This window comes from Lactuca serriola, chromosome 1 (assembly GCF_051521515.1).
Source record: "Lactuca serriola cultivar US96UC23 chromosome 1, Lser_US96UC23_V15, whole genome shotgun sequence".
NCBI lineage: Eukaryota > Viridiplantae > Streptophyta > Magnoliopsida > Asterales > Asteraceae > Lactuca > Lactuca serriola.
Window position 1 is genome coordinate 17,510,095 of NC_136408.1, and position 72,089 is coordinate 17,582,183.

The 72,089-nt window shown below is 38.0% G+C and overlaps 5 protein-coding genes across 8 annotated transcripts; 2 read left to right on the forward strand and 3 right to left on the reverse strand.

The window, feature by feature from the left end:
- The first annotated feature begins 23,794 nt into the window (after positions 1-23,794).
- Positions 23,795-26,377, forward strand: LOC145060390 (homeobox-like protein). 2 transcript variants are annotated; one of them, XM_079008086.1, is made up of 5 exons: positions 23,795-23,938; positions 24,046-24,151; positions 24,262-24,434; positions 24,583-25,387; positions 25,734-26,377. In XM_079008086.1, the coding sequence occupies exons 4-5, from the start codon at positions 24,612-24,614 to the stop codon at positions 25,897-25,899; spliced, it is 942 nt and encodes a 313-aa protein (XP_078864212.1). In that variant the 5' UTR covers positions 23,795-23,938; positions 24,046-24,151; positions 24,262-24,434; positions 24,583-24,611; the 3' UTR covers positions 25,900-26,377. The 2 variants fall into 2 exon arrangements, with proteins under 2 accessions (XP_078864212.1, XP_078864237.1); XM_079008111.1 differs by lacking the exon at positions 24,262-24,434.
- A 1,276-nt stretch (positions 26,378-27,653) lies between these two features.
- RPA70B (RPA70-kDa subunit B) lies at positions 27,654-30,858 on the forward strand. Its single transcript, XM_079008028.1, has 10 exons — positions 27,654-27,929; positions 28,316-28,462; positions 28,565-28,720; positions 28,811-28,988; positions 29,069-29,339; positions 29,425-29,527; positions 29,617-29,741; positions 29,850-30,073; positions 30,172-30,453; positions 30,535-30,858. The coding sequence occupies exons 1-10, from the start codon at positions 27,802-27,804 to the stop codon at positions 30,724-30,726; spliced, it is 1,806 nt and encodes a 601-aa protein (XP_078864154.1). The 5' UTR covers positions 27,654-27,801; the 3' UTR covers positions 30,727-30,858.
- Positions 30,859-31,829: 971 nt separating this feature from the next.
- LOC145060499 (AT-hook motif nuclear-localized protein 16-like) lies at positions 31,830-32,711 on the reverse strand. The gene has a single exon (XM_079008167.1). The coding sequence runs from the start codon at positions 32,587-32,589 to the stop codon at positions 31,927-31,929; it is 663 nt and encodes a 220-aa protein (XP_078864293.1). The 5' UTR covers positions 32,590-32,711; the 3' UTR covers positions 31,830-31,926.
- Positions 32,712-32,826: 115 nt separating this feature from the next.
- On the reverse strand, positions 32,827-33,447 carry TOM5 (mitochondrial import receptor subunit TOM5-like protein). Its single transcript, XM_079008238.1, has 2 exons — positions 33,361-33,447; positions 32,827-33,055 (listed from the first exon to the last, which is right to left on the reverse strand). Exons 1-2 carry the CDS (start codon positions 33,445-33,447, stop codon positions 32,978-32,980), a joined length of 165 nt encoding a protein of 54 aa, XP_078864364.1. The 3' UTR covers positions 32,827-32,977.
- A 31,983-nt stretch (positions 33,448-65,430) lies between these two features.
- LOC145060677 (protein LONGIFOLIA 1-like) lies at positions 65,431-69,088 on the reverse strand. 3 transcript variants are annotated; one of them, XM_079008267.1, is made up of 6 exons: positions 68,949-69,088; positions 68,092-68,542; positions 67,909-67,979; positions 66,587-67,717; positions 66,385-66,511; positions 65,431-66,298 (listed from the first exon to the last, which is right to left on the reverse strand). In XM_079008267.1, exons 2-6 carry the CDS (start codon positions 68,231-68,233, stop codon positions 65,664-65,666), a joined length of 2,106 nt encoding a protein of 701 aa, XP_078864393.1. In that variant the 5' UTR covers positions 68,234-68,542; positions 68,949-69,088; the 3' UTR covers positions 65,431-65,663. The 3 variants fall into 3 exon arrangements, with proteins under 3 accessions (XP_078864393.1, XP_078864392.1, XP_078864389.1); XM_079008266.1 differs by having other exon boundaries at positions 68,897-69,088; XM_079008263.1 differs by having other exon boundaries at positions 68,092-69,088.
- Positions 69,089-72,089: the final 3,001 nt, after the last annotated feature.

A 72,089-nucleotide genomic window follows, 5' to 3' on the forward strand; every position in this document is an offset into this window, starting at 1 on the left:
GTAGTTTAAAGAAAACCTGTATAGCATGCTTTAATCAACACATATATCGCATAACAGATGAGGCACACACACACATAACACCTATCTCATAACGAAATAAGCAGATCTATAAGATAGAAGAGAGTGAATACTCATTCACACATAACACAACCAAATATATACACATAGCACGTATTTTTATATAAAATACTTCGTATTATTGTATTAGAAGAAATAACTACACACTCACTTGATCAGAAGACGATCCGACAGCACTACGGCTTATAGAAGTAGTAATCCACAGCAGATCTGGAAGATCTCCTCGAAAATCGAACTTCTCGCGGGCAGAGCTTCGACTCGGGAACCGCGCTTCTCGGGATCTTCGGGATCTCGGGACTTGCCTCGGGGCTAGAGTATGATACCGGGACTTCGGGGTAGCTTCGGCACGAAAAACGATGCAAAAGACTAGAGAGAAGAGAAGAAAATGAACAAGAATTATGGCTGCCTTCGGATCCCCTTTTATAGAGGCTGGAGCCTCAGAGTACGCGGGGCATACTGCGTTACGCGGGGCGTACTGCCCAAAACGTCATTGCTTACGTATCCGAAGTGCTCGAGTGCGAGTGTCGACATCCCTCGGAGTACGCGGGGCGTACCTCGGATCAGATCGGTGACTCCTTCGGATAATGCTTCCGAATTTTTGATTTAAATTTAAATACAAAATGATTAATAAACTTCGGAAATTCATAACTTCTTCATACGAACTCCGTTTTCGACGTTCTTTATATCCACGGAAAGGTGAGACCATGCTCTACGACTTTCGTTTAGACTCCGTCGGCTAATTTTGACTTTATTTTTATTAATTATTTTTAATAGGCCGCGACAGAAACTTTCGTTATAAATTCATAACTTCTTCGTTTGACGTCCGTTCTCGCCTAACTTTTTATCGCTTCGATACCAACAACGAGATCTTTGATTCTCATTTAGATTGCTTCGGCTAACAACCGCTCGATCTCAATTCGAGTATTTCAGGCTGTATACCGCTAAGCCGGAACTTCGATAAATCATAACTTCCTCATACGAAGTCAGATTTGGGCGTTCTATATATATTCGGAAACCTCGTTTCGACTACTACAACATTAACCAAGGATATTAAGTTTATTTTACACTTAAATTTTGACGCTTATTTTTTTTATTCTTAATTAATCATACCACATAATTAAGCAATTAAGCACAAAATACATAATACTCAAATAATACATTCTTATTATTTCAAAACGGGTTACAAAGGTTAACCTAGACTATTATATTGCTAAAAACGGCAAGCCCGGAAACACAGGCGTTACAATTCTCTCCACCTTAGAATGATTCCGTCCCCGGAATCACACATCAACAAACAAATGCGGATAGCGACCCATCATGTCACTCTCCGTCTCCCAGGTGAGATTCAGCCCATTCGTGTGTTTCCATCGGACAAGCACTAACCCAACCATCTTGCGTCGCAATTTCTTAGTCTTTCGGTCAACAATTGCCTCTGGTTCTTCAATCAACCTTTTGTTCTCATCAATTCTCAATTCAGAAATTGGAATTATGTCGGGAACTTCTCCCGTGAACTTCCTCAAATAACACACATGAAAAGTGTTATGAATTCCATTCAGTTCTTCGGGTAATTCGAGCTTGTAAGCTTGGTTCCCAATCCTCTGAAGAACTTTAAACGGTCCAATAAACCTTGGACTTAACTTTCCCCTTTTACCAAATCTTATAAGTCCCTTCCACGGCGAGACTTTAAGCAAAACCGAATCTCCAACTTCAAAGGTCATCGGTCTTCGCTTTTTGTCAGCATAGCTCTTTTGACGATCCTGAGCCGCTAACATTCTTTCCCTAATTATTTTCAACTTTTCAGCAGTTTGATGAACCAACTCCGGTCCCATAAACTGCTTTTCCCCAGCCTCAAGCCAACAAGACGGCGTACGACACTTCTGTCCATACAAAGCTTGGTAAGGTGCCATCTTAATGCTCGAGTGGAAACTATTATTATAGGAAAATTCTACCAACGGTAAATGTTCATCCCAATTACCTAGGAATTCTAGAGTACATGCTCTCAGCATATCTTCAAGTGTTTGTATCGTTCGTTCGCTCTGACCATCAGTCTGCGGATGGTAAGCTGTACTTAAACACAACTTGGTACCCAATTCCTCTTGTAGACTTTTCCAAAACCTCGATGTGAAACGGCTATCACGATCCGAAACAATCGTTAACGGAACACCGTGAAGCCTCACAATTTCCTTCACGTAAGAATTCGCAAGCTTCTCCATAGACCATTTCTCCCTGGCCGCTATGAAATGCGCACTCTTAGTGAATCGATCAACGACCACCCAAATCATGTCGTGACCATTCTTTGTTCTGGGCAGTTTAGTGACAAAATCCATAGCAATGTCTTCCCACTTACCCATAGGCACAGGCAAAGGTTCTAAACTCCCGTACGGTTTCTGATGTTGTGTCTTGACTCTCGCACAAGTCACACACTCGGCCACATACTTTGCAACATCAAGCTTCATCGTCGGCCACCAGTAGTAGGGTTTCAGGTCCCTATACATTTTAGTGCTACCCGGATGAATCGAGTACATGGTCTTGTGAGCTTCTTCCATCAGAAGATCTCTGACTCCTCCTGTCTTAGGTATCCAAATCCGATCTTGGAACACCTTCAGTCCATGACTGTTTACACTGAACACCAACGTTTTGCCCAAACGTTCCTCCTTTCTGTCATTCTTCTCAGAAGCTTCGCTCTGAGCTTTCTTTATACTTTCCAAAATAGTTGATACAACTTCAATTCTCAACGCTCTTTGCCTTTTCCTTTCGGGATTGACTTTCCGACTGAGAGCATCAGCAACAACATTAGCTTTACCGGGATGGTAAAGTATCTCACAGTCGTAGTCCTTGAGTAACTCTAGCCAGCGTCGTTGCCTCATATTCAATTCTTTCTGATTAAAGAGGTATTGGAGACTCTTATGATCAGTGAAAAGTTTGCACTTCGTGCCATAGAGGTAATGCCTCCATATTTTCAGAGCGAAAACTACCGCTGCCAACTCCAAATCATGAGTCGGGTAGTTCTTTTCATGCTCTTTCAGCTGTCGAGACGCATATGCTATCACCTTTTCTCTTTGGGTCAAAACACAACCCAAACCAACACCAGACGCATCGCTATAGACAGCGAAGTCTTCAACTCCATCGGGTAGAGAAAGTATCGGTGCCTCGCATAGCTTCTTCTTTAGCTTCTCAAATGCTTCCTGATGCTTCTCACCCCAAGCATAAGTAGCTCCTTTGTGGGTCAAAGCTGACAATGGACTAGCGATCGAAGAAAAGCCTTGGATAAACCTTCGGTAATATCCGGCTAATCCTAAAAAGCTTCGAATCTCCGTGGGACTTTTCGGTTGTTCCCACTTCGTCACAGCTTCGATCTTCGCTGGATCAACCATTATCCCTTCTTGGTTGACCACGTGACCCAAGAATTGGACTTCACGAATCCAAAAATCACATTTGGGGAACTTAGCATACAGCTTCTCCTTCTTCAAGACTTCTAATACTTCTCGCAAGTGTCTGCCATGCTTCTCCTGGCTTTTCGAGTAAATCAGAATGTCGTCTATAAACACTATCACGGATTTATCAAGGAACGGGTTACAAACCCTATTCATCAAATCCATGAACGCTGCTGGAGCATTGGTTAGTCCAAACGACATAACCAAGAACTCGTAGTGTCCATATCTAGTTCTGAATGCAGTCTTCTCGATATCTTGCTCTCTTACTTTTAGCTGATGATATCCTGACCTAAGATCGATCTTCGAGAAATAGCTCGAACCTTGCAATTGATCAAACAGGTCATCAATCCTCGGCAACGGATATCTATTCTTTATTGTTGCCTTGTTCAGCTCTCTGTAATCGATGCACATTCTCATACTTCCATCTTTCTTCTTTACAAATAACACCGGAGCTCCCCAGGGCGATGAACTAGGTCTAATGAAACCGTTGTCCAATAACTCCTGAAGTTGCATCATTAGTTCCTTCATCTCCGTCGGTGCTAATCGATAAGGTGCTTTCGCAATTGGCGTTGTTCCTGGCAACAAGTCAATACGGAATTCCACTTGTCTATCAGGCGGTAATCCAGGAAGATCGTCGGGAAATACTTCCGGATAATCACACACAACTGGAATATTCTGCATCACCTTCTTTTCCTTCTTAGCATCAATCACGAATGCTAAATACGATGTACACCCCTTGGTCAAACATTTTCTGGCTTTCATCAATGAAATGATTCCAGAATTCACTCTGCGTTTATCTCCATACACCATAAACGAATCTTTCCCAGGCGGGTTTACTTTGACTATTTTCTTCTTGCATAAAATTTCGGCGTCGTTGGCGCTAAGCCAATCCATTCCCAATACGATGTCGAAACCATTAAGTTCGATAGGCAATAATTCCTCGTGGAACTTATTCCCATTCAGATCAATTAAGATGTTTTTCATGCGATAGCTAACAGGTACAAACTTGCCACTAGCAACTTCGACTAATAAAGCATTATCTAGTCTAACAACAGGCAAAGCTAGCTTTCTACCAAATTCATGCGATATAAAGGAGTAATTGGCTCCAGAATCAAATAAAATTTGGGCAGGCAATTCGTTAACGAGAAAGGTACCTGAAGCGACATCAGCTTCATCTTTAGCAGCTTCCAGTGTCATCTGGAATGCTCTCGCCTTTGGCTTTGGCGGAATGTTGGGTCTAGCTGCCTCCTTCTTCTTCGGGCAGTCCCTCGACATATGACCCTCCTCACCACAACCATAGCAAACTTTCTTTGTGAGGGTACACTCATTGGCATAGTGCCCTGGCTTTCCACACTTGTAGCATGTGTTCGCCACCTCACATCTTCCATGATGCTTCTTCTTACATTTGTCGCACCATTTCACTTCACCTCCACCTCCCCTCGAACCAGACTTCGAGAACTTGTTTTTCTTGTTGGACCCTGAAGTTCCATCGAACTTCCTCTTCTCACCAACATCTATTCTTTCCAGACCCTTTTCCTTCTGCTGGGCCTCCACATTCTTAGCTGCACGAACAGCCGTTTTCAGAGTGGTTGCCATTTTGACTGTCGGACCAAAGTCAGCATGCAGTCCGTTAGCAAACCTCTCAATCTTGGAGAGTTCCGTCGGCACTAGGTACGGAAACAACTTCATCTTCTCAGTAAATGCAGTAGCATAGTCATCTATGCTCATCTTCCCTTTCTTCAAGTTTTGGAACTCATTGTTCAGATCAATCAGATCTATCTCTGAACAATACTGCACCCTCAGCTGTTCCAAGAACTCCTCCCATGACATTTTCAGGGCTTCTCCTCGTGGCATAGTATCTGCCAACAACTTCCACCAACTCAAGACCCCAGTCTTCAGTTGTCTAACCGCAAATACGGTCTTCTGTTTGTTGCTACAGTCGCAACTTTCAAATACCATCTCCATTTCGGAGATCCAATCCATTATCTCAACAGGCTTTGGGCTCCCAGAAAGACTTGGCGGTTTGGCGCCCAAGAAATTCTTGTACATACGCCCATCCTTGTTGTTTCTCCTTTCCGGATCGTTCCTTCGTTCCTCTTGAGTCCCAACTTGACTCATCATGCGACTATTGTTCCCTTCCTCCGATTGCTCGGGAATTAATTCGGGTTCCTCAATAGGTATGATAGGTTCATCCCTATTATTATGCAACATTTGTCGCATCTCCTCCCTTTGTTCGGCTAGCATAGCCCGAATCATGGCTTGCACCGCAGCCATTGTTATTGGTTCTGGTGCTGCTGCTACAACAGGTATTTGCTCAATCACTGGCGGTTGATTCCTGTTTTCATCTGCGTTTCCAACGCCACTCCTTGTTCTCACCATTTTTGATCTACACACCGAATAATTTCACCTTATTACTCCAAACGATTACATGCTAGTTCTAATATCGTATACATACGTTTAGAATCCTAAACACATAAACCTTCAGATCCGGTCGGCAACAGACCGTAGATCCGAACAAATAATATCATATATGGCAACATATAACATTTAGCACATAAAAGCATTTTAGGCAACTTTCCTAAAATAAACTAGTGCTCGTGTCTAAAATCCAACAGACACACATCTCATCATTCCATTTAGCATTCTAAGTTTAAGTCTAGAAATCCTACAAATTCCTAGTTCGCTTAAACTAATGCTCTGATACCAACTGTGACATCCCCAAAATCTCGGCCAGAAAAGACCGATTTTCATTTATGCTTTTAAATATTTTCAGAGTAAATCCTTTTGATTTGAAAGAGTTGCGGAATTTGTTCCCAAAACAAAACATGATAAAATAATATTTATCAAAGCATTTCATCAAGAGATGCATTTCATTATATAATCAAAACTCGGGATGTCATGTTCCGATACAGACCATAAAGCATAAACGATAAACATTACAAGTCATTCAACAAATATATACATATACAGACTTGTAAACAAAACAACAAGATGATCCATCCATCTTACGCCCTTGTGCCACTTCCTGTAATACAAATAAAACTGAGTGGGTCAGGCTTGGGAGCCTGGTGAGCATATAGGGTTTTCAACCCACAATAAATAAGTTATATTTAATTTCACCAACCAATCACTATCCCGATTACCCATTCCCGTTATCCTCACTTTACGTCCCTAAAACAACTATCTCAAGGGACCTAATCTAGGATTTTCATCGGGACGGACATCACTGCGAAGGGGTTTCCTCAACAATAGATATCCTAAAGGCAACCATGAGGGGGATAGAGTACACCGGTGAACACATCGTTCACAACACCTACAGGTTATGAACCTGCTAGCGTTCCACTGGACTGTCTAGAAAGAGTCCGTGGTCGTTATCCATACTCCGCTGAATAACTAGATCAACAACAACAACAACATCGAGGCCTCTCATCTGTTTATTACACACCAACTATCTACCCATGTTCTACCCAACATATTAGTAGATAAAATATATATTTTCATACGTAGTTTAAAGAAAACCTGTATAGCATGCTTTAATCAACACATATATCGTATAACAGATGAGGCACACACACACATAACACCTATCTCATAACGAAATAAGCAGATCTATAAGATAGAAGAGAGTGAATACTCATTCACACATAACACAACCAAATATATACACATAGCACGTATTTTTATATAAAATACTTCGTATTATTGTATTAGAAGAAATAACTACACACTCACTTGATCAGAAGACGATCCGACAGCACTACGGCTTATAGAAGTAGTAATCCACAGCAGATCTGGAAGATCTCCTCGAAAATCGAACTTCTCGCGGACAGAGCTTCGACTCGGGAACCGCGCTTCTCGGGATCTTCGGGATCTCGGGACTTGCCTCGGGGCTAGAGTATGATACCGGGACTTCGGGGTAGCTTCGGCACGAAAAACGATGCAAAAGACTAGAGAGAAGAGAAGAAAATGAACAAGAATTATGGCTGCCTTCGGATCCCCTTTTATAGAGGCTGGAGCCTCGGAGTACGCGGGGCGTACTGCGTTACGCGGGGCGTACTGCCCAAAACGTCATTGCTTACGTATCCGAAGTGCTCGAGTGCGAGTGTCGACATCCCTCGGAGTACGCGGGGCGTACCTCGGATCAGATCGGTGACTCCTTCGGATAATGCTTCCGAATTTTTGATTTAAATTTAAATACAAAATGATTAATAAACTTCGGAAATTCATAACTTCTTCATACGAACTCCGTTTTCGACGTTCTTTATATCCACGGAAAGGTGAGACCATGCTCTACGACTTTCGTTTAGACTCCGTCGGCTAATTTTGACTTTATTTTTATTAATTATTTTTAATAGGCCGCGACAGAAACTTTCGTTATAAATTCATAACTTCTTCGTTTGACGTCCGTTCTCGCCTAACTTTTTATCGCTTCGATACCAACAACGAGATCTTTGATTCTCATTTAGATTGCTTCGGCTAACAACCGCTCGATCTCAATTCGAGTATTTCAGGCTGTATACCGCTAAGCCGGAACTTCGATAAATCATAACTTCCTCATACGAAGTCAGATTTGGGCGTTCTATATATATTCGGAAACCTCGTTTCGACTACTACAACATTAACCAAGGATATTAAGTTTATTTTACACTTAAATTTTGACGCTTATTTTTTTTTATTCTTAATTAATCATACCACATAATTAAGCAATTAAGCACAAAATACATAATACTCAAATAATACATTCTTATTATTTCAAAACGGGTTACAAAGGTTAACCTAGACTATTATATTGCTAAAAACGGCAAGCCCGGAAACACAGGCGTTACAAAAATCATCATAAATCAAGCTAAAGAGCATACACTAACACCCACACACTCCTACAAGTTCTTTAGTTCCTTAAGATTCCTTCTTGAGTCGTGTACTGATCCGATGCTTTTAGTAGTACGGATCCGATACTACCTTCCACACGATCTCCGTTGCCCTCGCCATTTGCTTCGTGCATGCCAATTGTACACAATACGAGACTCGATAGACACACGAATAAATGATTTCACCTTAAGTCCACAACCAAACAATGAACAAGAAGAAAATCTAAATCAAACATTCTAAGGCTATAAAATCTTAACTATATACAATTACATAGCATACACCAAGTAATTATCAATGTCAGATTCAATCTCATAAGAATGAACTCTTAGGATAAAGGCATCACAAATCAAGCAACACTATCACACCATTCTTGTAGGATCCTTAGCTTACCACTAGTCAGCATGCAATTCTACCGGCTCATAAAATATAAGTTATGCACTACTAATATTATAAATTGAGGTATTTTGGGAAACTACCGCTCGAGGTCTGGTTGATTGTACACACTGCTTCATTGGGTTTTCATCCTATAAAAATCTTCATTTATTTGATAAGTTTTTATAAAAATCTTCATATCCTTAGTTTGAGTTTGTAATTACCCTGAGGTTCATCCAAATACCTCAAACCAATGTTGTAACGACCCAATTTTTCACGTCCAAAAATTTCATTTTCTATTAAGCGATTTGCAAAACATTTATAACATAATATCATTCAATCATATCGTTTCATAAAAACATGTATCGTGTCTGAAAACCGAATCGTAAGAACATAATAATGTCAGAGTACAAATCCCAGAATAACTCATAGTGCAGAAAACAAAGTGTGTGTATGATGTGCCGCTACCGCGCCAGCTCCTTCCCCTTAGCTGAAGAGGTACTTGAAACCAAAACTATAAACTGTAAGCACGAAGCTTAGTGAGTTCCCCCATCGTACCACATACCATACAATCACATAACATACATATTGCCGAGCAATTATGGGGAGCCCGACCTACCCGGTACGACCATTCTGGGGTGCCGACCTACCCATGCGGCCATTATGGGGTGCCGTCCTACCCATGATAAGCCATTATGGGGTGCTGACCTGCCCGTCGGTCCTAACAACCGACCCTCGGGGACTATTCCACCCCTACTACTACTATCACATATATCGTAACATAAACATATTATCAAACATATCTGAGATGTCCGAACTACCCTTTGGTTCTAAAGACCGAACTTGGGGACTATTCCCCTCCTACTACCTCCATCGCATATAACATATCATGCCAACATATAAACATATCATCACGTATTGTCAGACATATTTGGGGTGTCTGACCTACCCTTTCGGTCCTAACAACCGAACTCTACTACTATCACATATAACATATCTTGCCAGCATATAACATATCAGGTAGTAGCAAACCTAGATGGATATCACAAAGACAAACATCTAACATACGACTCCTACTGGTGGGCCGGCATTGTGGCCGTAGACCCACCGCTACTGGAAGGTAACTCATCTCGTAGTAGTTTCTGGTCTGTATGGGAATCCTATGACTGTTGCCGCCGCCGCTCCGAAAATCCTCCGGCTATAATTCCCATAAAACACTTAGTCATACACTACTCACTGCACTCAGGGTAAAATGACCATTTTACCCCTGACCAAGTCAACGTCAAAGTCAACTTCCAGTTGACCTGACTCGCCGAGTCCCTATCCTTCCATTTGTCCTTATACCCGTATCTACTCGTCGAGTTAGGCGATGACTCGACGAGTTTTCCTTCTAATCGAACATCGACTGAATCTTCATCCGACTCGCCGAGTTGTATGAACAACTCGTCGAGATCATATTCAACTGATACACAGGTCCTGACCTGGACTCGCCGAGTTCGTCTTCATCCATAAGAAGATTACCTTGGACTCGCGGAGTCTGCTCATGCACTCACCGAGTCCCATGAATTTCTAGGACAATGGCTTAGTCCAGAATGTTGGGTCACTCCCCAGGACTCCCTAAAACCTTTCCACACTCAATTGGGTCCTTTTGACCCTTAACTGATATGGGGCAGAACCTTGGACTCGCCGAGTCCAAGAATGGACTCGTCGAGTTGGTCACATCCACTCACTAAGACTTCGATTTCTGATGTACAACCCTTGATCAAAAGATAGATCTATGCTTCTACAATCGATATAGCACATAAAGTTACAACCTTTACGTGTGATGGAACCTTGTCCCGGATGAGACCTTGCTTCTGACTCTGGGATGAGATCTTCTTGGTTGCCTGATTATAACTGCAAGATCACAAAGAACAAGGGCCGTTAGCCGCTTCCCGGGAGTGGTTCCCGGGAGAACGCTCCGACGGTCAAGTTAGGATGACTTTAGGGTTTGTGTTTGTTCTTTCAAGATCGGTTAGAGAGCTTACCCCGCTGGTCTTGTGAGCACATCCTTTTATACCTAGCGCTCCTGCCTGGTCCGTACCAGACAGGATCACTTTTGGAGGAGACAAGGTCAGAGGCGCTGATTGGAGGGTCGTACGCCCTCAACCGCTATAACGCTCTCATTGGCTCCGACGGTAATGCTCTGATCCTGCCCTTTGTCTCCTGACCGTATCTTTTGTCTTGGAGCAAGGAGCGTTACTTGGCGGGCGCGAGCCTTCCGCCTGTCCGTTTCGCTCCCGGGGGCGCCAACGGGCGTTGAGCCTGTTGGGCTGAGCCTGGCTGGTGTGCCCGGCTCTGGGGCTTGGACGCGGTTCTGTTGTGCTGCCCTAGGCACACCATCAAGTCCCCCAGTCCAGTATCCGTAGCGTTGCAACGCTAGTTACGTCGTTCTGGACTTAACTAATTGACGCGTGTCCGTCGTTACTCCGCTCTTAATGGCGACGTGACTGCGCATGACTGCTAACGGTTACGTCGGCGTGTCAGACATTTAAATGTCCCGCCTCTTCCTCTTCCTTTAAAGGGGATTTACAGAGAATGATTCTCGCCATTTCTTCCCTCTTTTCCTTGCTTATTTGTCTTTTCTCTCCTTTCATGGCTAATCTTCCCAGAATTGTCCCTTCTGCCGTCGAGTATCAACAGTTGGAGGCCACTTATGGCTTGTATCCTTTAGAAGGTGTGGAATTTCCCTCTGCTGGCTCTAACATCTCTTCTCCCCCCCTGGAAAAATTGGGGTTTTCCTAAAAACCCTAGATGCTGGCATACGATTTCCTTTGACATATTTCCAAGAGGAGGTTCTTCAGAAGGATGGTTGTAGTCTTCAGATGTTGACCCCTAATGCTGTCAACAAAGTGGTTGCCTTCGAGATGATCTGTAGATCCAATGGGTATGTTCCCGACTACTTCGTCTTCAAGTTCTTCTTCCGGTTCTGCCTTACCGGAGATAAGTGTACTTTTTCGGCCCGGCGAGGGGGACATGCCCTAGTTCCTGATGGGCGCACCCCCATGAATTGGCAAGACAAGTGGTTGTGGGTGAATCAGGAACTGGTTGGGAGTGGTCGTTACCGTACCAATGCTTTCACCGATACTGTCCCTAGGCTCTTCCCTCATAATCAAGAAGTCACCGATTACCTGAAAAGTGTGCAGGTAACCGCTGAAGATTACTCCGAAGCGCTTCTTTCCGGGGTAGGGATGAGCCCCTCCTGGACGCGGCGTGGCAAGATGGCGGTGTTCTACTCCGTCATTGATGGTGAGTGTCACATTCGTCCTGTTTCTCTCTTTACTTTACTTTTTTGGTGTTTCTCTTAACTGCCTCCATGTGACTTACATTTCATTATACTTTTCTTTAGGTGTTGAGTCTTCGTTATCCATGGATGAGGTGTTGCGTAAACGCTATCGAGGCAAACTGGAGTTTCGTGAGGTGGATCTGTTTAAGCGTCTTCCCCCTCCTCGTCGGGCAGATCGTCTCAACACCCCTACTCCTCCTGTCCCTCCAGCGGGCTCGTCGGCGTCTGAGGGAGATCCGTTGCTTGTCCGCCCAATTTCCTCTGTTATGCCAACGGGCGGTTCCTTCCCCTTCCCTGGAGGACGGTGATGACAACAAAGAGGGTATCATTGCTGACGTTCTGCGGATGTAGGCGAAACGGAAAGCTATGCAGGCGATGGGTGAGCCAGTGACTGGTGCTCCTCCTGCCCCCAAGAGGGTGCATACTAGGCGCAGCTTTTCTCGTCTGCTGAGCTCGATGAGTTCCACGCCAGTGACCTCCACCTCCGCTGGCGTGGTTGTGATTCCCGATAATGATGTGCAACAGTCTGAGGGAGTCAATAGGGCGACTGAACAGCCCAATTTTTCAGATTTTTCTTTGATCCCTTCTCCAAGTGTTCCGTTTGTCCCTTCCAAGCTTTCTCCCACAAAAGGCTTCGGTCCCCACGGGCCAGTTACAGTCTCCAAAGATGGTGGCCCTGGTGATGGTGCTTCTGGGTCGACGGTTTTTGTGCCATCTTGTGATCTTCACAACGATTCTCGTCTTTCTGTTCGTGCCAATGCCTTGGAGTTCTCACGCCATGCATTCCCTCCAGCTGCATTGGGGGATATGGATGCGATGGGTAGTCCTGCCCTTGCTCACAACATGGCCTATGCTATTGCGCAGACGATGTTCTATCTTGTTGCAGGTTCCCGACGCATCCATAGCCTTGGCGAGATAGAGGCCGCTCATGTCACATGTGGATCGCGTGTGGCAAGCCTGGAGCACCGCCTGGGTGAGCTTGGCGACGATCTTCGCTCAACTGAAAAGAAATGTGAGTTGTTGGCGTCTGAGAAGAATGTTCTTGAAGAGGCTAGGGCTGCATTGGAGGCCAAGGTTGATTCTCTCACTCAAATGCATGAAGGTTTAATGATCCAGGTTGAAAGTCTCGAGCGTGACACCATTGACCATGACAAGCTTGTGTCGTCGCTGCAAGCAGATGTGTGCGCTGCTCGTCGAGACTTGGATTGGCTGTTGCAAATCGGTGTTGTGCGTATCGTTGATAAGCTGATAGAGCATCCTGACTTTACCAATGCTACCAGTCTTATCCGCCATGCTGCATATATGGCTGGGGTTGAATCTGTCCAGAAAACTTCAAGTGGTGGTGAAAGTGGGGAGGCGGGTGCTGGTTCGCTGTCTGTCGGGCCTGTGGTTAGCGTAAGTGATGCTCTCTTGTCCTTCGCTAGCATGGATCACGCAGGTCTGTTGGGTCTGGGAGAGATGGGTATTGATGGTTTGCGAGAGTTGTGTTCTTTTGGTTCAGAGGGCACTCTTGAGGATGTTGCAGGTCGTGAGATGGTGCTTGTGAATGACATTGATGTGGGAGGGAATGAGAAAGATCGTGGTGCTAGTGGTGATGATCGAGCAGGTGTTAGAGGTGATGATGTTGATGAAGTGGTGGATAATAGGGAAGTTTCTGGTGGGTTGGCTGGGAAAGTAGGTGAGGATGATGTTGTGGAGGGGGATGTGGTTGGTGATAAGGCTGTTGGTGATGGTTCGGAGCCATAATATTTCTTCATTTTGTTTAGTCTATGTGTTTTGCTTTGCAATGGTTGAACTGCTAAGAACAATGTTATATATATATATATATATATATATATATATATATATATATATATATATATGTTTGACATGCACTAAGCATTATCTACTATCTACTTTTTTTTTTTGTTTTGTGCTTGGCTTATTCGTTTATTGCATATTGCTCAAGATGTGCCAAACATTTTGCCTTGTTTTTGTTACCATAGACACACTAAGTGTTCACATTGAATGCACTTAGCACTCATCATTCAATCATTGGAGATTATTACACTAAGTGTGAGAGATCAGCAATTGCATTATTATTTAACCGTGGGTTTTTTAAATACACTAAGTATTAAGCTCATGTCACTTATGCATGAAATTTTATATATGTCGAGTACTAAACTCATGTCTTTAAACATAGAAATACACTGAGTATCAATTCTGATGTCACTTAGCATGGATAGACGTACTCTAAGTACTCTAGGGTGCAACATACTCAATGAAACATCAACCAACTAGGGTTACATCTTTCCTCTTCCTTAGAAAAAATATTTCTCTAGGTTCCTAGCATTCCATGTTCTTGGAATGGGCCTTCCTTCCATCGTCTCTAACACGTATGCCCCGTTCCTGTTTGCCTCTGTGACCCTGTATGGGCCTTCCCACGTTGGGCCTAGCTTTCCCTGGGGTTGTGCCCGACTGGCCTCATTTTTCCTCAATACATACTCGCCCACTTTGAAGGCCTTCTCCTTTACCCTTTGGTTGTAATACCTTTCTGTTGCATGTTTATATGCAGCTTGGCGTACTTCCAACTCTTCACGTTTCTCCTCTAGGATATCTAAGTTTATCCTCAGGTTTTGTGTGTTGCTTTCCTCATCTTGGTTGGCCACCCTTAGCGTATTCACTGCCACTTCCATGGGGAGCATGGCTTCGGTCCCATATGTCAAGCTGAAAAGGGTTTCCCTTGTGCTTTTCCGTGGTGTAGTCCTGTATGACCATAACACCATTGATATCTCCTCTGCCCAATTCCCTTTTGCTTTGCCTAACCTCTTTTTGATCCCATTGACAATGGTTCGGTTGGACACCTCCGTTTGACCGTTCGCTTGAGGGTGTGCCACCGATGTGAAGCATTGGCTTATCCCTTTGGCAGTGCACCATTCTCTGAATGGGTTCTCAGCGAATTGCAAACCATTGTCACTGATGAGAACCTTAGGTGTTCCAAATCTTGTCATGATGTTTTTCCACACAAATTTTATCTTGTGCCTCCCAGATATGCATGCCAGTGGCTCAACTTCAATCCACTTTGTGAAGTAATCCATGGCTACCACCATATACTTCAGCTTCCCTGGTGCTTCTGGGAATGGACCCACTATGTCTATGCCCCACTGGTAGAAAGGCCATGGGCTGGATATGTTGCTTAGCGGCGTCGGGGGTTTCGCCTGGACTGGGGCGTAAGACTGACACTCCCCACATTTCTTGGTTACTTCTACCGCGTCTTGATGTATCGTCGGCCAGTATACTCCCATTCGTAGCACCTTTCCTGTCAAAGCCCTCGCCCCTTCGTGTGCGCCTACCGGCCCTGATTGTGCTTCCTGCAATATCTCTCTCCCCCTGGCTTGATCTACACATTTTAGCCATGGAGACGTGAATCCCTTCTTGTACAATTCCCCGTTCACCATTGCGTATGAGGGCACCTTTATACGTATTTTTCTGGCCTCGTCATGGTCGTCCGGCAACACTCCTCTCTGGAGGTATTCCCGGAACGGTGTCATCCATGTGGGTCCAGCGGGGGTCAAGATGTTCACCTGCTGTTCATCAATGCTTCTCTCCCGGAGCACCTCCACTAAAACTTTCTTTGACAGGTGGTCAAAACAAGTGGACGCTAGCTTGCTCAAAGCGTCTGCCCTCTTGTTCTCACTTCTGGGTATCTGCTTGATTGTAAATTGGCCGAATGATCCTACCACTTGCTTTACCATCTTTACATACTTTCCCATTCTTTGGTCTCTTACCTCAAAACTCCCATTGACTTGGTTCGCTGCTGACCTTGAGTCGGTTAGTGTTGTTACGGCTTTCGCACCCATCTGTTTGGCGAGTCGCAACCCTGCAAGAAGCGCCTCGTACTCCGCCTCGTTGTTCGATGTATGGAAGTCGAAACGGAGGGCGTAGGTTACCTCTTCTCCTTCTGGGCTAGTCAGGATCAACCCCGCCCTTGAGCCTTCCCTGCTGGACGCTCCGTCCGTGTACAGGGTCCATGAACCATCGCCGGTAGGGGCCTCTTCAACTACCCACACCTTTTTCTTTCGTCGGGTTCCCTCCGTCAGGAATTTCTAGTAAGAAATCAGCCAGCACCTGCCCTTTGATACTTGTTCTTGGGTGGTAGTTTATATCGTGCTCTACCAGTTCAATTGCCCACTTGGCCAACCGACCCGACGTCTCCGGCTTAAGCAAGATCTGTTTAATGGGGTAGCTTGTGAGTACCTCGATTTTATGTGCCTGTAAGTATCGCCTTAATCGTCTCGCAGCGTAGATGAGTGCCAACACCAATTTTTCCAGTGTGGGATAGTTGAGTTCTGGTCCCTGCAACACTCTTCTAACAAAGTATACCGGTCTCTACTCCCCTTCCCTTTCCACAGCCAATGTCGATGATATCGCTTCGCCTGATGTTGAAAGATACACTTGTAATGTTTCTCCAGGGATGGGGGTTGCCAGAGTCGGCCGCTTGTGCAGTGCTTCCTTGATTCTATGGAGCACCTTCTCAACTTCATTCGTCCATTGGAAATTGTTTTTCTCGATGCATCCCTTTAAGGTGTGGAACAGTGGCATAGCCTTGTCGGCAAATTTCGAGATGAACCTGCTTAGAGCTGTGAGCTTCCCGTTCAGACCTTGTGTGGGGTTGGCGTCTTGATGAACTCGTCGACCTTGGTTGGGCTGGGCTGGACGCCTTGTCTAGTAACATAGTAGCCCAAGAATTGCCCCTCTTCCACTCCAAACGTGCATTTGGCTGGGTTTAGTTTCATCTTGGCCACCTCTAATGTCTTGAAAGTCTCTTCGATGTCTTGCAGCATCTTTTCTTCATTTGGACTCTTAATCACCATATCATCTACATACACCTCAATATTCCTTCCAATTTGCTTGGCGAATATCGAGTCGACTAGTCGCTGGTATGTCGCCCCTGCATTCTTTAACCCGAAAGGCATCTTGGTGTAGCAGAACGTGCCATGGTATGTATAGAAGGTTGTTTTCTCTTCGTCTTCTTTGCTCATCAATATCTGGTGATACCCTTTGTATGCATTCAAGAAGCATTTTAGCTTAAATCCCTGTAGCGACTCTACCTTCTGATCGATTTCCGGGAGTGGGTAGCAATCCTTAGGGCATGCCTTGTTTAGATCAAAAAAGTCGATGCACATGCGCCACGACCCATCCTGCTTGCGGACCATAACTGGGTTTGCAATTCATGTTGGGAACATCGCCTCCCTTACTATTTCGGCCTCCGTCAGCTTAGACACTTCTGCATTGATCGCCCTGTTACGGTCTCCTCTTTGTACCCTCTTTTTCTGCTTAACCTCTTTTACCCCCGGTTTGATCATTAGCTTATGTTGAATGGCCTTCCTTTCTACCCCCACCATAGTCGTGGGGGTCCAAGCAAATACATGTTTGTAGCGTTTGAGCAGATCGACCAGTGCTCTTCTTGTGTGGCTTGGGAGGTCGCTTCCAACATGGACCGACTGGTCGGGGTATCCCTCATTGATTACCTCCTTCCCCTTTGCAGGATTGCCCCTGGGCCTCTTGGGCCCTTTGGTTATTTTTGCTGGCTTCATAACTGTATAGCACCGCAATTCTCTGGGCGGGGTGGCCAAAATCGTGGCTTCGCCTTTTGGTGCGTCGAATTTCATGATCCCATGCATGGTTGAAGGTACGACCCCTAGCTTCAAGAGGGCAGTCCTCCCTAAGATGATGTTGTGCTCCGCTGAGTGTCGAGTGACCACAAAGTCTATCAGGGCGGTCTTCTTCCGCTGCTTGTCGTGGCTAGTGATTGTTAAGGGGAGGTGGATCGTGTCCAACGGCCACAGGCTGTGGCCGGTGAATCCCACCAGCCTACCCATCGTAGGTCGCAAATTGTCTTTCCAGCAATCCGGAAGGAGCCGGAAACAATGCTCATAGATGATGTCTGCTGAACTCCCGGTGTCGACATAAACCCTATGGATAGTCACGTCTTTGATGGATGCCTGCATTATCAGAGGGTTGTCACCTTTCCACCCGTCCGGCCGGGGATCCTGTATGGAGAACGTGAGCGCGCGTGCTGACGGTTTAACAATGACTTGCTCGCCCCGCTGTTCCTCCCTACTTCTTTTGCTGCGTATCATGAATATCTCCTTAGGCTGAACTCCTTCGCGGGGTGGACCCTTGGCGTTCTCAGCATCGAATTTGGCGCGTAGGCTTCGCGCCACCTCCACCAGGTCTCCCTTAAGTTGTTTCTCCTCCATCTCCTTCTTTAGTACCGAACAGCTAGTTGTATCATGCGTTTTGCTTTTGTGGTACTCACAGTACCGACTCTTAGGTGACTTGGCTGGCTGCTGTTTCTCGGACACTGCATATACTTCTGGGCGGCGACCCCGTCTGTCGTCTTTAATAAATGGTCGGAAACGTGGCGGTGGTCTTCTTGCTTGGCCATAGTGTCTTCCTCCCCCCCCGGAAATCCGTGTGAGTCGGGTGGTGATGTCTAGTCGCCATAGCATTCAATTAGGCCTGCTTGGCTGCTTCACCATCTTCCTACCGTAGGTATCGCTCCACTCTTTCTTTCAACTCAAATCGTGTTAGAGGCTTCTTTCCCATGAGTTTTTGCGAGAGGGGCCCAGGCAGGAGTCCCCATGTGAAAGCACCAGCAATGAGCCCTTCGTCATGCCCCGGTACATCCAGCGTAGCGTTTATGAACCTTGTAAAGTATTCTCGAACAGTCTCCCCCTCCCTTTTTTTACAGCCTATAATTGAATGAGAATCGCCTTTGTATTTACGTATCTGCATGAAGTTGGTGAGGAAGAGGTACTTGAGCTGAGCGAAGTTTGAAATGCTGCTCGGTTGTAGCGTTTTGAACCATGTGCCGGCGTTGCCATCGAGCATCGTCGGGAAGTATGTGCACCAAAACTTCTCGTTAAGCTTTAGCGACGTCATCGTCCATTCATATGTATCAATGTGGCTATCTGGGTCGGTGGTTCCATTGTACGTTTTAAGCGTCGGGAGCTTTGCAGTGTTTGGTATTTCGTAATCCAACAACTCTTTAACAAACGGAGATGTTACGCTCCGGGAAAAACCATCCTGGTTTGGAGCAGTCGACGTCCCTTGTTGGTATTGAGAACTCATTCCATGCTGTGGGGGCGTAAGGTAGCCTGGACTTGGTCCATAAAGGGGTATGGCTGGAATGGTAACTGGAGGGGATAGCTAGTGGAGAAAGGGTGCATCGATGTAACAGGGTTGATCATTATCGGCTGTTGTAAGCTGTTGTTTGGGGGGGATAGTCGGTCCAGTCCATGCTCCAACCGTCAGGTAGACGAGTGGTGAATGCTTCATCATGATTTGCGCCAATGGTGGTAGTAGCGTTGTGGAACTCTGTCCACCAGTCGTCTGGAATGATGTAGGTGGTACGAATGACGGTGAAAGGTTGAAAATATGGCTCGATGGAGGTGTAGTCGAGTGAACTGTTCGCGCCTGTTGCAGCGGCGGCACAAAGAATGGCGACATCTGAAGCTGTGTAGGCGAAAGTAGCTCCACCGGAGTTGTTCCTTGCTGAGAAAACAACGGTTGCGAAATATTTCCGGCGGCTGTTGTAGAACTTCCTTCGCCCAAAACTGGCCTGTTGGTCGCTGTAGGCGGTGGCGTTTCGTCCAACGTCGTCATGGGACGTATGGGACTAATTGGTCGTCCCTCACTACCGTTGGAGGCCATTGATGCTTGCTTTCGTGCTTTTGTTTGTGTTCTTCGTCTCACAAACGGATGACGCCAAATGATGGAACCTTGTCCCGGATGAGACCTTGCTTCTGACTCTGGGATGAGATCTTCTTGGTTGCCTGATTATAACTGCAAGATCACAAAGAACAAGGGCCGTCAGCCGCTTCCCGGGAGGGGTTCCCGGGAGAACGCTCTGACGGTCAAGTTAGGATGACTTTAGGGTTTGTGTTTGTTCTCTCAAGATCGGTTAGAGAGTTTACCCCGCTGGTCTTGTGTGCACATCCTTTTATACCTAGCGCTCCTGCCTGGTCCGTACCAGACAGGATCACTTTTGGAGGAGACAAGGTCAGAGGCGCTGATTGGAGGGTCGTGCACCCTCAACCGCTAGAGCGCTCTCATTGGCTCCGACGGTAATGCTCTGATCTTGCCCTTTGTCTCTTGACCGTATCTTTTGTCTTGGAGCAAGGAGCGTTACTTGGCGGGCGCGAGCCTTCCGCCTGTCTGTTTCGCTCCCGGGGGCGCCAGCGGGCGTTGAGCCTGCTGGGCTGAGCCTGGCTGGTGTGCCCGGCTAGGGCTTGGACGCGGTTCTGCTGTGCTGCCCTAGGCACACCATCAACGTGCTTGCATGGGACTCTGAGCTCAAAAGGTCCTAAAACAAGCTCTTACAATGCATGGGGCCTTCTCTGAGTGCAAAAGCCACTCCTTTCTTCCTTGTAACCCCTCTAAGGACCTACATCCGAAACATCAACCCCCAACCATAATGCCTTAGAAAAGCCCTAAAACTCCACAAAATGGGATCTATCAAAAGAGCAAACAAGGTATATACTTTATACCTTCTGAAGACTGCAAATGATGTTCAAAATCGGATCCCTCTAGCCTCCTCTTGATCCTTCAAGCTTTTCCTTCCTTCCTTGGATCACAAAAGCACCAAAATCACTCCAAATGCCTTAGATTGCTTCAATAACGGCTAGAGTTTGCTATGGGGGGTCTTCTGGGAGCAAATGGGACGAAGGAGGTCGAGTTAAGGTGTTTAAATATGGTGCAAACCCTCGGGTTAGGGTTTTTGTCCAACCAGGGCCTACTCGCCGAGTTCGGGACCCGACTCGTCGAGTCTACAACTTAAACTTCGCGTCTCATCCCGCTCCTACTCGGCGAGTTGGTCCTTCAACTCGCCGAGTCCAAGGCCAAAATGCAAAATATCTTAAAGAAGAGAATACGTACCAATAACCAGGTGCTACAAATGCTCTGTACCAAAAAAATTATAATACCTCAAAATTTAAACCATTTTTTTTTCATTTTTAATTTACCAATATAAAATTTCACAAACCAAGTCAACAAAAACACAAGTGTCTAAAACAAAAATCATCACAAAATATCATTGTATCTCAAACTATCCCGGTAACAAATATCCCAGCGAGTGTGTACAATTTGACATTTGCCTTCCCGCGGTCTTCATAAGTACCTAAAACACATAAAGCAACAACTGTAAGCATGAAACTTAGTGAGTTCTCTAAAATACTACATGCAACACATCATAAAATAAATAGTTGTGTGGTTATCAACAACCCTGGGGACTATTAGCAGTCCCAATGGGAAACATCACACCCTATGGGTTATCATCAACCTAGGAGATTATCCGTAATCTCAGTCACACATACACAACATAATGTAAGATATCAATTAGACCCACCTGGTCACCACAAATACAACTATCCTACCACACATGTAAGAATAAGCGAGGAAACTCACCTGATACTGATGACATATAAATCTCCTACCCGAACAGTCGGAACTAGATTATGCGTAATCAACAAAATAATTAACCCTAATTAATAATCAAGGTATGTAAATCAACTCGCATGTCCAAATCCTACAACTAAGTCCCTTAAGGACAAAAAGACTATTTTCACCTTCCCATGGTCCAAAACCCCAAATCTTGACCAAATGTCAAAAGTCAACTGCCCATCGCGTATGCTGGGCGTACTCTCTCTTTTATGCGGGGTGTATAACTCGATCAACGGCTAATCGGGGACGGGACTGGCTACGCGAGGCGTATCCAGGAGTACGCCCGACATACTTTGCTTGATCCAACTTCATCAACCTTTACGTCTTAATCTGTTAAGACACATATCCCAATTTCAGATCTGACCATCCTAGGGTGTCTTAACCCATAAAGTCATCGACTTTGAGCCTTTGCACGACTAGAAATGACCCAATGCAACAAACTTTAAGTTCCATCACGCTCTAAGTCACTTTACTCTTGCATGGGCCAAAGGAAATGATCAATCAACCATTTTTTATGAATCTACAATACCTAAAATGCATGAAAGGACAACTAATATTATATGGAGTGCTCTAAACTCATAAAGGTCTAAACTTTGGGGCAAAAAGCTCATAAAAATCATCCATGAATATCAAAAACGAAACTCATCGAGGTATAAACTTTATACCTAAAAAAGATACATAATGAGGAGTAGATTCTGGATCTATAAGCTTGCAAGCAACACTTCCTTCTTCTCTAGCCTCCTTCTTCAACAAACATGTACTAAAACCACTTTAATATGCTCCCACACTCTCACAAACAAGCTTAGACTTGAGATTAGGGTTTTTGAGGGAATGGTGGCTGATAAGGAATGTTCAAGTGAGGCATAAGGTGGTTTAAATAAGGAGCAACACTTAAAATTAGGGTTTAGAGATTGGGCTAGTACACCCGACGTACCACACATATGCTTAGTGTACTAGTAGGGCTTCCACAATCCTGCACCTCATGAGTACGTTGCGCGTATCCTCATGTACGCCCAACGTACGGGCTAAAACGGGAAACCATTAGCACAAGGGACCAATCATGCAACTTTAATAAAGGTAAGGACTAAAATGATAATATCCGATAACCGGTTGTTACATTATTTCTTATAGTTTCATAGTATAACTAAGTATCTTAGTACATCTATAGTGCTCGTAGCTTTAGGCGTCACCTTTATTCTTATTAATTAGGATCACAATACCTTACATGCATGTTGCAGTCATCTTGTTGGTTTATGAGGTAATGTAAAAAAATTATAAGACATTTACATTCTTCCTTTCTAGTACGTAAGCATTTACTATGTTAATCACATCCCCCCCACTACAACTTTGATTGCCAATATCATAACATGACTCTAACTTCTACCACATTGTCCTTGAGTTACGAGGACAATAACACACCAACCTCATTCCTCACACTTTCCAATCCTGAATACCACAATCTATACATGTTATGCTCCTTAGCCTTCACCCCATCCACATAGTATCTTACACACAAGCTATGTTTACTCTTGTTTTCTTTAAAACCTATGTCAGATCCAACAACTTTCCATTTAGTGAACCAACATTCATTGTACATACCGCAACATAGTATCCTCTACATTACTATATATTCCCCTCCCTTTAAATACCTTCAACGCTATATTATGCCCCTAGAGAACCTCGTCTCCATGGTATAAGGATATGGTTTTTTATAATAAAGATATATTTTTAAAACTATTAGAAAAACTATATGAGTTTATCAATCAGTTGTATTAAATCTTTTTAAAAAACAACTAGTTTATAAGTTATTATAGTGGTTTCAACAAACAACACATTGCAATAAGCTCACAAATCAAAGTATATTACACATGGTAAACACAACCTAAATATGCATTTAAAAGGAAATTTGTATTTACAAGTTCTTAGGAATCTGGTCAATTTGCTTTGTATTTCATTGTTGCAAATCAAAATTATATCTAATTAATAATTTAGTTAAAATTGTGTGATTTAAAAGTTGTTATCGTATACTCATGTGTTTACATCATCTCAAGTTGTTTTATTAACAAAATGGTTTGCAATAATCTAGTCTAGGATATTTAAACTATTTACAAAATTTAAATCGGTGATCAATCCAACCAATGCGACATGTCCTCAAAATTCACACGCTTTGGCTTGTTATTCGATGTGTCTATTTTGGTGGTAGGTTTTTGTGTCAAGGGTAAATACCGAAACTTATGTAGGAGTATAGGGACTATTCATGCAGTTCAGTCATTGAAAATTGAAGATCGAATGAAATCAGTTACGATTACGAACAAGATTGGAGGGAAGAGGAGACCCCGGAAACGTCGCCGGTCCTGCATTTTCATTCTCTCAGGTGAAACCATCATTCTCTTTACTCTCATTTCTCTCTCGCACAACACCGATGCAGATACTCGATTCAATTATCTTCCATAAGACAGGATTTGCATTTGAAATTGACAGATTTGAAGACAGAAAGAGGCTGCTGATTCCTTGTCTGGCTGAGGCTACGGGTCGCCGTGGCCGGAAATCAACAGTCTCTTCGAACGAAGCTTATCGGTTTCATATGGTTATCATCTCAATCCTTGCTTGCTTCTTTTCTTTTAACTCGTATTCTTCGTAGCCGAGGGTTTAAGGTGTCTATTTCTTCGTGTTTTTTTTTTTTAAATGTTCATGTAGGTTTTAATCCATTATGAGAACCTTATACGCTGATAACAATTGGAGGATTATGAATTTATAATTACGTGCTATATCCTGTGGCATTGAATTTCTCCTTCCATAAACTATCACAATGAAGAGAAACGCATATCCAGAGCCAGAAGGGCCTTAATCAGGGTCCAATTTCCATTTAGGTTTTTTCAAGTTTATCTTCAATAATCCATTTATAATGACTGATCTCTTCTTGTTGTTATTCAGCAATCGGAATTTTACTATAATCTATTCTAGGAACTTCATACAATGCTAGAAGTAAACCCTGAAGTTTTTCTTTACATTATGCAGTTCTAATCCAAATATCTCTGTAATTTCATATGGGATCTTTGGATACCAAATCAGACCCGATAATCTTGGAACCAAAGCATGAAACAGGAAGCAATAAGATTGAACCAGTGGTAGATTCTTCCACTACTTCTGATAAAAACGATCTATTAGAATTGATAAGTGCAAGTGACAGTGAAGATGATGACAAAAAGATATTCCCACATGCCTCACCTTCTTCCACCATCTCATCAACCGATTCCACATTAAAAGATTCCTGTCAAGATTCTGATAGCAAAAATGGTGGAAAAGTCAATGAAGGTATCGATTACACTTCTGAAACTCCTCCTATCCAAGTCATGGAAAGGCCAACAACCCCAAAATACCGAATACCATCTTCTGTTTTTGCTAGAAAGCAATCTAAAAGTCAAGATTGGGCCATGGCTTCAAATGAGTCGTTATTCAGCATTCAGATGAGTTTCAACTACCAAGATAGCATTAACTGGAAATCGGGAGACCTAGAAAGATATATACAAGAGGTCGAAACCATTCCTGAATCGAATGAAACGGGTAAAACCCACGGGTCAGAAACAGGAAAAGACCACGAGTTATGTGATGAGGGTAAAAGTCCTGAATTGAGTGGAGAGGATAAGAATAAGAGTTTGGGTGATGTAAGTAAGAATAAGAATAAGAATCACGGATCAAGTATTCCAGATGAACCCGTGAATCCAAATTCACAAGAAAATCAAGGAAGGAAATCTGTTGTTGATGATCGTATTTCTCATCTTTCTGCAGAAAGTGAAAGTGAAAAATCTTTTACATTTCCAGTGTAAGTTGGCACCTCTATTAAGTCCTTCTTTCTGCAAAATTAAGTCATATTCTCATCAAGTCTGTTAAGTCGTTAGGGGTTGTTTCTTTTTTCTCATCAAGAATCGTATGAGTAAAGTGTCTTAATGGGTAATCATGTCTGTCTGCATAAATTGTTGTCTGTTTCGTTTCTTTTCTAGACCGAATGAACGAGCCAAAATTACCATTTTACCCTTACATTCCAAAAAACACAAATTTCACAAAGAAAGAAACAGTCATATATAACTTAATGGATTAAGTGGTGTCTGCATCAACAACTTACTTTAACACATGAAAAACTTATTTATTTTTTTTTGGAAAAAATGAAGTTTGACTGGAGACACAGATAAAGATGGAGTTAGGATGACTACTGGTTCAATGGAAGCAATCTCAGAAACAGAAAGGGAACACCACCCTGAACCAGAGAAACAGCCCCAGCCCAAGGCAGCAACAACTTGGACAAACTGCTTTGGGTGTTGTACATTTTGTTCTTGAGTTTGAGTTTTGACAACAATTGTTGAATTCATTGTACAAATATGCCCTTGTACTCCCTTCTGTTGTGATTTCTAGGCTTGCCATTCCTGTTACAACTTACAAGAGGGGCAAAAGAAGGAAGAAAAATGAGAAATATTGTGATTGAAACAGAAGGAAGTGATGTTCTTGATCGTAGCATCATCCTTATAAAGTAGGTTTTCATTCTAGCTAAATAGTTCCTTTTTTTTTTTCAGTCAAGTGTAAGCAATTGGTGTATGGATTTTTGACATAGTTAGATTTTTTATCACTTTTAATGCATGGTGGTGGCATAGTTTTTCAAATTTTGTTTCTCATGTTAAATAAGATGACGTGGCAGAGGGTTTGGGTAATAATGTTGACCACAACCTATCTGTTGTTGGCATTAGCATATGTATTATGTATAGGTTATGTTTGTAAGATTTTGTGTATGGTCTTTTGGTTAACCTGTTGCTTTTTGTTAGTCTTGGATGTTGTATTCCTTTTATTAGTCTTGAAGAGTACTTGTTTGTTAGCCTTTTGATGATGGTATAATTATATTTGCATAAGGCAGATCATGGACATGTCCTATATATACTTTTTGGCCAAATGCAATATGATTGCAATGTTTTAAGTAGTTGTAATTATCTGTGAATTGATTGCAATATGAAAGAAACCATATATGTACAATAAGTTTTGGCAAAAAGGTGTTTGTTGTACGTGGTTTCCAAAAACACAAATACTCAAGTGTAATGGTTACGGGTAACATGACATCAAACCATTGGTAACCGGCAACACCTATTTAATTCAAATGTTTTTTTTTTTTTTTTCTCTTTTAATTATTATTATTATTATTTTGAATTTAGGCCTAAAACTTATGGCTTTTTTATGATATCAACAATTGATCAATTTGTATAAAACTCTTCATTCATGTAATAAACTCCAATACATTTTAGCAACCATGACAATTATTAATTACAAGAAAAACCTAAATGACTTAAAAATCAATCACTCGTAATATACGAACTACGAACAGCAAAAATAGTCCCCAAGCTAATAAATGTGAAAGCATTGGAATTTGACATTGTTGTCATCAATGTGAAAGCAAGTGGAAGAGCTGAAGGTGATTATTTAAACAGCCACAAAGTGTAGTTATTTTTATTTTACTGCCCTATGTCATGTTATTCACTCAAAGACAAAACCACAATATATTTCGTGAGTTTAGTATATTCTTGATTCACTTATAATAAGTTTGATAACATATAAACTAATATACCAATATCAAGATTATAAACATTTTATTTGTTATTATTATTATTATTAATTCTAACTTTTGGTATAATAGTTTATGGAAAATTAAATGTAATGTAAAAACAATGGTATTGAAAAGTCAATGGACCTAAGTTAGAGCTAAAGATTATACACATTTTATTTATTTATTTATTTATTATTATTATTATTATTATTATTTCTAACTTTTGGTATAGTAATAGTTTATGGAAAATTAAATGTAATGTAAAAACAATGGTATTGAGAAGTCAATGGACATAAGTTAGAACTCGATTTAAGTTGAGGGGGTCATTGGTAAAGAGCAGTAGAGTACTGAGTACCCAAAAATTTCAAAACTTCAGCATAATTAGCTCTTACAATTCGGCGCGAAAATTTTCTTGAAAAAGAAGAGTAAAAACCCGGGAACATACACACATAGATTTACTAAAATTTCAATATATTGGCGCTAAAACCACTTATACAAAAGCCCCTTCACCCCCCATACGGTTTTATCATTTCTCTCGATTCGTAGTAGATCTACCGAGAGAAAAAGAGAGAGGAGCGTGAGTTCTGGTTCTAGGGTTTATTGTTTATTTAATTTCTATTTTTGGGATCTTTGATACTTCGTTGCAAGAAGAGATGGCGAAATCGGTTAGCCCAGATGCGATATCAGTGATACTGTCGAACCCTACTCCAGATTCATCAGCTGATCTACCCGAACTTATTGTTCAAGTTCTCGATCTCAAGGCTGCTGGCAACAGATACACGTAAGTTTTTAAAATTTTCGATTGATCGTTTATGTTTCCGCTAGTCTATGTGTAGGATTCAAAGTATATCGTTGTTTTTATTTCGCGTCCGATGAATTAGGGTTTTATTCCCCCTTTCAGGAAATACCAGTATTAAACTACATTTACCTGGGAGATATAAATTCTTAAAACCTCAAAAGTTTATCTAATCTGTAGATCAGGGCAAAAAATGTTATTGTTTAAAACGCATGCTTTATCTACAGATCTATGGCACAAACGTGTTATTGGTCGCGAAATTACTCTATACTACATCTATGAGCACTCATCACGTGAATTGGATATATCATTTTGTGTTTTGGTATGATTTTGTCGACTTCATCTAAACTTCAATTGTTTATGGATAACAGGTTTACTGTCACTGATGGCAAGACGAAGTTGAAGGCCATTTTGCAGTCTAGCTTGGCATCTGAAGTTATCAACGGGAATATCCAAAATCTGGGTCTTATCCGTGTTGTTGATTACACACTCAACGACATTCCAAACAAGAATGAAAAGTAATAACCCGAATTGCATTTTATTTAGCAATCAATCTATGTATTTGACATTGTTTGTGTGGATTAAAGAATCATAATCTCATTTGTTTTGGCGTTGTTTAGGTACTTAATTGTGACAAAATGCGAAGCAGTCTCTACTCCTTTAGAGGCGGAAGTTAAAATTGAGCCTAAGATTGAAGGAACTGGCATTGTGTTAAAGCCAAAGCAAGAAGTTGTCACCAAATCAGCAGCTCAAATTGTCAATGAGCAGAACAAAAAGTAAGATAAGGGTGCCGAAGTATGTGTTTACAAAAAGTCTTTTATCGGTATTTATCTAATTTTGATTATCATGTTGTTTTGTAATTGTAGCATGGCACCTTCTGCAAGAATGGCAATGACAAGAAGGGTTCATCCCCTCGCTTCTTTAAACCCTTATCAAGGAAACTGGACTATTAAGGTCAGGGTTACAGCTAAAGGAAACATGCGCACTTACAAGAATGCAAAGGGTGAAGGTTGTGTTTTCAATGTGGAGTTAACTGATGAAGATGTAAGTTCATATTCTTAAGTTCTAAATTGTTCTGTTTGTCTTGATAAGAAAAATTAATGACATTTTTTTTGATTTATCAGGGTACTCAAATTCAAGCAACCATGTTTGGTGAGGCTGCAAGAAAGTTCTTTGAAGTGTTCCAAATGGGAAAAGTATATTACATATCCAAAGGAACTTTGAAAGTTGCTAACAAGCAATACAAAACTGTACAGAATGATTATGAAATGACTTTAAATGAATATTCTCAAGTAGAAGAAGCAGTCAATGAAGTCGCTTTTATCCCTGAAACCAAGTTCTCTTTTGTCCCAATTGATCAATTGGGACCTTATGTCAATCAGAAGGAGCTCGTAGGTATAAACCCTAATTTCAAACCTTTTGCACAAATTCTCATAACTGATTATTTTCAATATGAATCTAACAAGACCATGAATTACAGATGTTATTGGTGTTGTGCAAAGTGTATCTCCAACAATGAGCATTCGCAGGAAAATTGATAATGAATCAGTCGCAAAGCGTGACATTGTTATTGCAGATGACACGTAATCATTTCTTCTCTTGTGTTTTACACTTATTTATGATCCATTATTGTTGCATATCTTGAAGTGGAAAAATTCATTTTTTTTTCCAGAAAGAAGACTGTTGTCATCTCTTTGTGGAGTGATCTTGCCACTGATCTTGGCCAAAGACTATTAGAAATGGCAGATGAATCACCCGTAGTTGCAATCAAATCTCTACGTGTATCTGATTTTCAAGGTAGTTATTTCATATTATGAATTAATGCATAATGAATACATGATAACAAGATAATATTCCATTTCGTATCATACCCGTTATAATTATATAATTTGTTCTTTCTTTTAGGCGTATCTTTATCGACAGTGAGCAAAAGCATCATTGAAATAAACCCGGAAACCCCAGATTCCCAAAAGTTAAAATCATGGTATTCTACAGAAGGAAAAGAAACATCCATGGAAGCTGTGGGCTCCGGTTTAAGCCCCTCCATGAAAGCCGGTGGCCGGTCATTGTACTCTGATCGGGTCACACTTGACCAAATAACCAGTAACCCATCTTTGGGTGAGGAGAAGGTACGATAATCTCGCTATTAATAAAAGATTTATAAACTTTACAATTACCTGAAAATCTAAGAAAAAACCCTAATAAGCTTTTTTGATTTTTCCGGCAGCCGGTGTTTTATAGCACACGAGCAAGTATGAGTCTGATCAAACCTGATCAGACGATGTGGTATAGAGCATGCAAGACCTGCAAAAAGAAAGTTACTGAAGCAATTGGATCTGGTTTTTGGTGTGAAGGATGCCAGAAGAATGAAGACAACTGCAGTTTGAAGTACATTTTGGCGGCAAAGTTTTCTGATGTAAGTGGTGGAGCTTGGTTTTCTGTTTTTAACGATGAAGCTGAGAAGATTATCGGGTGCTCCGCTGATGAGCTTGATAGCTTGAAGTCGCAGGTAAATTCGATACATAAATCTCAAATTTTTTGTGAACTGTAGAGCTCGTTTCTAATTTTTTTTCTTTGTCGATGTTTTCAGGGTGATGGAAGTGATTACCAGCTACAATTGAAGAAGGCGACGTGGGTGCCATTACTTTTCCGAGTTAGCGTTCAACCTCGAGAGTATAATAATGAAAAACGACAAAGGATCACTGTTCGATCTGTTGCTCCGGTTGATTTTGCAGCTGAATCCAAGTTCTTGTTGGAGGAGATTTCTTCCATGAAAGCTTGAAGACATTCTAGGGTTTTTTTGTTGTTTCATTTTCTTTTGAAGTTTAATTCCAATCCTTGGGTGTCCTTTCAAGTATGTATCTATCGAATTTTAACAACTGATTTAATGAAAGCATCAAGTTTATCGTCTTTATATTCTTCTTTAAATCGCAAGTTTTTCAATACTTCTACCATAAGCACAGTTTGCGTGTAATTTTGATTTTAACTCAAGATAGTGATTTTGATTTTGTTTTTAATCCTTGTATAAAATTATACAACAATAAGTTGTACAGATATTTATAAAAACGAAGTTTTAAAAAACATTTGATAAAAGCTTAGACCAAGACAATAGACTTTTCTTTAAATAAATTGTATTAGAGAACCAAATGGATATGGGGCAACTTTGGGTCGTAAAACAATAAAACAGAAATAAAACTTATTTTTTTTGTTAACCCTTTGGAACAAACCCATAATTTTTTTTTAATTTGAATTAAAATTTAAAAAAGAGAGTATTTTGAAAAAAAAAAAAGGTTCACATTTGGATGAAGACCGTAAAAAACAGTAGATTTAAGATATGTTTACGTGACTCATAATTAAAAGAAAAAAGATGGAAGTTTGGAGTTTGTTGGTTTGAATCCCCAACCTTCAACTGCAATTAATAATTATTACACTATAAGACAACACAAGATAGAAAATCCCATATATGAATAGAAAATTTGTGCATATGACCAAAAAAACATCGAAAATGTAAAGAAAATGAGTGTTGGTTTGTCAAAAAAGTAAAAAATAAAAAATAAAAATAAAAATAAAAATAAAAAATTCAGCACCATTTCTGTAACTTGGATTGTTTGTTAACATATAGAAAAATGTAGAGGCCATTTTGGTAATTTGGATTAATGAATTTAGACAAGTCAACAAATGAGGTCATAGGATAGCAAAACTAATCATGAGCAACGATTGGTTGGCTCAAGTTAGGAAAACCTTGGATTGAAAAGTAAGATATGGTTGACAATTGGATTATATATAATTGCAAGGTTTACAAATTACAATATTTCTACTAGCAACACAGTTGAGTATGATTTTGAGTATAAATCAACTAAATAATCATGATGATGTTTACCATCTTTATGTTCTTTAAATTGCAAGTTTTGCAATATTTCTACTAGAAACACATAGTTCTGAGTGACTTTGGGTAAAAATCATGTACTAAACAATGGTTGTGTTAAGTTTTCGACAATGGTCGAGTTGTAGCCCAAGTATAGATCTCATTCGTGTTTGAAAGCAAGTTTTGTGGGATCCCGCATATATCCGAAACACTAATCATGTGTTGATTGCGTGCTGCTATTGGACTGATAGCCGGTGGTGGTTCATCTTTCTCCATTGGCAACCTGTCAAAAGTTGCATTCATAAAAGTGGCAGCCATGATGATAACCGGCCCACTTGCAATAAGCGGGCCGGTGATGGCTCCACCTACAACCTGGCCCTGCGGGCCAGCTAGATATATGTCTAAGCCTGAGACACCAGGCGGGGCCGGTGGTGGCAGAACTGAGCCAACTAGCGATAAGATTTCAAAGTGGCCATGGAGCGTGACGATCGGGCCGGTTCCTGATGACGTGGCGGGCTGGCGTAAAGTGACATTGGTGACATGGCCTGCAGCACTTAAAACACAAATTCCACATTGTTTTCTTCTAGCGAATGTGGCTAGGTTCTCACCCACATCACACCCAGTGGTGACCTCCATGGCATGAGCCCGAAGGGTGTTGGCACTGTCTCGGGTGATGATGATAGGTGGTTTGGGCTTGTTTTTTGAGCCCGCAGGTCGGCCACGTGGCTTTCGGGCTACATGTTCGACTTTTGCAGTATGATCAGGTGCACCGGTGGCCATATTTGTGATTTTGAGTGACTAATGGAGGGTGTGTTTAAGTAGGGGAGATGGATGGATATATTTATGATGAAAAATCAAAAGAATGACATGGGATTAGGAGATGGTTAAGTGAATCCAAACATTCTAAAACCTATTTGAGCTCCTAATTCTCAACAACTAGACTCAATTCAACTCATTCTAACAAGTATAATGCAAATATAAACAAAAGCATGGAAAAATAGTGAAGTGCAACAACCATTATTGAAACAAAATTATTGTAAGAAAATTTCATTTCTTTTGGTCTCTACAAAAGCATCCATAGATTAGAAACTGAGTGTCTCAAAAAGCAAAAAACTTTGCTGAGCATCACATATGATATAATCACTAGATAGAAATCCATGATTGATCTTCAAATAGCCATGAGGTCACCAAAATTCCGCATCAAAACAATGGAACCAGCAAACAGTCCTACAGCACGGAGTAATTTCTGCAACAAAACAGGTATTAAATGAAGAAATCTCGTGATTAACAACCCTAATCAGTTCTGTCACATGGATAAGCAAGAACAGATTATACGTATAATGAAAAACACCTAAACGAGCGACAATCACAACGTAACTAACACTAACCCTAAGTTCCTAAAACCAATTCCGCAACATCCAAATCCAGATGCGAAGATCAGTAAATTAAGAAATAAAACTAGTATTTAACAAATCTGCATAAGTGAATGTTTTAAACGTAGATATAATTTGAAGATTTATAGACATTCATATGAATTCGAAGGGTTGTTACCGTGTTAAGTGCCCAATTATCTTCATCTTGAACTTGAGATCTCCAGAAGGCTTTAACCTTTTCCAAAGAGATCACAGCGTCGGCCATTGTAAACCCGGAAAAGGTGCGTGAGAGAGAAAGAGAGATGGATTAGGGTTTTGGAGTTGGGGGTTTTTCTGATGAGCGTAAAAGTAGCAGCAAGGACTAGGTTTATGTATCGAAGAATCTATCAATAATATTTACTTATTTTTGTAAGGTGTCGACTCCGAAGGTTTTGAGTTTGGGATAATGAATATATTATTTGATTTGTGCATATCTATATTTACTTCTTCAATTTGTTAAACTATACACATTTAATCATTATGATCGGTTACACCAGATTAGCCGAAAAAAATGTCTTAATAGGGTAATATATCTCTCATTTTGTACACATTTACTCCTTAATATTTTTGTACACATTTAGTCCTTAATATTTTTTTGTTTCAAAATAAGTCATTTTTGTTTTTATACTTATTCAGTAATTATGAATGATTTTTTTTAGGTTTTTTCTCACGACATCTTACATGGGACAATCATTAATGAAGTGTGGGGGGCTATTGATGTTTATGTGTAACGTCTCATTTTCACAACCAAAAAAACTTAATTTTTAAATAAGGCAAAACTCTCTAATTATAAATCTATTATTAAGAAAAAACGTTTATTCCAAAATACATTGATCGAAAATCAGAGTAGTATAGGAAACGCATAATCCTCAATACTGTTGATGAGTGTGTATAGTCTTGACTTCGCCTTTCCACGATCATCGATAGAACCTGAAAACATAAACAATTGGGTAAGCACAAAGTTTAACGAGTTTTCCCCAAAATACCCGATACAACAAATGTATTATATTGCATAAGGGGCCCACACTCATCAGATTGGAATACACTAGCCCAATCAGTCATCAAACAAGAATGCTAATATGCAAGAGTTCAATCAATCATCAGACTGGAATACACAGGGTTTGTTGGTTTGCCGCCTTAACCCAACCACTCTTCTCAAGCCTCTGTGCCTACGGCTTACACCCGGCCCACACCAGGTATTTTGGCCTACAACATATAGCACGACCGCCTCAACATATCCCACCACCATATGGCTATCCCACGTAAGATGTCGTGAGAAAAACTTAAAGAAATCATTTTGCAACAAAAACAAAAATGATTTATTTTGCAACAAAAAAATATTAAAGACTAAATGTGTACAAAAATATTAAGGACTAAATGTGTACAAAATGAGAAATATATTACCCTATTAAGTCATTATTACCGGCTAACTTGAAGTAGCCGGCCATAAGGACTAAATGTGTACAGTTTAACAAGTTGAAGGGTAAATGTGGACGAAAAAAAAACTCAGTGACCAAATGTGTACAAATCGAAAAATATATTACCCTTTTAAATCATTATCCCTTTAAGTTTAGACACTTGATTTTTCATTATTATTGTTATTATTATTGTTATTTTGTATCTGAGAAACTTTTTTTTTTCAAAAGCGAAAATATTAAGCAAAGACATCCATAATTTAAACTATACATAGAATTTAATCGATTATCAAATGAACATCATATTTTTATAATTATATCATATTTTTAATCATTTTATATGAAATTTAAGTATTATGTTAACTTAAAATTCAGAATTAGAAATTGCATAAATAAAAGATACAAAAGTTTTAAGAAATGAATAATTTTTATTGAAGTTATAGTTTTTGTTTTTTTTTTTTTTTTTTTTTTTTTTTTTTTTTTTTATTAATCATTTAAGCCCATGTACGATATTTACACAAAAACATGTTTATTAAGATTTTGTATTGTATCTATTTTTTATGTGTTATATTTTTTAATAATTTTTATTAGATTATATTAAAATATTAAACAATTTTTCGAATTTCGGATTTCAGTGGAATTCTTTTTTCTTTTTGTCCGAAATACAGAATCCAAAATGTCAATTTTAAATGTAACAATTGTATATTCATACTTTATAGAAAATTATTTTAAACAATTTATGGAATTTTCAACCATTTAAGTCTATGCATAGTAAATACATAAATAAAATATGCACATCTTGATATCACTTTCACACTATCTTAATGTTTTATGTTATATACCGATACAAATTAAGATTAATGATAATGTTTGTGTTTAGAATATTGATTGTAGCTAAAAGAGACTTATGGATTGAAAAGGAGTTGAAAACCACAACTGGAACACAGAGCACAATTAAGAGCTAAAGACCAAAACACGACACATCCAAGTTGTTATACACGACGAGTGGAGCCAAAAAACTTCGACTATACCATGGATACGTTTCAAATGTGATGTGTTCAACATATATTTGGATATGTGTCAAACACAATTGTTCAATTGGTAGCTAACTCCCATTACTTAAGAGTTCCACAAAGCACAAAACAAGCAGCGTTTGTGCAGTAACACTCCAATCCATACAACGATCATAGGACATTCAACCCACGCACCACAACTCATGCTAGAAATTTCCACCCTTACTACCGGTTGCCTTATGCATGCAAATTATACACAAAATAGGAACAAATAGACTTTTGAATAACAGACTCTACCCTAGAACCACAACCAGACAAGGAATAGGAAATAAGGCCAAATCAATTATTTTGGGGCTATAAGATCCTAGCCGTATACAATTTTTAAAGCATACACTTAGCAATCACCAATTCCAATAGATATTCCCATCTTATCATAGCATCCAATACTCCCGAGACTACACAACATCACATATCAGGCCAATCTTTCACTAACCAATTAACACTAGCATTCAAGTCTACCGACTCATAGAATATACATACAAAAGCATCACTCCTAGCATTCTATCATACAAAAACTGAGCAAATCCTTAGCCCTAACTAACATGCAATTCACAGATTCATAAATCAAATCATCTCAGATAACATGTATGGGTATCTTGGGAAAACTTACTTGAGCTCGACTGATTACATGCGCCACGCCCTCTTCTTATCTTAGAAAACTCTTTTCTTAAAAATAATAAGATTTAGCTCGGATGATGAGGAAGTTATGAATTTTCTAAGATTTAGCATAGTTGTGCACAACCTGAAATTTGAATTTTAGATCGGTCGATTTTTAGCCAAAATAATCTAAACGAGAAATGAAGATATCATTAATAGGAGTTAAATGATAAAAAGAAAGTAAAAAACGGAGCTCGTATGCGCAAGATATGGACGAAGCTTAGTCCCTACTCTTCGAGCGCGGTGAATTCGATACAGTTTTGTAAATCTGAGATAGAGTGAGAATTAGCCAACGAGATCTAAATGAAAGTTGTAGTACTCGTAAATACCAACGCGTGTATATACAGAACGTCGATAATAGAGCTCGTATGCAAAAGATATGGATGAAACTTAGCCCCTACTCTTCGAGCGCGATAAATTCGATACAGTTTTGCAAATCGGAGATAGAATGAGAATTAGCTGAAGAAGTCTAAATGAAAGTTATAGTACTCGTAAATACCAACGCGTAGATATAAAGAACGTAGAAAACAGAGCTCGTACGCAGAAGATACGGACGAAACTTAGGGGCTACTCTACGATAAAATCCCTATAAATAAAGGATGAATCCTTCATATTTTCTTCACACCATAAGCCTTTCTTTCTCTCTCTAACTTCTCTCTAACTCCCCTAAACCCCTACCAAGTCTAGGGAACCTCCCTAGCACGAGAAGGAAGCCCCAGAACGCCCGACGGATCCGAGAAGAAAAGCTTTCGGCTCTGAAACGCTGCTCCAGCAAAGCCCGATTTTTAATAAAAACCCGCTGTTTCGTCGAAGGAAAATAGAATCGTTAAAAGCGAAGTGCTGCCTGAGTTTGGAATCATCACTTTAACAAGTGAGTGCATAGTTACTTTCATCTTACACATAGATATGAAGTATTTTATATAAATTACGTGCTCTGTGTGTATACTGTCTGAATACTTGCTGTCTATGCTGGATGAAACGTTTTATACATGTTTTAAATGATCTAAACTGTATATGTATTTTATATCTACAAAATGTACTGGGTAAAACATGGGTAGATTAGAGGTGAGATAAATGATGAGCGATGAAAGATGAGATAAATGATGAGCGACGAAAGATGAGATAAATGATGAGCGACGAAAGATGAGATGAATGATGAGCGGCGAAAGATGAGATGAATGATGAGCGATGATATTTGAGTGATAAAATATGGTGCGAAGCGATGACCTAAGTGATGAGCCAAAGCGATGAGCCAAAACGATGGCCCCGTCATTTAGCAGAGTATGGATGACAACCACAGATTATTCTAGACAGTCTAGTGGAACACTAGCAGGCTCGCAACCTGTAGGTGTTGTGAACGATATGTTCACCCGCTGTACTCTAAAAACCCATTGACAAGTATTGGGAGTGGATTCTCGAAAACGATATTGTCAATAAACGAGATAAACCCTGGTGACTATGCAGACTTAGTGTTAATTCCTTAGGATACTCCTTAGGAACGAACGAACGAGGAATAACTGAATCTTAGGGTAGATCCTTAAGAGTAAAGAAGATAATGGGGATGGGTAATTGGGTTGATTGCTTGATGTTTAACATAATAATTATATTTTTGTGGGTTGAAAACCCTATGTACTCACTAGGTTTCCCAACCTGACCCACTCAATTTATTTATATCACATGTGTTGATAGGAAGTCACATTACACCGAGAGATTACAGAGATATAAATCACTAGTGATAATGAATGTAAGTTCTGTTTATGCTTATGTCACTGTATTGACGATGACATCCCAAATGTTTTAAAATGAATACAAATACTTTTCTTCGGAAATGCTTTGATAACGTATTTATCATGTTTTACTGGGAACAAATTCCGCAACATTTTTATTAAAATAGGTACTCTGATTTCTGTAAAGCATAAACAAAATCGATCTTTTTTGGCCGTGAAAATGGGGATGTCACAGTTGGTATCAAAGCATTAGTTTAAGCGAACTAGGAATATGGATTTATTTCTAGATTTAAACTTAGAATTCTAAGTGATGATCGTGAGGAGTGTGTCTAATAAATTTAGGTAATACACCTGAATAGACAAAAACACTAGCTTATTTAGGAAAATGCCTAACATGCTTTTATGTGCTAAATGATTTATGATGTGCATTATATGATCGGATCTATGGTCTGTTTCCGACCGGATCCAGAAACTTTACGTGTTCAGACTTCTAAACGTTTAATTACGGTATTAGAACTGGCATGTAACTTTTCGGACTAATAAGGAGGAATATGCGTCTAAATCTTCCTCTATCTATATTCTTGTTTCGATACACCGAACGACTGCTTTGGTGTGCAGAACATCATGGTGAAGACTCGTAGTGAATTGAGTAAATGAGAAGGCTTACGATACTGAATGGTACCTATCGAAAGATATCGTAAGAGTGATATATTGCCTTCAGAATGCATCTAATAAATAATACGTCTGGTACGAGAGAAGTACACTTTCGATTTGCAAAAAGAAAGATTTTTGGTATAATCCATGAAGTTATCCCATCGTCTGACATTTCCATCACCTACCAAGTTGAAGTAGAATTGACGATTGAAGATACACATGGAAGAAGTCTTAGTAGAGTCTAGGAAAAATTATATATATGATTGTTTGGACACATTTATATTTGTTAAAATTGTTTTTGTGATAATAACTTGGAAAACTGTGAGACAATACTTGGGATAAGTAAGAGTAGGTGTGAATGGTAGTAGAGGCCTATACTATCGGAAGCACATGACTCATACTTGGATCAAGGAAAGTCACAAGTTTACCAAGAAGCTAGTCATTGATTCCGTTTTATTCAAGTATGTCGTTACCATCATTTCGGTAATGACGAAGAAGATGATCATTAATCCGACCCTAGTGGTCATATCAAATCGAGTCCGACTAAGATGAGTATGTTATGTGGTTCAAAGAACTAAGATCGATGTAGCATCTGACTTAAGTCAGAAGATTGAAGTGAAAGATATTCAAAGCGATCAATAGAAGTATCGCAACTGTTGTTAAGGTTAGAAGCTTGTACCTAGAAGTGCTACATGCTAGAATGTGATTATATCACATTAGAACATGAAGGAAGGTATATTCCGTTCTGGAATTTGACTCTAAAAGACCTGAGTCTAAGCGTCGCATCATACGATGAGAGGTCATTAGAACATGACCCAATAGTCTATGGTCGTAATCAAAGAACTTATATTAAATTTGTTAAGAGGGAGTATCCAATAAGGAACCGAGATTGTGATTCGAAGGTTATGATTGGAAGACTAATGTGAGATAGAGAGTGGGTGTACGATCGAGTATTGCTTGCAGTCAATAAGTCTAAGAGATAGATACTGATTCGAAGGAATATAGAAGTTACGAGTATTACCTAGGATGAAGTTATAATGTATGGAGTCGTTATACAAGCCCTGTTTTGTTGATGAGCCAAACGATGACCCAAGCGATGGCCCCGTCATTTAGCATAGTATGGATGACAACCACAGGCTATTCTAGACAGTCTAGTGGAACACTAGCAGGCTTGCAACCTGTAGGTGTTGTGAACGATATGTTTACCCAGTGTACTCTAAAAACCCATTGACAAGTATTGCAAGTTGACTCTCGAAAACGATACTGTCAATAAACGAGATAAACCCTGGCGACTATGCAGACTTAGTGCCGATTCCTTAGGATACTCCTTAGGAATGAACGAACGAGGAATAGCTGAATCTTAGGGTAGATCCTTAAGAGTAAAGAAGATAATGGAGATGGGTAATTGGGTTGATTGCTTGATGTTTAACATAATAATTATATTTTTGTGGGTTGAAAACCCTATGTACTCACCAGGTTTCCCAACCTGACCCACTCAATTTATTTATATCACAGGTGTTGATATGAAGTCACATTACACTGAGAGATTAAGAAGATATAAATCACTAGTGATAATGAATGTAAGTTATGTTTATGCTTATGTTACTGTATTGACGATGACATCCCAAATGTTTTAAAATGAATACAAATACTTTTCTTCAGAAATGCTTTGATAACGTATTTATCATGTTTTACTGGGAACAAATTCCGTAACATTTTTATTAAAAGAGGTACTCTGATTTCTGTAAAGCATAAACAAAATCGGTCTTTTTTGGCCGTGAAAATGGGGATGTCACAGTTATTAAAAGAGGTACATAGCTAAATTGTTACTTTTATCACTTAACTAAGATGTGGTCAATCCTAGCTCTAGCAATTTAATGGTCACTAAATCACTAGGTAAAAAAGTTCATGTAATTTAATGGTCACTAAGATACACTTAAATTGAATTAAAGCAACAAAGAGAAACACTTTAAGATGCTAGGTAATTTAATCAAACACAAGCTCCAAACCAAATTTTATAAATCCATAAACTAATAAACTAAACCATAGTTATTAGGGTTTCATCTAACTAAACGAAAGTCTACTAAATTAGCTAATTATGTGTAACATCCCAAAAATACGAGCCAAAAATTTCATTTTTAAAACATGTACTTAGCAAAACATTATGAATAAAACGTTCAACGATCATATCATTTCACAAAAGATAGTGCACGTCTGGAAAACATTTTTATAAAATATAAAAGTGTCAGAGTACAAATCCCCATGAAGATCTCATGATGCGGAATACGAGCATGTGTGTGATGTACCGCTACCGCGCCAGCTCCTTCCCCTTCGAAGAAGAGGTACCTGAAACCAAAACTGAAAACTGTAAGCACGAAGCTTAGTGAGTTCCCCCATCATACCACATACCATACAATCACATAACATACATATATTGTCAGGCATATCTGGGTGCCCGACCTACCCCTTTGGTCCTCTCGACCGGATACTGTCTAGTATATCTGGGAGCTGGCCTCCCCTGCGGTCCTCTTGACCGGATACTGACCAGTATAGCTGGGAGCTTGCCCCCCCTTCGGTCCTCTCGACCGGATACTGACTAGCATATCTGGGTGCTGGTCTCCCCTTCAGTCCTCTCGACCGGATACTGGGGACTATTTCACCCCCTACTACTACCACATAACACATATCACATAATCTATCTAGCATGGCTGGGCACGACCACCCCTTCGGCCCTATCGACCGGTACTCTGGGGACTATCTCCCCCTACTGTCACCAGCACATAGCATCATATCATACTAGCACATAAACATATCACAGGTAGTAGCAACCTTAGATGGATATCACAGAGACAATCATCTATCATACAACTCCTACTGGTGGGCCGACATTGTGGCCGTAGACCCACCGCTACTGGAAGGTAACTCACCTCAAAGTAGCTGCTGATCTGCGTGGGAACTGACTGTCTTCTACTGCTGCTGCTTCGGAAATCCTCCGGCTATAATTCCTACAAAACCCTTAGTCAAATACTGCTAACCGACCTCGGGGTAAAATGACCATTTACCCCCAACCAAACCAAGAGTCAAAGTCAAAGTCACTGCCAGTTGACCCGACTCGCCGAGTTGGCTTGCCAACTCGCCGAGTCCCTATCCCTTTGTCTGACCATAAACTCGTCTCTACTCGTCGAGTTAGGCATTGACTCGACGAGTTTTCCTTCTAAACCAAAGGCCAATAGTCCTTCATCCTACTCGCCGAGTTGTATGAACAACTCGCCGAGTTCATCTTCATCCGAAGAACACTCTATGTTGAGACTCGCCGAGCTGTATGAACAACTCGCCGAGTCTGTTCTTGAGGCAAGAAGATTGCCTTGAACTCGCCGAGTCATGGCATTGACTCGCCGAGTTACTTCACGAGTGAGTTTGGCTTCCGACCCACTGACTCACACCCAATGACTCACTACTCCAACCCGCAAACACGAAAAGGGGGAAAACTCGGGGACTCGTGACTCGACTCACCGAGTCAGATGAACGACTCGCCGAGTCGGCCACATGCAAATACTATACACGCGATTCTGCTTGAATCCAGCTCATGACATTCATAGATATGGGTTTCTAGGGCCTGATTAACACGTAAAGTTTCCAACTTTACGTGTAAATAAACACCCATGAGGGTTTTAAGGCTCCAAAATGCACCAAAAGAGTAGATCTAGGGCTTTCATGCAATATGGCTCCATAAAGGCAATAGATCCAGGCTCCTGGAGCTCAATCATGCCTAGATCTAGAGGCTAAACAACTTATTACCAACCCTAATACACAAACAAGCTTGGGAAAGGCTCAAGAAGCACTTTCATGGAGCTACAAGGGACAATAAGCATGAAAACAGAGGGAAACTGAGTTACACCTCAAGGAAATCACTGAGGTAACACAAAAATGCTTGGCCTCCTTCTTCTCTTCTTGATCTACTCTCCTTCCCTCTCCAAATCTTCAAGAAAACACACCAAAATGCTTCAAACTCACAAGGAACAAGGCTTGAACGAAGTATAGAGCTCTGAGGGTGAAGGGGGGCGATATTGGGGGCGGATAAGAGGGTTAAATAGGGTGCAAACCCTTGGAATTTATGGTTTCATCAGACAGCGGGGACTCGCCGAGTCCAGAATATGAACTCGCCGAGTCGCCAACTTAAACGTGTTCCGGATCCCGTCTCTACTCGGCGAGTCGGGTCTACAACTCTCCGAGTCCAAGGCTAAAATGAAAAAAAAACACCAAGATAATTTTACGTACCAGGAACCAGGTGCTACATTATGGCAGTAATCAAACACAAATACTCAATAGGAATAAAGCTAAACATGATCAAACCAAATGAATTGATGATTTTTCTTCTAAATCTCTTCAAATCGTGAGCTCCAATTGTCTCCTCCTTTTCTAAGGGTTTTCCAAAAGGTTTTTGTCGTAATACTTCTCCAGAAAGTCACCTCTAAGTCCCCCAATTCGTCCTAATGTTCGGATATATATATATATATATATATATATATATATATATATATATATACACACACACACACACATACACACACTTGCCTAAAATCTGGGCACCACATCGTGGTTATCAAGAATCAACATTTTATAAAAATATGGAAGTTGTCCAAAATTGTGTCTAGTTTTTATATCATTTTGAATCATGTCAATAGGAGTTACGAGTCATGAGATATTGTCAAAATACTGACAAGGGGTCAAGCTGGCCATGAACATCCTTCTTGTGTCTTCTTCTTGCCTAAGCTCACATTTTCCTGCTTCCAGCTTCCATATTGCTTACGAGAATGTCTTTTATGGTACATAACATATATTAAACATAATAAATACCTTTTGTTCTATAATAAGCCTAATTATAGCTAAAAGTATTAAGATATGATGTAGAGTATATATATAGATATGCACATATCAACGCCTCGCGTACTAGGGTTTTGCCTTAAACCTTGCAACCTTCCGAAGGCCATAACTCCTTAGTTAAAACCCGGTTCCGACGATCCTTATATCCACGATGTGACAACTGGCAGTTCTGGGTCAATCAAAGTCAAAAAGTCAGCAATAGTCAAACAAGTCAACGAAAGTCAACTGATTAGGACATAAATTTTGAGTTTATTCTTTGCTTTTAGAGTTTTCGGTTTGGGACCGAAAACTCTATGATATCACTTTTAGAGTTCTCGGTTAGGACTCGAAAACTCTATGATTTCGGTGGTACTGGACCGAAATCACTATGTGATTTCGGTGGGTTATTGACGTTTTCGATTGGAAAGAGAAAAGAATGGAGTTGACTTAGTGACAAGAGTGTTGCATCCTTTCCAACACAAAATATCATCCAACAGGTATCAAGGCTATTATCCATCAAATAACAATGCAAACATCACTTCACCCTCCCTCTTTAACTTCGGCCGAGAACCCCAACCCCCCACCATGTTCAAACCTCTTCACTTTTCTCTCAAGAAACAAGATCAAACCTTCCAAGTATTCCTTGTTAATCTAGTGTTACTACACACTTTCATACTAGATTCACCTCATTTACACACATTATCGTGTGTTAAAAATCATAGGATAACACCATCTTCAAAGAGTTCTTCAACCAATTTCAAGTGTTCTAGGCTTGAAGATCTTCACCATCACCTCTTTATCCAACCACAAACACACTCAAGGTGAGTTCATACACCCATATTTTCGAGTTTTTCATGTTTTTTTTTGGGGGGGGGGGATACAAGTAAAGTTTGGTTTATAACACAAATGTTTGCATGTTTTATTTCTATGTTGAATATAAAGTAATATTTGCATGAAATATGAGTATTACTAGTTTTTAGAACATTTATTTGTGGTTTTGACCATACTTTTTGGAACTAGACAAACATACCAAAGTGTTAACTACACAAAAAGAAAACTCAAAAAACTAGTATTTCATGTAAATATGGATTTTTATACAAAAGTGGTTATAACAAGTTTATGACATCATTTTTGTGGGATATTGATGAGTTTTATACAAACAATCCTATGTGTTCATGCAACCCTAGAGTTGGATCTATGTTTTCACTATTAGTTATACAACTTTATGAACACAAAAAGAAACCTGGAATGCTACTAGTATTTTCGAAATTCATATATAAAAATAGAATACATACCTTTTGTTGTTATATAGCTATAACAACTAGTTCCTTGAATTTCCTTATCTCTTGAAAGCAAGTACCACAAGTGTAGTACATCTAATGGTTCACAAACACACTAGGTGAAAGGATGAATATGGGAGAGAGGAGAGAAGGGTATCTTGACCTAGATTTCGTCCCTTTTAGGGTTTCCCAAGGCTTGGACGAAATCTTAGTGCCATAGGGTGCTATTTATACTTAAGGCTAACTAGGGTTTCAAGGTGTAAACCCCAATCCCTTAGCTTAGGGCCTAAGCAAGTCCATGGACTCCTTTCCTTAATCCCTTGGACAAAAACTCCTAGATACTTCTAGGATTTTCGTTCAAGCCTTAATAAAGGTGATCCAATGGCCCAAAGCCTCAACTATTGAATACTTACAAAATAGCCCCTGCACTTTCAGTCAGTTCCTTTAATCCCAAAATTAATTCTAAATTAATTTATGATTAAACACTAATTAATAATATGATTCCAAATTAATATATTATTCATATAATATATTAAAAAAAATCATATTTATACCCTAATTTATTATTCTTAACAATAAACCAGCCTCTCTCCTCAACAATCATCCTGTCGAGTCACCAGTGTGAAGGCAACCCAAAAGGACCATGCACAATCGGGTCAAGTACATACCAAAATAGTTATGGACTTAGACACTAATCCAATAGTATCCCACTTGGATAAGTCTAATAACTATTCTGCGTATAACCTCAGATCCTGATTAGCAATCGTAGCTTTCAAAAGCTGTTGTCAACTCTGATCTTATCAGAAGCGTGTCCTTTAGATAAGGGATCATATATTCCTCCATTCTTGATATCGTATAGACTTGAGACATGGATTTTGATCATTCTCTCAGTCTATGTTCTGTTTCCTGATTTCCGATTTATGACGACTAACAACAGACTACAATTGAACACATCAAATTAGTCTCGGCTTGGCCAAGCGCTTATGTGCCATCACTAAATCATCGAGGGGCCCACGGATATCGCTTTCATCCTACTTTGGATAAAAGGAACGGATAAACTTTGATTCAATGCTTGCTTACACTCACTTACCGAATCACACACAACAATATGTTTTATAACACCAAGTTACTGGCGCATTTACATATTATCAATGTGTAACCGATTCGCAAGATACAAATCACACATCTCGGTTTCAAGAATATAAGATGTTATCGTCTCACCAATCACTCATGATACAATTCATGAAGTGATCCAAGTGAGCGTGGGTTTAATCCAATGCTCAAATCATATTCATAAGCACTCATGAACGTTGCAACAAACATTTGCTTATGTCTAATACACTTTAGACAATCCACACACCAATTCACAACAGTCTTCATTCATACCTACTTCCAACATATGAACGACTGTGGTCTGTTCGAATAATTTGATTATTCTGAAATAATTAATTATTCAGGAAGTCAAAACATGCAAAGTGAAACACAAGAATAATACTAATCCCGTATGGCCCCAAACTCTAGGTATAAATAAAACATTTTATTTTATCACCATATTGATTACTCATTATTTGTTGTTTTGGGTAATCAACTTCTTTCTTGAATTATTACTACACTTGTCCCATGCTCTCAGCATGCACACAATGTTTACTTATGGTCCTTACTTTGTGAAACAGATCAAATGAACACATTTCCAATCATACTCATTTCACAACTCCCAATCCTTATCATAAGTATAAGAATATCAAATTCTTGTTACTTATAGAATATGCTAGATTCTAACATTTTATGCAATGATCCTTTCGTAAAGTCATAGCTCAAAATCATCAAGACTTGGCCAATCTTTATCAGAAACAATTCTATAGATATGATGTCTCTCACTCAAAGTACATTCCTTTGAACATCATTCTTGCATAAAAATTTCTATTCTAGACATAGATTCTCAATATTCAACTCCCAATATGGAAACATTTCCATATTTGCCATATGACAACTCATTCTTAATAGAATCTTATCTATTCATAATAATGTTGATATGGCCCATCCAATACCATACTTCCAACTGCTCACAAGCAACCAATCTTCAGCGAACTTTGGATCGTCCTTTGATAGTTGTTTAATTATTTTAGTCAAAACCGATTCTAGTCCTTTTTCCCTCTTAATGCGCTAGACATTTGGAAAATTTTAGAATGGTCAAATATAATAGCATTTGCAGTCGATCCTACACCCGAAGCGTATGGGACACGATGCATAATGTCTTACATAAAGATGTGATACTTTATCAATCTTCTGCCATAATATTTTATGTGTCACGTTCTTACAATTCGAACTATGAAGAGGGATGCCGTAATCATAATCAAAATTTGAGAACACACTATGTATCCTTGACTAAATTTATTAACATTCCACAATCTAAGCCTTTAGATTTGAAATGAAGCATAATATTCTCTCCCTTAATTATAGCAAAACAACTTTTCAACCCTTATGGCTTTGCAAAGTATAACTCTTGTTTTCTATAATTAATATTGCTAACTTGCAACCTATCAGAATTATCATGCTCCCACTATCATGATGATTATTATCATATAAGCATAATACTTATGCTCCCACTAGCTTTGACATGTATTCAGAAAACATCTGAACTTCTAGAAAACAATGCTTATTGAATTTCTTAAGTTCATATTTCTAATACTTAATCTAAGCTTCTTAAACTTATACACCTTTGTCTTAGAAAGCTCACATGTGTGTCTAGACAAATTCAGAACTTATGTTACTAAGTCCCAAATGTTTAGACTTAATTGCCAAATCTCACAATTTGAACTATGGAAAGGGATGCCATAACCATAATCGAATTTGAGAATACAATTTTCACAATTACTATCTTTTTAAAATCTCTCTTAGTGAAAGCATTTCCTCACAGTCATTTTCACGAAGGAGGGAATCTTATGACACTTAGATTTTGTGTTGTATGTGTTCCTAACCATGTGAATTTGTCAAAACCAAAGTTTGCGACAAATCCAAACTCATATGGACCGAACTTTCTTAATCTTCATTTCTTGCCTTATGGTAACACGAGTGCCCACCATGTCTTCCAAGTAGTTTAGCAACTTATCCTTACATATCAATGTACTTTCCATCGATCAAGGTGCTTTGTCTTTATGCATTCAAATGAGAACTCATAGAACTCACATACATAATTAACTCAATTGGAATGGCACATAAACAAAATAATGTCAACACGATAGGTTGTAAACCTCAAGTCGTGTGCTAGTGATGATCGATAAGGTTTATTCTTGATTTGTTCTTGAAACCTTTCAAGATCGTTAAGACTCCCACTGACTCCTTGACATATAAGATTCTCTTGTCAAGAAACATTCCTTGACAAAACAAATATTCAAGAGTTAGTGTAGTTCTTATCAAGACAAAACACTTCACATAATTGGTCCTAGTTGGTCTTTGTCTTGTCCACAACTTACCAATTTCAAATGTGCAAGAATAAGAAAACTTTTCCAAATTCCACATTTTTTGAGTGTTATAAACCTTCTATGTTACTCAATTCAAAATCTTGGAGTATAACTCTAAGACTTGATATTGGAACGAAGTATGATTGACTTGTTGATTTAACCATTTCCACAATTCTCGATTCCTCTTCTTAGACATACAAATGCACTAAGAATCACATAGAGGATCAATTGAGACATGGTTCTTAATCATTAAGACTTATCATAAAACATAATAAAAGGTACTCTCCCTTCTTCTTAGAATGGAGAAACTTTTATCTTTATGCCTTCTTGATTCTTCTTATTCGTTCTGCTATTCATTGAAACGCTTTCAATCAACTCAGAATTACACTTAATCTTATAAGTATAATCATATTTACTAAACTTTAGTAAATCATGACGAATATCTTTGTCACTCTTGTGGTGGAATTGATCAACACACAACCTTGTGTACTCGATTTCCTAGTCCTTCACTTGACACTTTGTCAAAGAATTAGTCTAATTTCCAAAATATGGAGTCTCTCATTCATCACGCAACCAAGTTGTATGATTCCAAGTTTCTGTCCAATTGAAACTTGGGCAATGAGAAACTCTCTCTATTTGGTAAATCCTTGACATTTCCATAATTAAGAATCAAATCCATTATTGCTAATAATAGAAACCTTCAAACATCAATTTTTTTTCATACACGCCATTGCAAGGATAAATAAATATTATAAAATCAAAATTTATTTTATTGCGGAAAAATTTGTCCTTACAATGCAATTCAATTGAAAAACTATGTTAATACATATTTCTTAGCAATCTATTCTAACTCCAAGTAGTAGCTCAAGAATCCAATCTTCAATCAATGCGATCGAAATCCATTTCTTCACGATTAGATTCAGCTCACTTCTTCCCTTAAGCTTCCTCTCTTTTCTTTGATCCTACAAAACATCAAAATGTAATCTTATCACATCATGTATTAAGGATCTAGAATAGGTACTTAAAAGAGTTAGTTAATGGATTTTACATTAAGTAGAGCCATACATATTGACTCTCCTATCTCTTAGATCTCTCAGGTAAATAGGGCAGCTTCGTCTCCAATGCCCCTTCTCTTGGCAATAAAAGCAAATGGAATATTTTGGAATGGCACGAGGAACTATCTCAGAATTTACCTTTTATGGATCTTCAATGTCACCATTTTCAATGTCCATTGAAGTTTGGGAGTTTGATTCACCAGACAAATTTGCTCGACCAGCTCGCCAAATCATTTCTGATTCAACAGCTATAAGCAAATAGGTCAAATCAATGAGGGTCACGTCATGATCCATCATATAGTACTCTCTAACAAACTCACAATATGATTCAGGAAGCGACTGAAGAACCCAGTCAACAGCCAACTTACCTGAAATCTCGACACCCAACATCCTTAACCTATCGTGTGTGACTTCATCTCTAAGACGTGTACACACACAGGTTTCCCATGTTTACTTGCCAAAAGGGCTTGAGTGAGCTTGAACTTTTCAAGCCTTCGAACTTGTGGGTTAGGGAGAATAATTGGAGAAGGTGGAGGTAGTGAATCATGATCTCTTGGTCCTCGATCATATCGTGGAATATCATATTCATTTGGAAAGCTTGTTCCATGGGGTTTGGGAAGACCATGATTGTCATAACTAGACATCTACAAAATGGGAGAAAATTCAAGTTAAGTTGATTAGAATCCTTGATGTGACACCCAAATGAAACATCGAGGCTAGGATCCAACACAATACTCTACAACCTAGAAGAGGGATGCTGTAATCTAGTTGCAAAATATTTGAAGGTAGGTAAATGACAATGTACTAATTTCCACCATGAAAAACGAAAAGGAAACTTAAGTTTCAAATGTATTGAAAACTCCTAGATCTTTTGAGATTCATTGAACTTTTCAATGGCATGTTTAAATCTCGATATGCCCTTCGATTTGTGACTGGGATGCCGAGGATCACAAAACAGGGTGTGAATAACCATGCAAACTTACATGGTGCCCCCAATGTTACAGTCACCTATTCGATGTGCCGGTTAACCACACACGCTCCACTAAACTATGACAAACATTGAGTCGCCCTTTGCTACCTTTGCTTAGAACCATTTAGTGTGTCGGTTAACCACACACACTCCACTAACGTCTTCGCAAGGGCACAAAGTGTAATTTCATGGAATTGCATCAATTCACTTTTGTCTAAAGTAACTAAGATTGGGAAAATTGTAAAAACATTCAGTTACTTTATACTTCATCATACTTTTAATGGAAAGGGTTTGCCCTATCCTACCCGTTCGGCTAACGACCCTCCACTAATCAAGGAAGCGGTGGGTGAGAGTGGACACCCATTAAACGGCCATTTTATCGGCCATAACCTTATACCCCCCTTATAGACCGGCTTCGTGAATGAGGCCTACTAACGGTAAGACTAGCAGTTTAAGTTATATATATATATATATATATATATATATAATATTAGACTTTTAATGTTATATATAGTATAAGGGTATATTTTACACTTTTAAAATACTAGGTGGTTTAATTTTATAAATTACACTTTTAATTTAATTAAATATAAACCATATCATTATGGATTTATTAACTCTCTTTTAATTATACACTTAATTAATTTAATAAAACCATAAGGGTGTAATTTGAACTTTTCAAAATTAGGGTTTTAGAATTTAGACTTTTTCAAAATTAAACCTTTTAATCAAACAATTTAAATTCCAAAACTTGAGGGCAAGTTTTGAAACTTTTCAAAACATAAGCAAGAGCATTCTAGATCAAATTACAAATAATAATAATTAACCAATTAATTAGTAATTATCTAAATATGACCTAATTCAATTTCTTGCAAGATAATCTATCAAATAATTCAAATAAATCAAGTTTATCACATAAGGAAATGATTATCTAATTAATTTGACAATTATCTTTTATTTTGGTAAGGATATCTTTTAAATTAAACAATTAATTTAATCTAATCCCTTAAATCCCCTAGATTTCGAAATTATGGGATGAGATAAATCAAAATCTTTAATTACCAAATTTAAACATTTAAAGGATAATTAGAAGATATGGCATTATCCAAATCCCTAAAATTTAGGATCTAACCTTGGGAGGGAGGCAATTTCGAAATCCAAGGGTTGGATAACCCTAGATTTCAAAATCTTGGAGGATAAGGAAAGGGTTTAAAACCCTATCAAAAAATCGCCAACTAGGGTTTTGCAACCCTAATTGCGAAACTTACCAAGCCCTAGGGTTTACTAGCAATAAACCCTAATTTGTCAAGTTCATACATTTGAATAAAGCTAATTGAAAACAAAAACCAATGGCTCTGATACCACTGATGGGTTTTATACAAACAATCCTATGTGTGCATGCAACCCTAGAGTTGGATCTATGTTTTCACTATTAGTTATACAACTTTATGAACACAAAAAGAAACCTGGAATGCTACTAGTATTTTCGAAATTCATATATAAAAATAGAATACATACCTTTTGTTGTTATATAGCTATAACAACTAGTTCCTTGAATTTCCTTATCTCTTGAAAGCAAGTACCACAAGTGTAGTACATCTAATGGTTCACAAACACACTAGGTGAAAGGATGAATATGGGAGAGAGGAGAGAAGGGTATCTTGACCTAGATTTCGTCCCTTTTAGGGTTTCCCAAGGCTTGGACGAAATCTTAGTGCCATAGGGTGCTATTTATACTTAAGGCTAACTAGGGTTTCAAGGTGTAAACCCTAATCCCTTAGCTTAGGGCCTAAGCAAGTCCATGGACTCCTTTCCTTAATCCCTTGGACAAAAACTCCTAGATACTTCTAGGATTTTCGTTCAAGCCTTAATAAAGGTGATCCAATGGCCCAAAGCCTCAACTATTAAATACTTACAAAATAGCCCCTGCACTTTCAGTCAGTTCCTTTAATCCCAAAATTAATTCTAAATTAATTTCTGATTAAACACTAATTAATAATATGATTCCAAATTAATATATTATTCATATAATATATTAAAAAAAAATCATATTTATACCCTAATTTATTATTCTTAACAATAAATCAGCCTCTCTCCTCAACAATCATCCTGTCGAGTCACCAGTGTGAAGGCAACGCAAAAGGACCATGCACAATCGGGTCAAGTACATACCAAAATAGTTATGGACTTAGACACTAATCCAACATATAACTAAAAATATATGGTCTTATAACACATAAAGTTAAATTGAGAAAGAATCCCACAAAGGGTAAAAATAAGTTTTACAAAGTTATATGTTCTAGTTATCGATAAATATCATCATAAAATGGGCAAAAACTAGAAATTGACTTTTCATACCAAAGGTTCTCATACTTATGTTAGATGTAAGTTTCTATGATACAATCTTTTAAAAACATCTAGACAAGATAACTATTACGTATTTATATAAATGATTATATAAATAGACTTAACAAAACAATCATAATAAGCTATAATTGGTAATAGTTTGGGAGTCACAATTACTACTTTATCATTTCAGATGAAACATATAATTATTTAAAGGTATAATTATTTTTACACTATGTAACCACTACGGAAGAGTAATACTTTCATGACAAAATTGCAAAAATACTCCCTGTGGTATGCAAATTTTTGGGGTTTTAGTCCAAACCCTGAGTTTTTTTTGGATTCATGGTCCCTTTGGAGTGGTTTGTATGTAACAATAGTCCCTCCAAAAATTAAATGACTATAATACCCTTGGGGTATTTATTTTTCAGTTTTCTTTCACTTTTTTAAAATTAATATTTATTTATTTATTTTAACAATTAAAAAAATAATAGAGGATCTCTCTCTCTCTCTCTCTCTCTCTCTCTCTCTCTCCCTCTCTGTCCAACACCTTCACCCCCACCTTTGTGAGCCTTTTTCATGCAGGTAAAGTATTTGAATATCAAAGGCACTCGATTTTTACTCTCTGTTGCATATGTTTGTGTTTATATTAGAGTGAGTATCTTGATTTCTCCTCTCTATTGCATAATAACTTGAAATGGGTGGTGTTACCCAACTCATGAGCTTCTGGTTCTGATGTTTTCTTTCAATTTTGAATACATTATATGTGCAATTAGAAATTTTCGGTTTTGTGAAGGTACATTTCTTTCAGGTGTTTCATCGAGCAGCTGGAGTCCATTGTTCTCCTCCTTCATTTTCTGATTTATTTATTAGGAGTTATCACCATTGGAAGCATATAATTCCAATTTTTTGGCAAGAGACATCCAATTCAGCAAATAGATGAACATGTATAGAGATAGGAATAAGAAATTAAGGAGTTGGAATTAAAATAAGGGAAAATTATAAGAAACTAGGATACATACATGAGGAATCGTAGGTGCTCTGCTTATCCAATATCATTTCCTTCACCTGATCCCACTCCTCACATTCTTGTGCTTCTTTATCCTCTACCACTCCTCCCACGACCCTTCCAGAAATGGTAATTTTGCATTGTAAATCGATTGCAACAGTAGAAGGTGGTGGTGTTGGTTGGATTCACGATGGCAGAAACAGATGGCGGTTGTAGTGGTGGCCGAAGGTTGCTCCGGTTGCCTTTCTTGCTTCGTCTTGCTTCTGCTCAACGGGGATGATGAGAGGGAAGAACGAAGGGCAATGTCAGATGGTAGATGGTTGGAGTAGGGGAGTTCCAATAGTCATAACGGTGGTGGGTGGTGAAGTGGGTTTTGCTAACGGTGGGTGGCAGCTCTGCTGCCCGGTTATTTTGGCATCCGGCGGTTCACGACGAGAAGGAAGGGGAAGGCTGCAAGTTGATGGCAGTGGTGGTGGGTTAATATGGTGGTGGCAGTCGACGAGTTCACAACCGACTCTTCCTCTCGTCATTGCACATATTCTGAGGGGTGTTTGGCTTGGAGAAAGAGAAAGAGAGAGAGGGGTGGGTCCTCTATTATTTTTTTAATTGTTAAAATAAATAAATAAATCTTAAATTTAAAAAAATGAAAGGAAAATAAAAATAAATACCCCAATGGTATTATAGTCATTTTAATTTTCGGATAGACTATTTTCACATACAAACCACTCCAAAATGACCATGAATCCAAAAAATTCGGGGTTTGGACTAAAACCCCAAAAAATTGCATACCACAGGGACCATTTTTGCAATTTTGTCTACTTTCATTTACAAGAAAAAGGGTTTTCAATACACTATACGTAAACCGGTTGATACAATTTTGTGAGACATTTGGCTTCACCGTACCTACCAGAGTACACACTGAAGTCTTGAATTATAACCAGAGTCTCGGTAATAGAGCATGACACTTGTGTATAGATCTATACGGGATTGACAACCCCGCACCTAAGCTGTTAGCTACAGTTAGACCGACATGTCTAGGGTGACAAATGTCTAACATTCCGATGCCTGAAGAACGTTGTAGCAGGCCACTAGTCGCTAGCATGGTTATGATAACTCACGTGGGGTATTAACAAAACATTTGGTTTAAGGAGTTAACATACATTCAATTAGTTTTATATAAAGATAAAACTTCATAATACTATTTTCCCAGTACAACACTACTTACATTTTTAGTCTTTGGATTTAAGACTTACAACGCATTTTTTTAAAGAAAATATTGGATTTTCTAAAAGTACACTCTATCATTTTTACCAGGAAAAGGTACAAATTCTTCTCATGCAAAAATCTTACGAATTCAGCAACTTAATTGTTGGCACTTTTTACACTCTATCAAAACCACTTGTATTCTCAGGAAATCAGTAAACAGGTAACCAAAAAGGGGTTTTGAGGATGGGGCGTCACCGCCTCACGTTATTTACTTTTGACATATGTATTTAATATCAAGGAAATAATGTTTTGTGTACAATGTAAACTACTTAATTAACAACATGATTGTTGTAAGGTTTTGATCACTATTATTCATTTGTTATGATACTGTACATGAAGTCATCCACCCCCAGATGTTTCCGCCGTTCTGGTTTGGGGGTGTGACACACGAAGAGGTTACGTGTCACAACTAGCATTTATTAGCTAGGAAATTCTGTCTTCATGTAGATCAACTCTTGTATAATTTGTAATCTAAGTTGATGTCATGTACTATGCTCATTACAAAATCAACCATTTGAATCAAAACTCACTCGTGAAGTTCAAAACCTAATTCAAACATTTTAATGGGTCGGGAATCAATTATTGGGCCTAATGGGCCAATAAACCCTCAACTTGATTCTTTTAAGCTAAGAGTCTTCAATTGGGCCCTAATTAGACCCACTTGCATGAAACTATAACTTTTTGGACCATGTTGGGCCTAAAATATCTCATTTCACTTTTATGGGCCTTATTGGACCTCAAATGACTCAACTCATTTTCATGGGTCTTAATGGGCCGTGAACAACATTCTTGAACATTAATGGGCCGGAAACCCATTTTGTTCACCCTTTTGGGCCGTAAACCCATAAAAGGGCCCAATGGGCCGAAATTTCCATATTAGACCCTATAACATTCGAATATATCTATTAATGGCCCAAACTAATTCTTTTCTCTTCCTCTTTACCCCATTCTCGGTTATATAAAATAAAAAAAATAAAAAAAGGAGTGAGTTAATGGCTTGACACCTCAACATTACAAGATGGATTTCCATGCAAATTATACAACATATATCTAGGATTTTCTCATGTATGCATGCAACCATCTTGTCATAACTTCTCTCTTCTCTTATTCTCTCTTCTTATTCTCGGATAAAGTTCTCTTCACTCAACACTCTTTATTTAAACTTCCAACACCATACAACTCCTCTCAAATCCATCTAAGGTTCTCTCATTTTCATCCCTAAAAAATTCGTGAACTAGGGTGTGTTCACCAAGGTTTTCTTTAAAGATCATCACTCATTTGGTAAGCTAATCTTTAAGCATGATGATTAACTTCATTTTATGATAATCTTCACTCCTTAACGCATCATTTCATAATCCATGCCCTTAGGTCCATCTTAAGTTCGAAAAACTCCACTCAAGAAGCTTCTAGGGCCGAGATCCTCATCATTCTTCATCAAAAACCGAAATCTACAAAGGAAAGTGAGTTTATACCCCCTATTTTTGGTTTTTACTATGTTTTGGGGGAGAATAAAAGTTGTTTTGTGTAGAGCTATGTGTGTATGCATGATTTTGTGTGTTTTTCATGATATAAGTGTGATTATGTGTTAGAAACTTCATAAACTTGAAGATATGTTAAAATATGATGATATTTGTAGAACATAACATTTATTGCAACATATTATGCAAAGAAAAAGTTTTAAACACTTCAAAGTTACTTAAAACTAAGAAAATTACATAAGAGGGCCAAAAATGACAAAATAACCAAAAATGAAGTATTTATATGTAACTCACGGTTTTAAGGGACCAAAAAGGTTTTATTTTGATAAATATAAATGTTTATGGTATTTGTGATTTTAAAAGGGCTAAAAGTGTAAATTTTCATAAATGGGCCTCATTTGGGCTTTTACGAGTTTTGGGCCAAGATTGTAAAATTTTGAACTTCTATGGGCTTAAGTGTCATTTTCAACAAAGTTGTGACAAAAATGTAAGTTTTGGATAAGAAGAACAGAAAATGTAAATTTATTATAACTTGGGCCAAAAAGATAAATATATTTATAAATGGGCCGAGAAATCACATTTTCATATAATTTAGCCAAAAATGATATTTTTGACAAAAGTGAGTTAAAAATGTTATTTTTACTTAAAACTAGCCTTAAATGCAAACTTTGGCCTTAAAGGACCTAAAATGTCATTTTTACCAAAAATGTGCCATAATTGTAAATTTTTGGTTTTTTGGACCAAAAATGACATTTTACAAAAAGGTGGGCTTTTTTTGTCATTTTGGTAAACAACGAAGCTTAAACAACCAACGTAACAAACCACGAATCAATTACGTCATTTATACTGTTATTGGGCCTGAAATATAATTTACATGCTTAATGGGCCTTAGTTATCCAGTTACATGTTTATTGGGCCTGAAATATACCTTATATGCTTATTGGGCCTGGAATATAATTTACATGCTTAGTGGGCCTTAGTTGTCCACTTACATGTTTATTGGGCCTGAAATATACCTTTCATGTTTATTCGCGTAAATTCGATTATGGATCTAGTGAGACGTTTCGTTTGGCACCAAATGAGTGTACAAACTTAGCCTGTAAGTATAACCAGAGTCTCCTGGAGAGAGCGAGAGTTTGTGTATAGTCTATATGGGGGTGACACCCCACACCTGAGTTGTTCGCTACAGTTAGACTAGGTCAGTCTAGGATGACAGACCTTACCTTAAATAAGTCGGCATCTAATAGACGTCATGACAGGAAAAATTATCATTATCAAGTATGGTTATAACGGCTCAATTAGAGGAATTAACACCATTATAAAATTTACAAAAAATAATCTTTTGTGGAAACACGGTAACCTACACGCACTGGTACTCAACCTCGGGTGTTGAGATTCCAACATTTTCATAAACAGACAACATCGGGTTGTCTGGGGTCATTCTCTTTATATTCTCACAAACCTTAACACACATGTATTAATACAAGATCGGACACAAACATTTCAAACCGTTTTTCAGAAAATATCGAATTTTCTGGTGTTTACAAAGTAATACAAAACGTTTTTCTTAAACATGCTTATGAACTCACCAACATTATATATGTTGACCTTTTTAAATTAACTTGTATTCTCAGGAAATCATTGAGCAGGTTGGTCATCAAGAATACCTTGATGTTTTGTTATGTTTCATCAAACTTTGGATTATTTTGGCATGTAATATTGAAATACAATACTTGATGTAAACAATGACAGTTGTAATATTACGTGTGTGATGATGATGATGTTATGTTTCAATTATATGCACTATGATGTTACTACATGAATGAAGTCATTCGAGCCCCCGGACGTTTCCACCGTTTGGTTCGGGGGTGTGGCATTACGAGACGTTGTACACTACTATCAACTCCTACTCGCTATAAGATATCCCAAACGAACCTCCACTTTCCATAAAAGCCCGAGCTGAAAAATTATCGAAATGCCCTTTGACCCCAAAACTCAAACTGAATACCTGAACATCCAAATTACATTATCCAACTCCAGCTAGGTCCAAAACACAATTCCTCAAGGATCCGAAGCCTGCTAATACCCAATCACTCCAAAATGGGAACGATTCGAAACAAGGCGTTACATAGAGATAAAGGAGATAAAAGGGAGATGGTGACCAATTATATGTTGCTTTCAATTATGGTTTAAAGATTTTAAAACCTTATCTCATTTTGATCTATATTATCCCTAAATAATTGGGATCGGTAATGTGACATCCCCAAAATCACGGCCAGAAAAGACCGGTTTGTTTATGTTTTGTTTAAAAAACAGAGTAACATTTTAAATAAAAGTGTTGCGGAATTTGTCCCAAAAACAAAATATGATAAAGATTTATCAAAAGCATTTTCATAGAAATGTATTTCATTAAAAGACTTGGGATGTCATGTTCGTACAAATCAAAAGCATAAACAGTACAATATAAGCCTTACTACATTATTTCATATCTACAGGCCTATATCCGTAATCCCTCGTCCAAACATCATATCTATGCTCAAGTGCCACTACCTGTAATACATAAAACTGAGTGGGTCAGGCTTGGGAGCCTGGTGAGCACATAGGGTTTTCAACCCACAATAAATAAGTTTATTAATTTCATCAAACAACAATAACCCGATTACCCGTTCCCGTTATCCTCACTTTACGTCCCTAAACACCTATCATAAGGGACCTAGTCTAAGGATCATCATCGGGATGGACACTACTGCTAAGGGGATTCCTTAACAATAAATGTCCTAAAGGCAACCATGTGGGGGATGGAGTACACCGGTGAACACATCGTTCACAAACACCTACAGGTTGCGAGCCTGCTAGTGTTCCACTGGACTGTCTAGAAGAGTCCGTGGTCGTCATCCATACTCCGCTAGATGACAGAATCAACAACATCAACATCGAGGCCTCTCCTCATTTTATCACACATCACCTATTACATCTACCCATGTTTTACCCCAACATTTTCATAGATATAAAATACATATACAGTTTAAATCATTGAAAACATGTATAACAATGTTCATCAAACATAGATAGCAAGTATTCAGATAATATGCACACATAGCACGTAATTTATATAAAATACTTCATATCTATGTGTAAGCTGAAAGTAATTATGCACTCACCTGGTAAGGTGGTGACTCGGAACTCGGACAGCTCTTCGTTACTTCTTAAAACAATTTTTCCTTGACCAAAACCTAGTATTAATACCACTAGAGTTTAGTTTTAACGTTAATCGCGACTAATTAATAGTATAGCTATTATTACTATTATATAAACGTTAAATAACACTCAATATAACTCATAATAATAGCCCAAATAATTATTTTAAGGTCCTAATAATGTTACTATAATTAAATAAAAGCTATATTAAATATAGTATAGGCGTAACTCACTTACAGCAGGTTTTTATTAAAAACCGGGCTTCGCTGGAGCAGCGTTTCCGAGCCGAAAGCTTTTCTTCTCGGAGCCGTCGGACGCTCCGGGGCTTTCTTCTCGTGATAGGGAGGTTCCCTAGACTTGGGAGGGGTTTAGGGAGGTTAGAGAGAAGTTAGAGAGAGAAAGAAAGGTTTGAAGGTGTGAGGAAATAATGAAGAGCTCATCTCTTATTTATAGGAAGTGTATAGTAAAGTAGTCTCCAAGCTTCGTCCGTAACTTTTGCATAGGAGCTCCGTTTTTGTATGTCTTTTTACCGTTGAGTTCTTATTAATGATATCTTCAACTTTCATTTAGACCTTGTTAGCTAATTCTCATTCTATCTCGGATTTACAAAACTGTATCGAATTCGCCGCGCTCGAAAAGTAGAGACTAAGCTTCGTCCATAACTTTCGCATACGAGCTCCGTTTTTGTCTTTCTTTTTACCGTTGAGTTCCTATTAATGATATATTCAACTCTCATTTAGACCTCGTTGGCTAATTCTCATTCTATCTCGGATTTACAAAACTGTATCGAATTCGCCGCGCTCGAAAAGTAGGGACTAAGCTTCGTCCATATCTTTCGCATACGAGCTCTATTATCGACGTTCTTTATATCCACACGTTGGTATTTACGAGTACTACAACTTTCATTTAGATCCCGTTGGCTAAAAATCGACCGATCTTAAATTCAGATTTCGGGCTGTGCACTGCTATGCTAAATCTTAGAAAAATCATAACTTCCTTATACGAAGTCAGATTTGGGCGTTCTTTTTATCGATGTTCTTAGTTTATCATATTCTACGACTTTCGTTTAGAGCGCTAAGGCTAAATCTCGCTCTATCGTAAATTCACTATTTACGCTTCCCGATATCGTGTCGGTTCTGTTGCGAAACTTCGACGGGTCATAACTTTTTCGTTATAACTCGGATTTCGATGTTCTTTATATCTCCGGAATCCTTGTTTCAACCACTACAACTGTATGTAGTGATATCGGGCTTATCTCACACTTTAATTTTGACGCTTATTTTTATTCTTTATTAATTATACATTTATAATTAAATAATAAGCACATAAACACACATAATTCACATAATACTCAAATATTTCATCTTTATTTCTTCAAAAAAAGAGTTACAAGAGTTGACCTAAACTATTACATTGACAAAAATGCTTATCCCTGAAACCCAGACGTTACAGGTAATGATCTTATAATTCAAATTAAATATAATTTCACTTTACCCTCTTTTACTAGCTTTTAATTAGCTCACCATAAAATGATAATTTAGCAAACTTGTAATGTCCCATTTTCACATATAAAAATTTCATTGTTAGATAAGGTAAAAACATCATTTACATAAACCCCAAGTTAAGAAAACTCATTTGTTCCAAAAAACAGTTGTTTGAAAATGTAATTAACATCCCAAAACAGTGATAGAATTTTTCATTTTAAAAATCATTAATTCCATAAATCAGATGTCTCAAAATTAACCACAATACCATTTATCAAATCATTAGAGTACAAATGGTCATAAATGCGGAAACATGAGGGGGGATCCTGTGCGATCATGTCGGGCCCTTCCCTTTCGAACCAGAAGTACCGGGAAATGTTAAACCACAAAACCGTAAGCACAAAGCTTAGCGAGTTCCCCAAAATACCACATGCCATACATACAGTTCCCATGGGCTGCCCGATGGTCTTTTCCTACAACGTCATCGGTTACCCCTATAGTCTTACAACCAAGTGCCATGGGCTACCCCCATGGTCTTTCATGCAATTGCCATGGGCTAGCCCCATGGTCTTTCATACAAGTGCCACTGGCTACCCCTGAGGTCTTCTACGCAAGTATTATGAAGACAACTAGCGTTCTACATAACACAATCCAGTGGGTCGACATTGATGCCTTGGACCCACAAGTACAGTGAGAAGTCTCACCTATCAGACGATGATCGACTGTTACCGCTATAACTGCCAAGAAGACAAATTCTATACACCACCTATACAGCCGCACAAGATAACCCTTAGTTCTCTTTCCAAAACTAGGAGTTTGGCCAAAAGTCAACTCGAGCAGAAAATTCAACGATCAAAGTTAATGGTCAATGTTGACTTTAATCAACCGCCACGTCGTGGCCCTCATATAACCATATAGTCGGGCATTTCCCAGTCGCCCTCCAACTTTATCCATTAAGACCACCCAAAAGGTCAAAACCTTAAACCCTAGGTTCCAAAAAGGCTAAAAAAGACATGGATTCACCCAATAAGAACTTATTCCAAAAAGTCCTTAGCCCATTAACCCCAGAAGGGTTTCAAACACCAAAACTAACATAAAAGTTGGTGCTTTATACACATGCATGTCCAATGCATGTATTAAAGCCATAATGAGTCAAAATAAGGGTTTTTGATAAAAATCTCATGCATGGCTCAAAAACACAACTGTACTTAAGATCCAAACCACCAATCATACCAAAGCTGATATGAGTAAGGGTCCAGTTGTTAGTTGTATTAGTGCTTTGTATTGTTATTTATGATTACTCACTAAGCCTATAAAGCTTAAATCTTATTTGTTGAAATAGATTAAGGACCACGTAAAGCTGATATGAGTAAGGGTCCAGTTGAGTGATAAATGATTTCATAGAGGTTATATAACTTGTAGTTACCCGGTTCGATCCATGGATGTATTGTATTACATATTTTTATAGCTACTTCTGTATTATGGTTTAATATTAAAGTATACACAATGTTTGTTGTTCAAAAATGAATCCCAATTCTCATTAAGCAAAGGAATATATACTTGTACAACATACATAGGCCAAACATATACAAATTCATAGATATACAAAAATAGGCCAACTGATAAATTTAGATCAAGATAAGATTGGTCTAGTCTCAATTTTATTTGTCTTTGAAGTGGACATTTTGTAGGGGTGACAATTGATGACACGACACGACAAAAATACACGACACAAAACGAATTTGGACGAAACTGAAATTCAAATTCATGCTTGTTTTGTGTTCGTGTCAAATATAAAAAACATGACGCCATGTCGTGTCATGTTCGTGTTCAAAATTCGACACAAAATTGACACGATTTAGCAATTGTTAGTCGTGTTTGTCATGTTATGTATGATTAAGTATTAATTAAATAAATTAATTATTATATTATATTATATTATATTATATTATCTTTGTCGTATCGTGTCATGTTTGTTGTTTTTTAATCGATTTTTTTTGAGTTAGTTGAAAAAAACACGAAATCGTGTCGTGTTCGTGTTACGAAAAACATTGCTGTGTAGTGTCGTGTCAGACAAAAACATGACACGATGACCCAATTTGTCACCCCTAACATTTTGAAAACTTTTTAAGGGCACAAAAAAACCAAGTGCATTGTAGTTTATCCGGGGTAGACTAATGGTTACCGGTTAATGTAACTATTAACTTAGGGGCTGTTTGGTAGCATCTGGATTATTCATACCTGAATGATGCAGAGGCCTGGATGATATAGATGCTTTATATGAATCAGTATCTAAATGATAAATTGATGTTTGGTAAGGCATCTGAATGTTTGTCTCTTAATGATGAAACTGACAATTTTAACCCATTGAACTATTGTTGTTGTTTGCTCAAACTACTCACATCACGTCCATAAGTTGTAATTTCATGAATACAAGTTTCAAGATTGTCTTTATCCAGATTTTCTATTAACAAAGTTTTTCACACAACTATTCATAAAATCCATGACTGTAAATACAATTTAATACCAAATATTCAACATAACTTTAAAATCAACAAAGTTTGTAACCCAAAATTGTCTAAATATCCATAACTTTAACTAAAATTCTATTAAATTACTTGGCAAATACAAAATTCTAATCTTATCAACATCCTCTACTAAGAACACTACTACTGTGTGCCCATGGTCTGCAGGTAAAAAACATCATAAATCAGATAAAGTAAAAAAACAAGAATAAAAAATTTGTTTGAACATAGCATACTTCAGTAACAAAGTGAACATATATTTCAGATATTCAAACACAGAGCAAGAAGCTAACAGAAAAATAAATTCACATAAACGCTAAAAAATTCGAGCAAGAAGACCACAGTTCAAACACAAAGTTTATACAAATCGAGCCTAACAGGTTTTTAGGGCTTGAAAAAAACGACCAAAAGGTGGATTAAAAAACCAAACACAAAGAAACAGAGTAAGAAATTACCAACGATGGGGGAGACGGTGAGGGGGGATGCGACGAAGGAGTAGACGGGTGGCGCTGCTGGAGATTGGAACGGTAAAAATCATCATCTGAGAAAGGTAGAATGGCGGGGAAGACTGCTCAATGGGAAGAGGAAGAAAGAAAAATGTGGCGGACGATCTTGTGTTTCTAAGGAAAGGGTATCAGATGGAAATTTTCTCATCCAGACTCCTCCTTGTCACTTACCGATGGAATTTTGCTACATCTGGCCGATTAAGAGGTTAAAAATGTTTTAACCAAACGCTCTGAATTTGAACGATTAAGATCCAACCTCTTTATAAGATCATTAAGATGTCAAACAAACAACCTTTTAGACTAGTCCACACTCCATAATGGCATGGTCAACACCGGTGGTTATAATCTTTTATTAGCCAAAGTTTTTTTTTTGGGAAAATACCGTAAATAGTCAAAAAATGGGAGGTGTTTTCAAAAAATAGACATAAAAATGAATTTTTCCGGATATAGACATGCATTCCGCGGAATCCATTGTAGCTCCGCGGAATGGCAAAATCGTAAATAACTCAATGTATAAAAAAAAACACTAAAGATCCATTCCGCGGAGCTACTTCCGAGGAATGAACTCATTCCGCGTGGGTAGCTCCAAGGAATGGATCTCTAGTGTTTTTTTTTTTTTTTTTTTTTTTTTCACATCGATTCTTCGGGGTTTATATTCATTTCCCAAACTAATTATTTTTAAGAAAAGATTATGATACTATTATAATCTTTACTTGAAAATAATTAGTTGGAGAATTAATATAAACCCCGAAGAATCGATGTGAAGAAAAGAAAAAAAAAAAAACCCTCAAGATACATTCCGCGGAGATGACGTCATTCCGCGGAATCTGTGTCTATAGCTGGAAAAATCCATTTTTATGTCTATTTTTTGAAAACACCTCCATTTTTTTTACTATTTGCGGTTTTTTTACAGGTTAGACTAGTTTTGGATTGGTTTTATTTGGATCGGCCCGGACTTTTTTTTCCCTTTCGATTTCGTTAGGCAGCAAGATTAGTTTCGCAAGTTATTTCATTTTCATGTAATGTAATTTTGTTTGTAACTTTTAAAATTATTGTAGTTCCGCCTGTTTGTATATTCGTATGAGCAGTATTTTATTTGTAAATTTATAATAAGGTATACAAAAGATGCTTTTCTATAATTCTTGTAATTTTATTTGTTTTCTATTTGTTTTTGGTTAAATGTTTTATATGCTTGACATCTTATAAGCTCTAAAACTAATAAATTGCGGTAAATTGATAATGTATGTAACGTTTATTATATAATTCAATAAATAATGCTTATTTATAATAATCAATCATGGACTGGTCAAACACATCGGTCCTTAATCACTCACACTTTTCCGCACAAGATCGGTATTTTTGATCACCGATTTTTAATTTTAGAGTTGCAAAAGTATCAACAAATTAACAGTCTTCTTCCCTACACTAACAAATTCCCGCCGGAAAAAGTCACAGGTGGTCACTTCAATAACAAGTTAACAACTATCTGCAGCTTCACTTTCCATCACAACCAATTCATTAACCAAATCCCTAAAAATCAACCACTCGACCTCCATAACCACCACCGGACATCCACCATAAAACCCCCTCCAATTTTCCGGCCGTCTCACAACATCCTCCCTCAAAATCCTCTTAAACTCATCCCCCGCCTCCTCCTCCTCCTCCCCAACATCACACCTTTCACCTTTCTTCTCCACCTGCATCTCTTCTATCTCCAAACACACCTCTCTCAAAAGCTCTCGAGGATTCTGATCAATCAATGAAACCGAATTTAACTTCTCCACAAGAATTTCATTAACAGCATCAAAGATTAGCTTCCTGTGAAACTTCTCTTTCTGTAAATTACCAAATTTGGTTCGTTCCAACACCAAGAACAGCGCAGGGTTAATCGGGTGACCAGAGGAATGAAACTCAAAAGATTCAAGGTCTCGAAGAAGGAGTCCAGAAGCTAACATGATTTCTGAAATGTATCTGTCGTTAGGGTTTGTGTTTTCACATAGTGATGCAATGTAATCTGTGTGAGCTTCATTGTGGCTGGAGTTTAGTCTCTTAAGTTTTTCAACCAAATCTTCAATTTTCTTAAGTTTTTCACGCTTTTGTTTAGAATAATCTGTTAATCAAAAAGTAACTTTAGTTTCATATCATCATATCATGATATATGAATAAAATTATTATGGGTAAGAAATAGAAATGTACCTTTTTGGGTATTTGGTGTCTGTTTCTTCACGGGTGAAGGTGAATTATCCATATAGACTGAATCATCAAGAACAGAAACTGGACTTGGATATTCTGATTCATCCACTTTCACAATCAAGGTTGATTTCTGGAAATAATATTAATAAAAATATAAGGAGACTGAAATTCAGTGGAAGTAAAGTATAAAAATACAAGAACATACCTCTTGTGTTGAACTACAACTCTGCCTCCTCCTATTAGGAGACCTACACTCTGATTGCTTTCTTGGTTTACAAGAAGAATCTGTAATTTCAGTATTTGGATCTTTAACCTTTTTATTGCTATTATTATTTATAAAACCCTTTTCAATAATCTTTCCTGGTTTCATGATGACAATATGTGATTCTTGACCAGTTGAAACATTCTCAGATGGTGGCCTTTGATGATCAACTGTATTGTCTCTTTCGCCTTTTCTTGCTTCCACAGCTTGCATTCCCTCTAATATCTGTTTAAGAGCTCTGAGATCCTTTCCAGATTCTAAAAACTCAAGATTCTTCAATCTTTTATCCACTTCACTGTAAACAGAAGTGGATTTAGTAACACGAGGAGATTGTTTTTGAGGATTTTGACCACCATGTGGATACTTCCATGGTGCTGCTTCAATTGGAACCCTAGAAATCGGTTTCATGTCGGGATTTTTCCAACATTCAAATGCCTGTTCTCTTGTGGAATTAGGGATTTTTAAAGATTTTGACAACAAATCAAGATCCTTGTTGCTGGTTGATGTGGAATTGGGATAAGTTTCCAATCCCATTAACTTGGCTACAACACTGGGTGGTTTGGTCTGAATCAGGGATTTTTCATTAGGGTTTCTTGAATTTAGGTTAGATGTTGAATCATATGGTTTAAAGGGTACAAGTGAAATAGAGTTAAGAGTACGTATGGATCTCTCTTTACTATCTAAAGAAAGTCTTGGAAGTTCTTTCAGTTGCTTTGGGGTTGCTGTATGTCCATCATACGAAAATCTTGGATAAATTTTAGAAAACCCATCTTTAAATTGGCAAGAGTTTGATCTTGAAAATTCATTAGCTTCATTACAATACCAATCGGGTTCTTCAAGTTCAACAAGAACATTATGTGATAACCCACGGGCTTCTCTATACATTGAGTCTTTGACTACATCTCTAAGGTCAAGATTCTGATGTCCAGAAGCACTTGATTTATCAGTTTCTGGATTTGATCTTCTATTCACATAAGAAAAGGGAGATGGAGGAGACCATGAGGATATAGATTCTTTATATGATTCTGTGGATACCCTGTGTTTTTCCATATACTGCTTTTTTGAATGTTTTTCCTGAAAAAATAAATGCGTAAAGTTAGAGTAAATTATGAATGAGAATTATATCTCTACAACTTATTGCTCTATTATCTACCTTGTTGTCTCTACAAACTTTAAGAAAAAAAATTACAAAAAAAAAAAAAACATTTCAACCCGTTACAATGGACATAGTTTGTTGGAGTATTTCAACTTTTAACTACACATACCATATTTGGGCTTCTTTGGGAAATTACACTTGACTCTCTTTCAGGCGTCCCATTGTTGAAAAGCAAACCACCTGCATGAAAATTTAGTGAAGATAATCAACAATTACATTTACCTTTTTTTGCATATATTAACGAGAGAAAATCGTAACAAAGAGAACTTATCATAAAAAAGTTATGAATTACCATGAGGAAGGCTTCTATGGCCATGGCTTCTGGAAACAATCTGGTTGCGATTAAAGATGTGAAAGACACCTGTCATGCATCCTATTTGCTTCCTCAGATCTGGATTTTCATCTGCCAGTGAATGCAAATACTTTGCAGCCATTTGAGTGCTCACCCTTTCATCATACTGTTCTTCCCCTTCACAACCCTTAGATTCATCTTTTGACTTTTGATTGTAGGTGGAGTCTTTTTAAATGCAAAATGGATCTTGAAGACTTGAACATTATCCATTGACCATTAGTTAATGTTATAGGTTAATCAATCTAGTCAACTTTTCTCTTTTTTTCTCTCAAACAAAATATCAAACAGTTGGAAGGCAAGGAGAGATATCAAGCACAAATTCCTATTTTACTATCTCTCTTCAATCTCAAAAATTTGCAATCATTTCAAATGTGATCCACCCTTCTAATTCCTGTGATCTCAACCAAAATTCTCATACATCAGAAACGAAATTGAATGCCTCTCTCTAAGACTCTTACTATATGAGCAAACGCTCCCAGAATGTGCCCTCAAGAATTAAACTCTCCAACTGAGCTGAGCTCAAGAAGGAGAAAACGGCCACGGGAATAAAATCAGTAAATCCCAAACGCAGTTTGTTCCCTATGGGATTTGTATACAAGATGTGATTTTGTTAACACATTACGTTGGGAGCAGAAGATTAGAAGGAGCCTAAGATGAAAATGCATATGTTTTACAGAATAGAAAACAAAATTTAAAATTGGTATGGGTATGGACGTATGGTTAGAAACAAAAAGGATTTACTTACCGATTACAGATTAACGACGTTGTAATGCAAATTATCATATGCACATGTTTACCTTGTAATTTGCAAATATCAATGTAACCCAGGAGAATATATGGTCTGAAGGTTGAAGAAGGGTATGTTTTCTCTTTCTCTTTTGGGGTGGTTTTACAGAGAATTGAGTATTAAGGGAATAAGGGTTGTGAAATGTGAATATTGGATCGTGGGATTTTTTTTATAGTTTTGAAGAAAGGTTACATGTGGAATGTAATTTAATTAATAAATGGGGTTTGATTTTAAAAAATTGTTTATACAATATAATATATTATAAAGCATCAGGGTAAATGTACACAATAACAAGATAATTTAAGCACTTTTTTTTATGACAACGTATTTTTACATCAAATAACCATCTTTAATTAGGTGAAGTATTTACGCCATTTAAAGCAAGAGAAGACAATACCTTAGGTTTACATTAATAATATTTTTAGATTTAACTATAATTCGATTATCATAACTCACATCTATGAAAACTTGATCTTAGGGTTAATGAAACCAAAATACTATATATTCCATTTGTGGTGGATCATGGATGTGATTTTTTAAATGTCAACCGATTAACTTTAGTTCTCAAGTTGATAAGAATTTTATTTTTTGAAAAATAGCTACATTAAGGCTGTATTTGACATGCCACAATTAGCTGATAAATTAATTTATTTTTCGAGTTTTTATAAGTTGTCATGTTTGACAAACTAAAAAATAGTTTATAAGTTATAACCTAACTTTTTAAAAACTTTTTTCGACAAGTTTTTCAAAAGCTTTTTTAAACTGTTCAAAATGTACCATTAATTAGAACACTCATTATCCGAAATATCATTTTATGTCATTTTATCGGCTAGTTTTACCAAACGTTATTTTTTATCAGATAACTTATAAGCTATCAATTAACTTTTCAGCTATTAGCTAACTTTTTATTTATCGGCTAGTTTTTAGCTAACATCTAGTTTTTTAGCCAGTATGCCAAATATACCCTAAAAGATACAATAAATATTATATTTAAATTCAAAATAATTGATAATAGTACTACTAACTATGATCTTGGTAGGTTTTAAGAGCTAAATATAAGAATAACACCACATTTTATTTATTTAAATATTATAATTATCACACTTTTTTTATATGTTGTTTCTATAGAATAGAGGCAAGCCTTAGATTAATTTCCGTAACAAGACATTGTACTTTCATAATATCAATAAAATTTTATTTGTATTAATTTGCATAATCTTTCTATAATTGAGAGTGGTTTTCAAAATATCATTTTATGATAAGAAAAAACGTAGTAATAAGCAAATTAATAAAAACATGTTATTGCTTTTTATTTTAATCTAATATTCAAGTTTGAAATATAAAATAAAATAACTAATAGAAATAGTAATAATAATAAATTGAAATTTATTATTATTAATTTAAGAGTATTAATATATGAAACAACAACCATCACAATAAAATCAATGCACACCTTTAATCATCAAACATAGATAAATTAATGGTTACCTAATGCAGTAGTTGAAGTTATGTCCGGTCAATCGAATTCGTTGTGGTTAAAATAGATATTAGATGATTAATTGATAAACTCCGGTCTACGTCTTAGCAATTTAGCATGGTGTACTTTTAGTTCAAGTGAAAATCTAAGATGAAATAAAAAGTTCAACTAGTATAAAACTCTCTCTCTCTCTCTCTCTCTCTCTGTATATATATATATATATATATATATATATATATATATATATATATATATATATATATATATATATATATATATATATATATATATATAATTAAGGTTTCACATGCAATAAGGGAAGTCACATGCATGTGGTTGAGGGCCAAGGTCCCAACTCTATTTTTATGGGATAGTTTAACCAATCCTACTCTAATCATGCAGCAATATGTAACACAAAAGAAAAGAAAGTCAATAGGGTAACCAAGTTGGTTAAAAGATGAACTTTAAAAAAATTAAAATAAAAAAATTCCCTATAAAAACCGTGTCCAATTATTTTCAACTGGTTTATGTCGATTTTTGAAAAAATAAATAAATCTGATAGCATAATAAGTTATAATAAATTCGAAATTTATAATTTTTGAAATGTATATCGATTTTTGAAAAAAAAAAAAAAACTTATTTTCCAAGTGTATACACCTTTTCCGCTCCCCTTCTTTGATGTTTTCCTTTTTGAATGTCACATGATTCTCCGCTCCAACTTTGGAAAGTTATGATCACATTCAATTACATATATACACATCAATAATCAATAATCAATATTAATTGTTTTCTGTTGTATTATAAAACAGTGCAATTCTTTCTTAAGATACATATCAAGTGTATAAAAAGCTGGTAAGTTATGATTTAAAAGTATATATATTCGACGATGGACATTAGAAAATGTCCTTGATGCATGATTGCCAGTTGGGGGTGAGTGTGAGGGTGAGTCTACTGTCTACACTCTACATATGAATTGAGTGGACCAACTAGAAATGATTTGAGCCTATATTCGTTACATTATTGTTGTTATATGTGGCTCATAATTCATATGCATACAATGCCTTTCCTTTCTTTTCCTTTTGAGTCATGTGGATTAACGCTTTACTTATGAGAGAACATATATAAAAAGAAGCTAATAATGAAAAAAATTGTGTTTTTTTTAATTAAAATGAAGTCAATTTTGATGGTTCTATACCTAATATTACATACATGACAGTCACATATTCACTTTTATATATATATATATATATATATATATATATATATATATATATATATATATATATATATATATATATATAATAGGTGTAATTAGAATATTAGATATTGTTATTATTATAATGTAACATCCTAATTATTGAGATTTCACCGTAAAGTTTATAGATAATTACGGATGTTTTGAGAAAGTTTATTAAGAATAGTTATTATTTGTTGGACTTAAACTGCATTGAGATTTTGGGTATTGAGGAATCTGGAGAAATAGCAAGTGGGTTTGGGTTTTTAGGCTTTAGCTGGTGTCGTGTCTGTGTGGTAATTAGCGGATATATGTCTATCTAGTGGGTCCATAGATTTTGGATATCCATAAGAATTGATGGATATACTAGTGGGTTATAAGTATTTATTATATGTCATTTTTTTATATTATTTTCACTTGTACAAACTATTTAGTGAACA

Bases quoted from the DNA above. Each gene is read 5' to 3' on its own strand.
- LOC145060390 (XM_079008086.1), top strand. From the start codon at position 24,612: ATGGGATCTTTGGATACCAAATCAGACCCGATAATCTTGGAACCAAAG. The intron at 25,388-25,733 runs GTAAGTTGGCAC...GAAAAAATGAAG, and splicing joins AAATCTTTTACATTTCCAGT to TTTGACTGGAGACACAGATA.
- RPA70B (XM_079008028.1), top strand. From the start codon at position 27,802: ATGGCGAAATCGGTTAGCCCAGATGCGATATCAGTGATACTGTCGAAC. The intron at 27,930-28,315 runs GTAAGTTTTTAA...TATGGATAACAG, and splicing joins GCTGCTGGCAACAGATACAC to GTTTACTGTCACTGATGGCA. The intron at 29,528-29,616 runs GTAATCATTTCT...TTTTTTTTCCAG, and splicing joins ATTGTTATTGCAGATGACAC to AAAGAAGACTGTTGTCATCT.
- LOC145060499 (XM_079008167.1), bottom strand. From the start codon at position 32,589: ATGGCCACCGGTGCACCTGATCATACTGCAAAAGTCGAACATGTAGCC.
- TOM5 (XM_079008238.1), bottom strand. From the start codon at position 33,447: ATGGCCGACGCTGTGATCTCTTTGGAAAAGGTTAAAGCCTTCTGGAGA. The intron at 33,056-33,360 runs GTAACAACCCTT...GTTTTGTTGCAG, and splicing joins ATAATTGGGCACTTAACACG to AAATTACTCCGTGCTGTAGG.
- LOC145060677 (XM_079008267.1), bottom strand. From the start codon at position 68,233: ATGGCTGCAAAGTATTTGCATTCACTGGCAGATGAAAATCCAGATCTG. The intron at 67,718-67,908 runs GTATGTGTAGTT...TTATTTTTTCAG, and splicing joins CCCAAAGAAGCCCAAATATG to GAAAAACATTCAAAAAAGCA. The intron at 66,299-66,384 runs GTACATTTCTAT...TTTGATTAACAG, and splicing joins GACACCAAATACCCAAAAAG to ATTATTCTAAACAAAAGCGT.